The sequence below is a fragment of the Papaver somniferum genome, chromosome 9 (assembly GCF_003573695.1).
Source record: "Papaver somniferum cultivar HN1 chromosome 9, ASM357369v1, whole genome shotgun sequence".
Classification (NCBI taxonomy): domain Eukaryota; kingdom Viridiplantae; phylum Streptophyta; class Magnoliopsida; order Ranunculales; family Papaveraceae; genus Papaver; species Papaver somniferum.
In genome coordinates this window covers 113,366,491-113,438,579 of record NC_039366.1, presented here as the reverse complement: position 1 = coordinate 113,438,579, position 72,089 = coordinate 113,366,491, and the positions used below count along the sequence as shown (strand labels likewise).

The following is a 72,089-nucleotide window of genomic DNA, read 5'->3' as shown; positions in this document are numbered from 1 at the left end:
GGACTCTTGAAATTCAAAAGGTTATGGTTCGGCATCAGTCAAGAAGGTTTGTTGAAATTGACTCATTTCTTCATGAACCTTATGTTCCAATGGTTGTTGACGACAAGGAGTTCGGGGACGATAAAGAATTCTTCAAAGGTCTGTCTAAGAAACTTCTTATGAGAATTTATTCTTGTGTTTTAAGAAGGATAACTAGGGTTTGGAATAACAATTATTGTGAGTACACATAGCTATTGCCAACGATTTTCATCTTGCAATGTTTTTAGATTTATCTATTTAAATTCTAAAGTTTATTTAGAAGATGATATTGCAGTATTAAAATCTTTATTGGTTTTATATATTGCAAAAATTATTATGGGATATGTTTGTTTGCGGCTTTGAACTATGATTGTCCCATATATGTCAAAAGTTAAGTCTATTATATATCATTATGCAAATATTGATGGACGGTAGAATGAACTTTTGATAACAAAGATTAAGCCTATGAAATCATTACGCAAATATTGAGGAAAATGGAATAAATCTTCGAATATGTCGCAGTATTGATCTTTCCATGATCCACTTCTTTGTGCAAGTACTGTGCGGCTCCGTAAGTTCTCTTATGTTGAGCATTTCCGATTAAATTAATCATGAGTTCTCTTGTGGTTAATTTAATTGAGCTTTCTGGATACAAATTCATGTTTCATGTGATTTGTTAATGTCTAAAGAAATCCTTCTTTTCTTGTAAAATTAAGGTCACTCTTGTTGTTCTTTTGGGAATGACATTTTATGGGGGAAAGTTCTTAATTAAACTTGTGCTTAATTGCCAAATCTTTGTGGGGAGTGCGGTTGTGGAATACTGTAGGAGTTATCTTGTATCTTTATAAACTCCTTGATGAATACACTAAGTTTCGCCTATGTGAAATCATTGAAATGATAAGTGCATATTTTACATATATTTAGTGTCAATTCCATGCTAGTAATTGTTTATATTCTTGCAAATTATTGTATATTACGCTTGTTTTCTCTTATTTTATGTTTTATTAGGTGAATCATCCAAAAGAAGTGAATTGGCACTTAATTGTGCAATAAAAGAAGCTAGCTACAAATGGAGAATGTCCAAAGACCAATGGAACTTGTTCAAGTACAAGATTTTTACTTTTCATCTTTAAGAGGACGAAAATATAAAGCCAACGAAGAAAGGATGAAGTAATTCCGAGTTCGCATGAAGAAGTTATGAGCAAAACAAGAACTCAAAACATAAAAGGGCAAAATGGTCAATTTCCGGGCAACTACTATTGACACATCATCGCATGTTAAGGGGCAGTCAGCTCTCAAAGGAACTGCTAAACACAGTCACGTAATTTACAAGGGGCTGCCATCCCCTCATTCAAATTCTAATTGAAAATCCCGCGTGCAGTGTTGCTCGAGCTTCTGACATTAGCAGTAATGATCATGAAGATGGATAGATGAGAAAGGGATGTGATGATGATCACGATGATCATGGTTTTGGTAGCTACTGAGAATGAAACGGAGGAGTGCTAGCTGAATCGTTGATGATGATGTCATTCATTGGCAGTGGTGATTGATGGAGAATGGTGTTCGATGTTGACTGATGGTGACTGCATGATGGCATCGGTAATTGATGGAAGACGAATAGAGAAGAAGGCCTCAAGCTGGCAGTGAACGTTGCTGCCTTTGTTGGTGACGAGCTCGAGTCCGTAGTCATTAGTGATGGGTTTAAGTTCTGTCTCAACTATGAAGAAAAGAAGAGGTGACTGATGTTTGCTGCCATCGGTGATGAGCATTGATAATGAAGCGTGAGAAGAACTCGAGATGCAGCTGATAATGGTGATGATAATGCAAGGTCAGGGACGTGATTGGAGTTGTGACAGTGATGACGCAGTGGTGGTGGTTGTTGGTCGGACATGGTGATAATGGTTGCTGCTATTCAAGGTGCAGTTCGAGTAAGATGTATGTTGTTGTTATAACAGAGAAGAAATAGATCAATAGGAGAGCTCTAGTTGGACAAGGAACATATAAGCACGGACCTGAGGAGTTTGATATGCTGTTAGCAAGATATTTGACCAAGAATACAGAATGGAACTGATGCTGCTGCCGTGATTATTGTGGACTCTGTAGGATATTTCCGCGTCCAAGATAAACAAGGAATCATCGATACGCGTTTGCGGAGGTTGGATAATCTTTGGAAGTCAAGACTTGAGCGACAATCAGTCAGAGAATGGTTTTGGATTGACACTGCAGCTGCAAAACAGCCACCGAGTGATGCTTTTACCGTCGAATTTCAAGATGAACGGTGAGGATTCAAGACAATTTTAGGGTTGGAGTCGGCTAAGGAATGTTTGTGATTATCAGATTCGAAATTTGAGGAATAAATGCCTATAAATAGAGACTCGAATCACCACAGAAAGACATCTCCTCACCCTCACTTTCACGCCCACAAACTGCTCGATAAAATTCTCCAGAGAAGAACAGAAGCATAAAGACTTCATATATGCACTAGTAGCAGAAAGGTTATAGCAACAAGGAGACAGTGGCTGCTCTCTTGCAACAGAGGCAGCAGTAGCTAGAGTTCTTCTACAACAGTAGTTTGCTTTCTATAACCTCCATTATGTCTAGCTAATTTACTTATTTGAGGATGAATTCTAAGTACTATATATGATTTGATTTAGTATATGAATCTGTTCTGATTTCTTCATATGATTATTGTTTGTGTTTATTATTAAAAATGAATATGGTTGATTAATAGATTGTTTAGGTGGCCAACTGAATATATTTGTTAACTCAATCTAATGCTAATAAGGGTTTGGATATCCGTAATTGTTGAATAATTTCTTACACAAGTAGAGAACGTGAGACCTTGCGGAGGGATTCCATAAAGCAATCGTGTGTAAACACAACACTAGAAAGTAGACCGAGCGTACTGAGTCTAACTACTAGGATTAAACCTAAATTCACAGACCATAAAGCATTTGACTGAATTACATCTTGTAAGCGTACCTCAAGGTGGTTCAGCCGGATAGACTCTGACGACTAAGCGTACCTGCTGTCCAGTGGCTTAAGGGATTTTGGAGATATCTAAGCGTACTTGTTATCTTACGGTTAGTAATAATCTATGATTAATGATGAATGGATGAATATACTACTTTGATGAATATTTAGTTACGAAGAAGGATTCCTCGATCATCTCTCTCCATATTGCTTGCAATCTTAATTACTTTTCATTGATTTATTATTTATTTAGCTTTTGAATCTAAAACAAAAATCCCCATTTGTGACATTTTTGACAACTAAACTCCCTGCTTTTCGTGGGAACGATCCTTGCTTCCATTATATTGCCAGCTAATTGTGTGGAAATAAGATTATTAATTTGTTGAGCCTACGACACCCATCAAATTTTGGCGCCGCTGCCAGGGAGAAGTCGGTAGCTTTAGTTGTTTCTTTTAGTTTTGTTTTTGTTTTTTTATTTTTCTTTTAGATTTTCTTTTTAGTTTTTAACTTTGTTTTCTAGATTTTTGTTTTAGGTACTTAATCTCTGGAATCAAAGGATTGGGATTACCCCAGGTGCGGAATTCAAACTCGAAAGGGAACGGTACTAAAAGCACGTCCAAAGTTGCAACAAGAACCTTCTGCAGTAAAGATGGTTAATACAGACGACGGGGGAAATCCTCCACCACCTCCACCCATGGAGAGGAAGTTATGAGAGTTGACATCTCCATGCTTAGATTCGCAACCACTGTGCATTACAATCACTAACCTAGTGGAGCTGAAGTCGAATCTACTTCATCATATACCAAAGTTCAAGGGACATCCAGGTGAAAATCCAAATTGACACCTTCAACAGTTCCAGAACATAATGACAAGTCTGAGGCATGCAACCGCAGACAGAGATATGGCTATGCTACAAGCCTTCCCGTTCTCATTGACAAACTTAGCAGAAGAATGGTTGTATTGTCTTCCTACAGGGAGTGTTACAACATGGACTGAGATGAAAAGGCTATTTCTGGAGAAATATTTTCCTGCTTCGAAAGAGGCATCCGTTCGCAAGGAGATTGGTGGCATTCTACAGATGTCTGGGGAGTCTCTATATGAATATTGGGAGAGGTATAAGAAGTTGTTGGCAAGCTGCCCACACCATAATATATCCTCAATACTTATCATTCAATACTTCTACGAGGGATTACTTCCAGAACAGAGGAATTTGATTGATGCGGCTGCCGGTGGTTCACTTACTGAGAAGACAATCTCGCAGGCAACCAGTTTGATTGAGAGTATGGCTTCCAATGCTCAACAATTCTACACCAGAAACAACTCTAATATCAGAAGAGTTAGCGAGATAGGAGAGTATGCACAGTCAGAGCAACGAATGAACAACATAGAGAAGGTAGTACAACGAATGGCGGCAGTGATTATTCCTACTTATGAATAAGAGTCTGAACAGGTGAATGTTATGTTCCCTAATCAGAGGCCAAAGTATGATCCCTACTCTAATACTTATAATCCAGGTTGGAAAGATCATCCAAATTTTAGTTATGCAAATCAGCAAGCTGCAGCTCCTAATCCGTATGGGCGACAAAATGGTTTTCAACAACCACAGTTCTGACCACAACCTCCACCTCAACAGCAAACTCAGAATTCTAGTTTAGAGGAGATGATGAAAATGATGATGCAAAAGCAAGATACAAATGCTCAGCGTCAAGATACAATTCTGCAGAAGCAAGATATGGCTATAAAGGACTTGCAAACTCAAATTGGACAATTGGCTACAGACATGAATGAAATAAAAGCACAAAATTCGGCAAAGTTTCCATCACAGCCTTTCGTGAATCCAAGAGCGAACGTTAATGCTGTAACTCTAAGAAGTGGGAAGCAAACAGAAGAGCCAAAACAACAAAAAAAGTTTAGTCACGACTTGGAAGAGGAAGTAGAAGTGGAAACCGCTCCAAAGGAAAATCCAACCTCAACTGGCCAACCTAAGGACGCAGTTCCTACTTTTACCACACCACCTCCTTTTCCTAGTCGTTTTGCCAAGACAAAGAAGCAAGCTCTAGACAAGGAGATTATGGATATTTTCAGCAAGGTGCATATCAACATTCCATTTATTAAGGCCATCAGAACGGTACCCAGGTATGCCAAGGTTCTGAAGGATTTGTGTACAAGGAAGGAGAGGTTAATTGCTAACGAGATCACTCAGGTGGGAGAAAGTGTTTCAGCTATGTTGTTGAAGAAGATGCCTGCAAAGTGTAAAGATCCTGGTAGTTTTACAGTGCCAATTACTATTGGTGAAAAACGGTTTGAGCGTGCTTTGCTTGATTTGGGAGCTTCCATAAGTGTGATGTCAGCCGATGTTTATGATTCATTGAATCTTGGGCCTTTAAAGGAGACAGGGATTATTATTCAATTAGCTAATAAGTCTAACATATATCCTAAGGGACTCGTGGAAGACGTGTTGGTGCAAGTAAATGAACTAATCTTTCCGGTTGATTTCTTTGTTGTGGATATGCAGAATGGGGAAAATTGTTCGTATACTTCATTACTTCTTGGGAGACCATTTATGAAGACTGCTAAGACGAAGATTGATTGTGATACTGGGACACTCACTATGGAGTTTGACAAAGAGGTTATACGCTTCAATATTTTTGAAGCTATGCGTTATCCAAGTGATATTCATTCCGCATTTTCTGTTGATGTTATTGGTTCGTTAGCACAACAGATGTTTGATTTTCACAACGAAGATGAATTTGAATCTGTGCTACAAAATAGTATAAATTTGGACGTCCATGACATGCTTAACTTAGACGTTGATATTCCCAAGGAGTTTGTTGAGACATGTGGTGCTTTAACGGCATCACAAGAAGTTAGAAGAGGTAATATTTCATATATCTCCTTACCTGTAACTGATGAAGTTTCTTTACCTTCTGTTGTGCAAGCACCTAAATTAGAGCTGAAACCTCTACCGGATCACTTAAAGTACGCTTAATTGGGTGATGGGGAAGAGCTTCCAGTCATTATTGCAAAGAATCTCACAGCAGTACATGAAGAACGCCTTCTTCGGGTTCTGAAAGAGCACAAAACGGCTATTGGTTGGACAACTGCTGATATCAAAGGAATTAGTCCAGCCATGTACATGCATAGAATCCTAATGGAAGATGATGTAAAGCCAGTACGTGATGCTCAGCGTAGGCTTAACCCCCCAATGATGGAGGTCGTGAAGAAAAAGATCCTCAAATTACTAAGTGTGGAGGTGATTTACCCAATTTCTGATAGCAAATGGGTTAGTCCGGTGCAAGTGGTGCCTAAGAAATCAGGTGTCACTGTTGTTAGAAATCAAGATGATGAACTTGTTCCAACAAGAGTTCAAACAGGATGGCGAGTATGCATAGACTACAGAAAGGTCAATTCGGCTACCCGCAAGGATCACTTTCCTTTGCCTTTCATTGATCAGATGTTAGAGAGGTTAGCGGGACATTCTCATTATTGCTTTTTGGATGGTTATTAGGGTTACAATCAAATTTTTATTGCACCGGAGGATCAAGAGAAGACTACCTTTACTTGTCCTTTCGGTACATTTGCATACAGAAGAATGCCATTTGGTCTTTGCAATGCGCCTGCCACTTTTCAAAGATGTATGGTTAGTATATTTTCTGATTACGTGGAAAACATTATTGAGGTGTTTATGGACGACTTTAGTGTTTATGACGATTCATTTCATATTTGTTTAAATAATCTTGAACTTGTGCTTAAAAGATGCATAGACACTAATTTGGTTTTAAACTGGGAGAAATGCCACTTTATGGTAAACCATGGAATTGTACTTGGCCACATCGTTTCCTCTCAAGGGATCGAGGTAGACAAGGCAAAGATAGACTTGATTAGGAACTTACAATGCCCCACTTCGGTGAGGGAAATTCGCTCGTTTCTTGGTCATGGAGGTTTTTATAGGAGGTTTATCAAAGATTTCTCCAAAATCTCAATGTCGATGTGCAAATTGTTGCAAAAGGAGGTTGCCTTTAACTTCAACTAGGAGTGCAAGGATGCCTTTAATAAATTGAAGGAATTGTTGACTACTGCACCAATTATTAAGTCACCTGACTGGAGTTTGCCATTCGAGTTAATGTGTGATGCAAGTGATTATGCAGTCGGAGCTGTTTTGGGTCAAAAAGTAGACAAGAGGTCACATGTGATTTAATATGCATCAAGGACCCTAAACGATGCTCAAATCAATTATTCTACTACTGAGAAAGAGTTGTTGGCTATAGTATTTGCATTAGAAAAATTTAGAGCTTATTTGGTAGGCACCAATGTGATTGTATATTCTGATCATGCAGCACTACGGTACCTATTAAAAAAGAAGGAGGCTAAGACAAGACTCATACGTTGGATTCTTTTGCTGCAAGAATTCAATGTGGAAATCAGAGATAAGAAAGGTGTTGAGAATACAGTTGTTGATCATCTTAGTAGACTTGTTGTTTCTGAAGAAGCACTTCCTTTACAAGATCGTTTTCCAGACGAACAACTTCTCTCAATTAAAGAATCAACACCTTGGTATGCTGATATAGTAAACTATTCGGTTACAAGGCAAGTACCTAGTACGATGTCTAACTTTCAAAAGTTAAAGCTTAAGAAAATAGCCAAGCAGTATGTGTGGGATGAGCCCTACTTGTGGAAATATGGTGCTGATCAGATTATCCGCAGGTGCGTACCTAACTCTGAATTTCAGTCAATTCTATCTTTTTGTCATTCTTATGCTTGTGGTGGTCACTTTGGTGCTAAACGTACCGCTCTGAAAGTCCTTGAGAGTGGATTTTATTGGCCCACCCTATTTTAGGATGCATATGATTTTTGCAAATCTTGTGATAGATGTTAACGAACGGGCAATCTGGGTGCTCGAAATCAAATGCCACTCAATCCTATTCTCATTGTCGAGATTTTTGATGTGTGGGGCATTGATTTCATGGGTCCTTTTGTTAATTCGAATGGAAAATTTTATATACTTTTTGTTGTGGATTATGTTTCTAAATGGGTGGAAGCTAAAGCCACCCCTACTAATGATTCTCAAGTTGTTTCTGAGTTTGTGAAGGAATACATTTTCTCTAGACATGGTACACCAAGAGTAGTTATCAGTGATGGAGGCTCGCACTTCAAGAAATCCTTCCATGCTCTCCTCAAGAAATACAACATTACACACAAGATTGGTACCCCGTATCACCCACAAACTAGTGGGCAAGATGAAATTTCAAATCCTGAGATTAAGTCCATCCTTGAGAAAACCGTTAACACCACACGAAAGGATTGGAGTTTTAGACTAAACGATGCATTATGGGTGTATAGAACAACATACAAGACGCCTATTGGTATGTCTCTGTATCTATTGGTTTATGGAAAAGCTTGCCATCTCCCAGTTGAACTTGAGCATAAGGCTTTATGGGCAGTAAAGATGTGCAACATGGAGTATGAAAAATCGGGGAAACAAAGGCAACTACAAATCAATGAGCTAGAGGAGATACGTAACGATGCTTACGAGAATGCTCGTATATATAAGGAAAAGACTAAGCTTTTCCATGACAAGATGATTTCTCGAAAGAATTTTGTTGTAGGACAAAAAGTTCTTTTATTTAATTCTCGTCTTCGTTTATTTCCTGGTAAGCTAAGGTCCTGATGGATTGGACCTTTTGTTGTTAGTAATGTTTTTCCTCATGGTGCAGTTGAGATTACTAGTATTAAAACCGGGATAACATCCAAGGTCAACGGCCATAGATTGAAGCCATATTACGAAAACTTCTCTACTGAGAAGGTGGACGCAATTATACTTCAAGATTTACTCTATCTGGAAGAGTAGTAAGGAGACTGCCAAGTCGGGCTGACGACTTTAAACCAAGCGCTAATGGGAGGCAACCCATAGGTTTTGTATCTTAAACCCTTTTATTTTTTGTTTTTATTATTTTCATATCATATTTTCTCCCCATGTTTAATTTCATTGAATCCGTAGTCTATCTTAGAAGATAATTATGACGAATACCTTTTCGTCAGAAATATTCAGACTGCGCGTAGTTCAGTCTAGAGACCATAACTGTCAGACTGTTTATCGAAACACTGTTCCCTATTGACACTTTGTAGAAAACACTTATATGAACAACTTTTGTGAAACGAAGTTTTTCCAAATTCCTTACCAATTTGTACAGTTTTTGCGTTTTATCTGTTGTTACGTCAGAATTCAGAATTTTCGGTTTTACACATCGAGGACAATGTAAAGTTTAAGTGTGGGGGAGTATTTTGCATATATATTTTTCATATTTTTTTTCATAAAACCTTCAACTTGTAGAGATTTTAGAGTCACTAGCATACTTCTAGGTATGTTTACATAGAGATTCTGACCGACAAACTGAATTTGGAAGTGTTAGGGAACTACGTTCGGATTTGTTACGAATTGGAGTGTTAAATAATGGATTTAATCATGCCGGTGATGCAAATGAGGTGCAGGGAGAAATTCATTATTAGAGTTGCTGATCAATCATTAGTGGAGACTACCCATTTTCATATCAACCGAGGTGCCAGACCAGATTTCTTTATAAATGACTAAAGAGCTTTCTTTTGAGTGTGTGTCACCGTACGTTAATTCCGGGTAGAATGGTGAGCTACCCAACCTCCCACCAATAGAAGCGCTACTCTTTTATCTCTTGAGTGCTAATTTTGTCAATCATGAGGGTGACGTCTATAGACGAAAACCACCTTCTTGTAGTTTGATTTGCAGTTAGCACCATTCTCTCTCTCGCCAACAACAGATCCATAGAAACACATCATCATCAACAAGTGGAGCGACATCAAAATCTACAAGGAAAGTTGAATACGTTTGAGGTTTACAAGCAACAATACAAGAAAGAGCAAATTTCATATTCAAGTAAGCAACAAACAGTGAGCGGACTTTTATATACATGTTTAAGACTTACATATAAGGAGCGAAGTTCTATATCTAAGTATGAAGACTTATTTACAAGAGCGAAAAAAAATCAAAAGATGAGAGTTATTGAAGTTTATGATACGAAGACAATACAAGTTGTGAAGATTCAAGTGGTAAAGTACTTCTGTCATGGCTATGTTAATTTTATTTCATTTTTATTGTTATAGTTGCAATCTTTTTGAGGTTTACAAGCAACAATACAAGAAAGAGCAAATTTCATATTCAAGTAAGCAACAAACAATGAGCGGACTTTTATATACATGTTGAAGACTTACATATAAGGAGCGAAGTTCTATATCTAAGTATGAAGACTTATTTACAAGAGCGAAAAAAAATCAAAAGATGAGAGTTATTGAAGTTTATGATACGAAAACAATACAAGTTGTGAAGATTCAAGTGGTAAAGTACTTCTGTCATGGCTATGTTAATTTTATTTCATTTTTATTGTTATAGTTGCAATCTTTTTACAAAAAAAAAAATTACAAAAAAAAGGAAAGATAATAATAATAAAATAATACAAAGAGACTTGCATTTAGGTTGTTATTTCATCAATAAGGCCATGTGGAAGAAAAACATATAAAGAAGTTTCAAACAACAAGGAAATTGAGGAAAAGAGTTACAAATTGTCAAAGTTCTGCGAAGTTCAAGAGTTTATCATCAACAGTTGAAGCCGAAGACCGAGGAGATGAAGAAGACGAGCTGAAGACTACGTTTCTATTGGATACTGTGAGAGTGGTGCTTTCGTCACTGCCGATCGGATGTGAAGGTGGTAAGTACTCCCATCCTTGCTATAGTGGTTGATTTCCTTTCTTAGAGATCATCAGAAAATATTTTTATTTCCCACGATCTTGTGGGGTCTCCAGAAATAATTCGGAAGGTTTCCTTCCCACCATTCAATGTGTGTAGGATTCTCTCTTCATTCCTACCTGCACACATGTGAGACCCATAAAAAAGCTGTCTTATTGAGTGCAATTATCATAGAATCCTTTTAAGTGAGGCAGAAGTCGAGGCGAAATGCTTATTGATCGCTCTCAAACACGCGTTCTCTCATTATGGTGTGGTTATTTCTCACTCAAGATTTAAGAATGAATATGTTCTTTGATGTTTCTAACTTCTTATTACTAGCATGCAGAAACTCAACGTCCTCATAGCTCTTTGGATGCTTGGGAAGATGGAATGCTTTGAAGTTGGAGTAGGTTTTGTGGGTTACCTGTAGTAAGCCCTCACGAGACTATAACTCGTCCACTAGGGACACCTAGGGGTTTAAAGGCTTGTTGCACATGCTAAGTGTAACCGTACCCTCGGCGAAATGGAGTTGTTGTATTTTGTTTTAAGTTAGGTAGTTTGCTCGAGGACTAGCAAAAGCCAAGTTTGGGGGAATTTGATAAGTGCATATTTTACATATATTTAGTGTCAATTCCATGCTAGTAATTGTTTATATTCTTGCAAATTATTGTATATTACGCTTGTTTTCTCTTATTTTATGTTTTATTAGGTGAATCATCCAAAAGAAGTGAATTGGCACTTAATTGTGCAATAAAATAAGCTAGCTACAAATGGAGAATGGCAAAAGACCAATGGAACTTGTTCAAGTACAAGATTTTTACTTTTCATCTTTAAGAGGACGAAAATATAAAGCCAACGAAGAAAGGATGAAGTAATTCCGAGTTCGCATGAAGAAGTTATGAGCAAAACAAGAACTCAAAACACAAAAGGGCAAAATGGTCAATTTCCGGGCAACTACTATTGACACATCATCGCGTGTTAAGGGGCAGTCAGCTCTCAAAGGAACTGCTAAACACAGTCACGTAATTTACAAGGGGCTGCCATCCCCTCATTCAAATTTTAATTGAAAATCCCGCGTGCAGTGTTGCTCGAGCTTCTGACATTAGCAGTAATGATCATGAAGATGGATAGATGAGAAAGGGATGTGATGATGATCACGATGATCATGGTTTTGGTAGCTACTGAGAATGAAACGGAGGAGTGCTAGTTGAATCGTTGATGATGCTGTCATTCATTGGCAGTGGTGATTGATGGAGAATGGTGTTCGATGTTGACTGATGGTGACTGCATGATGGCATCGATAATTGATGGAAGACGAATAGAGAAAAAGGCCTCAAGCTGGAAGTGAACGTTCTGCCTTTGTTGGTGACGATCTCGAGTCCGTAGTCATTAGTGATGGGTTTAAGTTCTGTCTCAACTATGAAGAAAAAAAGAGGTGACTGATGTTTGCTGCCATCGGTGATGAGCATTGATGATGAAGCGTGAGAAGAACTCGAGATGCAGCTGATAATGGTGATGATAATGCAAGGTAAGGGACGTGATTGGAGTTGTGACAGTGATGACGCAGTGGTGGTGGTTGTTGGTCGGACATGGTGATAATGGCTGCTGCTATTCAAGGTGCAGTTCGAGTAAGATGTATGTTGTTGTTATAACAGAGAAGAAATAGATCAATAGGAGAGATCTAGCTGGACAAGGAACAGATAAGCACGGACCTGAGGAGTTTGATATGCTGTTAGCAAGATATTTGACCAAGAATACAGAATGGAACTGATACTGCTGCCGTGATTATTGTGGACTCTGTAGGATATTTCCGCGTCCAAGATAAACAAGGAATCATCGGTACGCATTTGCGGAGGTTGGATAATCTTTGGAAGTCAAGACTTGAGCGACAATCAGTCAGAGAATGGTTTTGGATTGATACTGCAGCTGCAAAACAGCCACCGAGTGATGCTTTTACCGTCGAATTTCAAGATGAACGGTGAGGATTCAAGACAATTTTAGGGTTGGAGTCGGCTAAGGAATGTTTGTGATTATCAGATTCGAAATTTGAGGAATAAATGCCTATAAATAGAGGCTCGAATCACCACAGAAAGACATCTCCTCACCCTCACTTTCACGCCCACAAACTGCTCGATAAAATTCTCTAGAAGAACAGAAGCATAAAGACTTCATATATGCACTAGTAGCAGAAAGGTTATAGCAACAAGGAGACAGTGGCTGCTCTCTTGCAACAGAGGCAGCAGTAGCTAGAGTTCTTCTACAACAGTAGTTTGCTTTCTATAACCTCCATTATGTCTAGCTAATTTACTTATTTGAGGATGAATTCTAAGTACTATATATGATTTGATTTAGTATATGAATCTGTTCTGATTTCTTCATATGATTATTGTTTGTGTTTATTGTTAAAAATAAATATGGTTGATTAATAGATTGTTTAGGTGGCCAACTGAATATATTTGTTAACTCAATCTAATGCTAATAAGGGTTAGGATATCCGTAATTGTTGAATAATTTCTTACACAAGTAGAGAACGTGAGACCTTGCAGAGGGATTCCATAAAGAAATCGCGTGTAAACAGAACACTAGAAAGTAGACCGAGCGTACTGAGTCTAACTACTAGGATTAAACCTAAATTCACAGACCATAAAGCATTTGACTGAATTACATCTTGTAAGCGTACCTCAAGGTGGTTCAGCCGGATAGACTCTGACGACTAAGTGTACATGTTGTCCAATGGCTTAAGGGATTTTGGAGATAGCTAAGCGTACTTGTTATCTTACGGTTAGTAATAATCTATGATTAATGATGAATGGATGAATATACTACTTTGATGAATATTTAGTTACGAAGAAGGATTCCTCGATCATCTCTCTCCATATTGCTTGCAATCTTAATTAATTTTCATTGATTTATTATTTATTTAGCTTTTGAATCTAAAACAAAAATCCCCATTTGTGACATTTTTGGCAACTAAACTCCCTGCTCTTCATGGGAACGATCCTTGCTTCCATTATATTGCCAGCTAATTGTGTGGAAATAAGATTATTAATTTGTTAAGCCTACGACACCCATCACGAAACAAAGTTGATATGTTCTCTTTTAGTCATGAAGTATCTCCATGAGAATTTCATTATGATCCCACTAGTTTTCGACCTTTGCCAATTTATATTGACAACAGGGGAGATAATTAATGTGTAGTTCACTACAAATACATATGGTTTATGGATCATTATGTAAGGGGGAGTGGTTTTCATTGTGAAGTGAAGTATTAACTAAGGGGGAGTGATACATATCACCACAATATTGTTGTCAAAGTTGTGATACAATTGGACTTTGATGTTCTGTAATAATACTATGACACTGTATAACAATGATTGAGAGTTATTGTTTTCTCATTGTTATGGCTATGGATCTTCAACAACTGTGATGCTGAGTTAAACACGTTCAGATTCACTGGAATACTTGGAAGTGACGAAGATTTCGATTAATGTTGAAGAACCAAGGAAATCAAGCATTTGGATGAGAAGCTACAAACTTTATTTATTTTTTAATCCATATGTATTGACAGTTTTGTCACTAAAACTGATAAAGGGAGATTGTTGGAGCACTGCTTGGTCGAACCCACAACCGTTTCTATCTCAAGCTTGTTTGTCAAGTTTAGTTGCCAAAACTATAAGTCTTGATTTCTAGTCTACTTACAGCTAAGTCTCGGATTATGATAGAAAGTGTAGTAGAGCTTTAGACTTCGCGGCGTTCATCGATTGAAGACGAAGAACTACTAAAGGGAGCTTGTGGAACTTCATCAACAAAGGGTATGTGGAGAATTGAACTCATCTATTACTCAAAATTCTATCTACTCTATCTCCTATTTGAGACAAAAGTCGTATAGCTATACAGACTTCGATTATACAAATTTGATATCTCGAGTTGAGTTTAACTCGCTTACATATTTCTCGAAATATGTGTTGGTAAGCTTTTGGTTTAACCAAGTTCATCTTATATTCTTGAAGAAAGTCAAAAGATGATCATGTGAAAATCTCCTGGTAACATCTTACATGATTTTTGCGAGACAGTCATTTGATGTAGACTCAGAATGTTTCGTATTGATCATTCGATCACTTGAAAATTGCTTTGAAGCTAATAGTTTGTGTGAGACAGCTATTCCTGTCTTTTAAGAATGTTTCAATGATTGAACTGGGACTTTATAACAAGTAACCATGATTGGATATAGCACAATATGCGTACTTATATGCTATCTGTTGCAAGTTACTCTAAGTCCGGGAACCATAGTATGCATACCCGTATGCGTACTGATTGGTTAGTTGAAAGTCGGGAACTTATTATGCATACCCGTATGCGTATTGCGTAAATTCAAGTTCTGGAATTTAACTGAGTTTGTAAGGTATGCGTACTTGTGCGCATGCTGGCGAACCCAGACTAAGTCCGACCACTTAGGTATGCATACCCGTTTGCATACTTGAGTAGGTTATGTTCTAAAATCGGTTTGTTCATGAACTAATACATTGACGTGTTAAGGAATGCAATCTTTTGCAAATCGTGGCTATAATGTTCATGAATTGATTCGAGTGAATCAAAATCGATTTTGCTTCAATTTTGTCTTGTATACTTCTATGAGAATATAAATAATTGAACAACTCTAGAACTAGTTTCATTTAAATTATTTGAACTAGTTGTGATTAAGATGAACGAGGTTGATATGAAAGTGTTCATATGGCTAACTTCGGTCAACTATTGTTGAGCCAACAAAGTGTACACGTTTAGGTACGATTACCCATATCTAAATGAAGTCACTTTTCATGTGTGTGTAACAAGCTAAGTTCGATCTAACGGTTGAAATATATTAGCTTGAGTCTAATCAGGTTTTCATCTAACGGTGAATATTGAATGCTTTGTTACCAAGGTAACATTTATTGCAAACCCTGATTAGAAGACTATATAAGGGAGAACTCTAGCAACTCGGAAACCTAATCCCCACACCTCCTGTATGATATTAGTTACGACTATAGTCGATTCTCCTTTAACCTAGGTTTTTCCTAAAACCATTATAGGTTAACGAATTAAAGACTTCATTGGGATTGTGAAGCCAGTCCCAACTATTTTCGTTGTAGTTGCATGTTCTGATCTTGCTGTATTCTATTGTATTGAGTACTATCTTCTCTAAGATTTGCTTGAGATTTATTCTCCTATTGGAAAGAATCATACAAGTCTATCCAAAAGTCTGAGAACCTAAGTGCGCGTACCCGTACGCATACTGACGTAGGTTTATGACCGGAAATTTCTGTTGGGTTTGGAGGTACGCGTACTTCGCATACTGGCGAAAACCAAACTTGGTCCGGCTATTCAAGTATGCGTACCCGTTTGCATACTTGAGTGGTTAAAGTTCTAAAATCGGTTGTGACATGAACAAAGACATTTATATAATAAGGAATGCATTCTTTGCAAACCGTGGCTATAATGTTCATGAATTGATTCGAGTAAATCAAACCGATTTTGCTTCATTTGTGTTCTTGTATACTTCTATGAGAATATAGCAATTGAATAACTCTTTAACTAGTTTCATTTGACTCATTTGAACTAGTTATGGTTAAGATGAATAAGGTTGATATGAGAGTGTTCATATAGATAACCTCGGTTAACTACAGTTGAGCCAACATGGTGTACATGTTTAGGTACGGTTACATAAACCTAAAGGAGGGTACATTTCATTTGTGTATAACAAGCTAAGTTCGATCTAACGGTTGAAAGATATTAGCTTGAATCTAATCAGGATTTCATCTAACGGTGAATATTGAATGCTTTGTTACCAAGGTAACTTAGATTGCAAACCCTTATTTGAAAACTATATAAAAGGAGAACTCTAACAACTAGGAAATATAATACCCACACCTTCTGTGTGATACTAGTTGCGACTAGAGTCGATTCACCTTTAACCTTAGGTTTTTCACGAAACCTTGTAGGTTAACGACTTGAAGACTTCATTGGGATTGTGAAGCCAGATCCAACTATTTTCTCTGTAGTTGTTGTTCTGATCTTACTTTTACTATCATGATTGAGTATTATCTTTGCTAATATTTGCTTGAGATTTATCTCTGATAAGTAAGATTAAAAGTAGTCACAAACATCATCGTCTCATCGTTTGTGATTCCACAATATCTTGTTTCGTTAATCAATTAAGATTATTGTGAGGTGATTGATATTTCTAGGCCGTTCTTCGAAATATAAGTCTGGTATATCAATTTGGTTCCTGTTCACCTTGATTTATCAAAAGACGGAACAAAACTCGTAGGTATTTATGTGGGAGACTGATTTATCTATTCCAATAGACTTTTCTGTGTGAGACATATTTGTTTATCAAGTCTTCGACTTTGGGTCGTAGAAACTCTTGGTTGTGGGTGAGATCGGCTAAGGGAATCAAGTGCCTAGAATCCTGCTAGGGTTCAGAGATGTAAGGAGTGCAATTGTACCTTGATCAGTGTGAGATTGATTAGGGCTCAACTACATTCCAGTCTGAAGTTCATTGGTCGTAGGCTAGTGTCTGTAGCGGCTTAATACAGTGTGGTGTTCAAAACTGGACTAGGTCCCGGGGTTTTTCTGCATTTGCGGTTTCCTCGTTAACAAAACTTCTGGTGTCTGTGTTATTTCTTTTCCGCATTATATTTTGTTGTATAATTAAAATATCACAGGTTGTGCGTTGAATCGATCAATTGGGAACTCCAACCTTTGGTTGTTGATTGAAATTGATTGATCCTTGAACATTGGTCTTTGGTACCGTTCAAATTATTTTTTTATATTCGATTGCGCTCGTAAATTCCTACTTGCTGATTGCAGATTGAATTGAAAGATTGAGATATAAAACTCTTTGATGTACTTTTCTCTAGATTGAGTCTGACAGTCTAGTTGATTCTCTTGAAAGTATATTGGAGTTTGTCTATTCAGATTTCCAAACGAAATATTGGGTGTGGTTGTTAGACCCCGCTTTTCAACTATTGTCATCCTCTAAGAAAGTTTCAATGATTGAAATAGAGTTTAAAACAAATGGATTTAAGCATAGTATGCGTACTTGCATATATGTAATCCATGTCCGGGAAACATGGTATGCATACCCATATGCGTACTTGTTGGTTTTGAAAAAGTCCGGGAACCTGGTATGCAAACCGGTATGCGTACTGGCGTGAGGTTCAGGTCCGGGAATTTCTGCTGAGTTTGGATGGTATGCATACCAGTTCACATAACGGCGGAACCCAAACTTGGTCCGGCTACTTAGATACGCATACCCGTACGCGTACCTAAGTGGATAATGTTCTAAAATCGATTTGTTCATGAACTAGTACATTTATATAATAAGGAATGCAATCTTTTGCAAACCGTGGCTATAATGTTCATGACTTGATTCGAGTGAATCAAAATCGATTTTGCTTCAATGGTGTCTTGTATACTTCTATGAGATATAAACAATTGAAAAACTCTAGAACTAGTTTCATTTGAGTCATTTGAACTAGTTACGGTTAAGATGAATAAGGTTGATATGAAAGTGCTCATATGGCTAACTTCAGTTAACTATTGTTGAGCCAACAAGGTGTACACGACGGTTACTCATATCTAAATGAAGGTACATTTCATTTGTGTGTAACAAGCTAAGTTCGATCTAACAGTTGAAAGATATTAGCTCGAGTCTAATCAGGTTTTCATCTAACGGTGAATATTGAATGCTTTGTTACCAAGGTAACATTGATTGAAAACCCTGATTTGGAGACTATATAAAGGAGAACTTTAGGAATTGGGAAACCTAATCTGCACACCTCATGTGTGATACTAGTTGCGACTAGAGTCGATTCTCCTTTAACCTTAGGTTTTTCACGAAATCCTGTAGGTTAACAACTTACATATTTCACTGTGATTGTGAAGCCATACCCAACTATTTTCTCTGTAGTTGCATGATCTGATCTTGCATCTTCTATCGTGATTGAGTATTATATTCTTTAAGATTGGCTCGATATTTATTATCCGATAGGCAAGATAAAAAGTAATCACAAACATCTTCGTCTCATCGTTTGTGATTCCACAATATCTTGTTTCGCTACCATACGATTAAGATTATTGTGAGGTAATTGATATTTATAGGCTGTTCTTCGATAATATAAGTCTGGTATATCAGTTGGTTCTTGTTCACCTTGATTTATTAAAAGACGGAAAAAAACTCATAGGTTTATCCGTGGGAGACAGATTTATCTATACAATAGACTTTTCTGTGTGATATAGATTTGTTTATCAAGTCTTCGACTTTGGTTCGTAACAACTCTTAGTTGTGGGTGAGATCAGCTAAGGAAATCAAGTGCGTAGAGTCCTGCTGGGATTCAGAGACGTAAGGAGCAATTGTACCTTGATCAGTATGAGATTGATTATGGCTCAACTACATTTGCGCATTATATTTTTCTGCATTTGCGGTTTTCTCGTTAACAAAATTTCTGGTGTATGTGTTATTTATTTTCCGCATTATATTTTGTTATATAATAGAAATATCACAGGTTGTGCGCAGTTCAATCAATTAGAGAATCCAATCTTTGGTTGTTGATTATATTGATTGACACTTGAACATTGATCTTTGGTACCTTTCAAGTTGTTTCCCATAATAATCAGGCTCACGGATTCTATCTGTTTGATTTGCTGATTAAATTGTGAAACAGAGATACAACTCTTGGATATATTTCCATTGATTGAGTCTGATTGTCTAGTTGATTCTCTTGGAATTATATTAGAGTTTGTCCATACAGATTGTTAAGTGAAATATTGAATGTGGTTGTTAGACCCCCACTTTTTCAAAAATGTTCTCCTTCTTCTCCCCATACTTTCTTTTCTTTTATGTTTTTATCCTTTTTACAACATATTTATTATTCTGAACCATTAAAAGGCTTGAAAAATTGGTTTTAAAATGTCGTTTATTGTGCGAACCAGCTAACAAAATTATTTGAATGTCAGATTCAGACTATCCTAAATTGTTCTGAACCGTTAAATCGTTAAAAAGTAACGTGTTTGGATTGTATATAATATTTCAAACCTAACAATGTGTATCTAAAATTGTATTATCATACTGGATTTGAAAATAATTAATGTCTTAACATGAATACTTAAAACCTTATTTTATTTTGTTCCTACAGTGTTTTTTTCAACAATGATTTTTTTCTTTTACGAGGATGGAATCACTTTAGAATTTAATTTTGTATAAAAAGCGTAAAGTTGTAGATTGTTAGGCCTATTCCTATGCACATGGAAAAAAAAACCTGTTTGACATACTAGGTGGCATGTCGAATAAGTTGCGCAACTATGGGAAAACATCTGAGCGATAGAGTTTCTATCGAATGAAATAGTTAATATCGACAACGATCGCTGAGGCTACCATTAATATCGCGCGATATAAAGTCTAGCGCCAACAACTAGTTCTTTATCGCCTATAAATAGGTAAAATTCAAACTAAAAAACTACACCAAATTTAAACAATTTTTTTCTCTATTTCTCAAACTAATTTCTCTATTTCTGTCTTTTTCAATCTAATCTATTTTTTCAAATTTCCTAAATGGCACAATTTCAAACCCAACTTGATTCGGCAACACAACTTGATTTTTCTGGAGTATTGCTTGAAGGTGTCGTTAAGAAGATATGTGATAGTTATAAAGAAATAGGTAAAAATCAAGGAAGTCTTCAAGTTTTGGATATTAACCAAGTCAAAACTGCAACTAAGAAAAGGCAAAGAAAAGTTCAAGGCAAAAAAAAAATTGAAGACAAAGAAGAAGATAAACAAAGGAAATTCCGTTCATGAGTGCATGAAATTGGAAGTTTTATGAAATGAAGAAGATAAACAAAATAAAGAACATTGTCCCAGATTTTTATTTTTAATGTCTATATTTTAGATTATTATTGTCTAGTTTTATGTCTTGTAAAATAACTATTAATGATTAATTCGAAGCTTAATGAATTTGAAAATTTGACTCGTATTTTTGAAAATTAAGCCTAATTATAAACTTAATTCAATCTTACATTTTAAGTAGAGTTACATTTTAGTTTAAACTAAAGTAAGACCACTATTAAAACTCAATACTTAGACTTAAGTGGACAATTATTAAATTAAAACATAAATATTGGATTATATTTGGGCAACCCTCTTAAAATCTCGAAATAACTTCCAAATTGGAAGTATTTTTCGTAGATGCGATGATATTCTGCACGACACCTTTGTTAAAGTTCCATCATGGTTTCACCATCCCTCATGTTTGGACCTTCTTGTTGAAGTAAAACAACATACCTAATAACTTTCTTATTGATTATAGTGAAGCGATGACTCAACCCTGAGACATCACGATTGTTGGGGTTCATTGTTTGTTTTTGAAATTTCCCAAAAATCCTTTCCCAAAATGTTTGGGGACTGAATTCATCTGCGAATAAAGTCTCAGTAAAATAAAAAAAAATTCTTGCAAATACATTCATCTTCCTCACTAGTAAATTTTGGTAATCGCCTCATAATTCGACTTCGCACGTTGGCACGATTAGCAACTCTTTGATTTTCGGCAGCATGTTGGTTTGCTACGAACTCAGACATGTTCATATTATCAACCATGCTCTTTGAATAATTGGAAGAGTGATGAAGAGAATTGAGAGACTGAGAAATTCTAGAGAGATTTAGAAATTCTTGTGTGAGTTGAAATGAGTTTGAAATTGAGTATTTATAAAGGGGATAAATTGTAATCGTTGGATAAAGAACTGATGAACGATGATCAATCCATCGAGCGACAACATGACTAACGCTGGTGCTGTAATGACCAACGAGCGATCGTTTGACCATCTGGCGATTGACACTCTATCGCTCGTTAGAAACTCTGTCGTGTATGCCTACGTGTTATTCCTGACACATAGGCAGATATGTTTGGCAGTTTGGCATACCCATAGTAGGTGCTAAAATGGAAAAATCATCTGCTTGACATGTGCATAGGAATAGGCCTTATACAATATCACTGTCATATTGTAAAGGTGCAAATTGTTATGACAAAACATACCGGTCACCCCCTAGCCACAATAGAAGGTGTTGTTTAACCTGGTGTTGCTCTACGGGTATTGAGCAATGGGCCAAGTCGAAACTCTGACGAATAGCCCATCAGTCACCTAACCTAAGTCCATCATAACCAGGAACGTAAGTCGATAGTATAAATAATCGCAAACCTTTTCCAAATCTTCTGTCTTCTCCGCAGTAACCCTAGCTGGTTTTCGTATTTAGGGTTTTGAGAGAAGCAAACAAGTTTCAGTTGCAGTCACCACCATGAGGGCTAAGGTAATCACTAAAGTCCTCTTATCAGTCTAAATATCTTGTATTATTTCATGAAACTCGCTGTTGATTTTCGTTTAGAAATCTTTGTTGATTGTTTGTTTGTTTGTATCTTGTTATACAGTGGAAGAAGAAGCGTATGAGGAGATTGAAGAGGAAGCGCCGAAAGATGAGACAAAGATCCAAGTAGAGAGAAAGATAACGAAGGATTTCACTCATCTATGGTTTCATTCTCGGAGTTAGTTCTTAATTCGTTTTGTTTAATCTTACTTTAGTTAGTGGGAGTTGAACCAAGTGGATCTAGAGTTGTCACGTTTTGTTGTTACTGTTAGTTCTGATACAATCTTAGTGAATTCGACTTATTAACAATGGGTATTATCTTTGTTATGATACTTGGAGGAATTTTATCTTAATCAGATTTTGATGAATTTACATAATAATCCAGTCTCAGATCTATTATTCATTTGTTTGTGTTTATGATTTTTGCTTTAATTTATTCTGAATTGATGATGGTTTCTTCTGTTATTTTGTTCTAGAAGAATCATTTATATCAGGTTATTGCAATAGCTGCCAGCATGACTAGGGTAAATGTCACCTTAATGTGAATGGATGTGGTTTCTTCTGTCCCATGCTAGAAGAATTGCTTTTTTAGGCTATACTAATGGGCTATAAGATTATCAAGTTTCTTTAATCTGTTTCATGCTAGAATAATGTAACAAGAGTTGCATTATATTTAGTTCAGTAGCTCAGTCATTTACCTTAGGTATTTGGAACCGAGGATTGTTTGTTTCCATGAATATTACTACTCTGCATAACCTAATCGTTTGAACACTTAGGTCTGTTTTTTCTGATGGGTGTAGAATGGGACTCCATGGTCTGTTTTTTCTGATGGAAATAATATAATCTGGCATGACACCCTGTAGTCCATCCTGATCTAAAACAATGAAGCATGGGTTCCGTACTTTTTCTTAGTATGTTTTTCTTGTGTGTTTGCTTGGGTGCATATCAACTTTCAAAGAATAAGATTGTATCAGTTGTTAGCACTTGTGTGTGGGGCTACTATGATTAGTGAAAACCATGGCTTAGCATAACATATTTACTGAATGTGTAAATGCTTTGAATGTGTTGCATATGAGCTTTGTTATTTTTGGGTATAGGCAAGTGTTCAGTTTACCAGAAGAGGCAAATTTTTAAGCATGTTTCTCTGCCATTTAGTCCGATCTTTGAAGGCATCCATTCGTGTAGTTTCCTGCTTAGTTTAGACAAATAAAAAGACCATATAGTCGGATCATCCAGGTCTTATTGTAAATTTAAGACCTCTCTATTGATAGCAAAATTAGCACATAAGTCTTCTAATCACTTTAGTTATTTACTTTTTTTCTTGGGTTTTTAAGTTCTTCATTGCTTCCAAGTTTGGATCTCACAGGAATTGTGAAAGTTGGTCTATATTTCTGTCATGACAATATTATTTTCGGCTGCATTTATGTTTTGTTCTCCCATCAAATAACCAAAGTCGTGGGAGAATATTTATCTGTGCATTTATGTTTCGTTCTCCCATCAAAGTGCAAAGCTTTCATTTTCTGGTTTGAAGAAGGTGATTAGATGCTTGAATGAAGATAAAGACATTATTAGCTCAATATAGGTTTTAGGTTTTTGGAAAATTATTAGAACTCAATGAGACCGAAAGAGGAGAAAGACATTAGCTCAATAGGTGTCCGGAAAATTATTTGAACTCAGTGAGAATGGCATATTTTTCTAGACTTCGAAGCTGACTCCGTATTATCAAAGGCAATAACTTGATAAGAACGAAAGAGAATGACACGATTACGCTGGTGAGATATGATGCATCTTTTGCGATCTAAGAGCATCCACAGTGGCATCCACAGTGGGCGAGTATAACCAAATTTATGGGATGAGATCCTAACACAGTGGGACGGAGTAAAAGATCAAATTTGGACCAAAGATCAAATTCCAGATCAAATATGGTCGCGACCAAATCCCAAATTCTAATATAGTCGGGCGTAAATTTAAAGTACGCTTGATGCTGGGCGTAAATTTAAAGTACGCTTGTTAACGGGCGTAAACCAAATTTACGTATGTTGGTGGGGCGGAATTTAAATTTACGTTTGTTGCGGGCGTAACATAAATTTACGCCTGATGAGACGGACAGAAGAATTCCGCGCGTTGCCAGGCGGACACCAAAATTCCGCCTATCTGGGGCGGACACCAAAATTCCGCCTCTCTGGGGCGGACACCAAAATTCCGGCCCTCTCAAACGGACTTTTTTTTTACGCCTCAGCAAAATTATGAAACATGAAATGAAAATTTTCGAACGTTAGAATGATAAATTTTTCGAACGTTGGCGTTGGAGATTGCGTAGCAGATTTTTGACCGTTGGTAAGATATTTATATCTTTCGAACGTTTGAAATTGAATGTTAATAACGGGTTTATTTTATACCTATATATACCAGATGAATTCCTTTCACATTTTCATATCATTCGTTTGTATTCGGCAACAAAAAAATAGTATCAGGAAGAAAAAATAGTTTTCCATATTTCAAATCATTTTGAAAATTTTCATCGAATCGTTTTTAATGTCAACACCACGAATAGCAAGAGGTCCAAATTTTACGACAATCGAAGATGTCACGATGTGTAAAATTCATTTATCAATATCTCAAGATCCCGGCGTTGGAGCCGATCAATCAGAGATTGCGTTGTGGACTCGTATCAAGGATGATATTGAAGCTCATTTACCGGATAAACCAGAGCGGTCTTGGAGTTCCTGGCAAAAACGATTTCAGGGAATAAGTAAAGAAGTGGCGTTGTTTTCGGCAAAACAGGCGGAAGTGGAAGGTGAATATCATACGGGATGGGGTCCGGAAATGACCGTGAGTATTCTCTCTGTTTTGAAACAATTATTTTCTAATATTGAGATGCCCATGAACCTAATTGTTTTTAAAAACATTAACAGCTCGAAGAAGTAAACAAACGGTTTAAGGAATGCAATCATGGAAGAAAATTTAGGCACGAAGAGTGCTACCCAATTGTCATAGAAATATAAAATATAATCGTCGATCGACTTTTGTTTTTGATACGACGCACGATTTGGATAGTAGCGTGAATACCGAGGAAGATGGCACTCAAGTCGAGTCCGGTAACGACACAGATAAAGGAGACATAGAGAATACATACCTTCGTCAGATGGGAAAAAAAGCAGCTAAACGACTGAAGAAAACCGGGCGAGAGAAATCCAACAGCCAAGAGGAATTGATGGGAATAATTATTACACAGCAAGAAAATTTCAATTCTCATTACCGGGAACAATCAAGATTCAAGATGGAACAAAAAAAGGCCGAGTTTGCACAAAAACAAGCTGAGCATGCGGCTAAAATAGCCAAGGAGGTCGCAGACGATGAATTTCGCATCATGATGATGGATCTTTCCAAATTGGATCATGTACAAAAGGAGTACTTCGAACTTCGAAAGGCTTTAATAGTACGGGACAAAAGGAGCCAATTATAATCGTCAAAACGGGATAGTTCGAACCTTAAGTATTAAGTCTAATAATAAGTGATAATAGTTTTAGTAGTTTATTTACGTTTTAATATGTATTAATTTTGTCATTAGTCGTATTATTATGTAATATTTGGGATTTAATTTTATCTTCATTTAATTTAATCAACTTTAACTTATTTTGTAACATCTTACTTTAATTTACCAAGTGATGAGTATATGAAATAGAGTTAATACATTTCAATAAAATTATTCGTTAAAATAAAATCACATAATTTTTTCATATGGGAAACAACATTTAATTCAATATTTTGTCCTCGTCTCCAACCTTTTAATTCCCATATTCTGCCCATATATGTTCGATTAAGTCATCGCGCAAGCGAATATGCCTATCTTTGCTGCGCATATGACGTCGGCGTTGCTCAGCTCTAATTTGGGAAAACTCCTCACTGTTGCCTCTTAATATATTAACCGGTGTCGGGTTGCTACGATGATCATAAACATGTGGCCATTCACCGGGTAGACGCTCATCCTCGACTATCATATTATGTAAGATAATACACGTTTTCATGATATAGGCAAGCACATCTGGATTCCACATTCTAGCAGGTTGTTTGATGATTCCAAACTGTTGTTGAAGTACACCAAATCCCCGCTCTACGTCTTTTCTTGCACCCTCTTGCATCGCTGAAAATATCTCTTTTTTCCTACCAAGCGGATGTTTAAACGCCATAATAATAGTAGCAATTTCTGGATATATTCCATCACCTAGATAATACGGCATGTCATAAGAATGACCGTTTACCACATAGTTCACCGGTGGTGCTTTTCCCGTGACCAGACTTCGAAAAACATATGAACGGTTCATCACATTAATATCGTTGTTAGAGCCTGGCATACCAAAAAATGCATGCCAAAACCATAGATCATACGACACCACCGCCTCCAACACGATACTTTCGCTCCCTTTATACGCGGTGTAAGCCCCTGATTCGGCAGACGGACATTTATCCCATTTCCAATGCATGCAATCTAGGCTACCTATCATCCCTGGAAATCCTCTATCTTTGTTTTGGTTGAGCAACAACTCAACATCACCAGCCGTAGGTTCACGCAAATATTCTTTCCCATACACATTGACAATCGACTTGCAGAACCTCCGAGTTGCTTCCAACACCGTGGTTTCGCCTATGCGTAAGTACTCGTCTATTGCATCTGCCGCACATCCATAAGCTAACATTCGCACCGCTGCAGTTACTTTTTGATGAGGGTTTAATCCTAAAACTCCACACGCATCGGGCCTTTGCACAAAATATCTGTCTTCGGCTGTAACACCTTCCACTATTCTGTTAAACAATTGTCGACGCATCCTGAATCTTCTGCGAAAAACATTAGGTGGTTGGTTTGGATACGGAGAAAAATAGTCGTTCCACAGAAGTTCAGCACCAGTCTCACGATCTCTTGGTATTTTGATACGAGTTTGAGGCCATTTAGAATTGGTAACAAGGACTCCCATACTAACGGCCATGTTATTTTGCATAATTGCTATTGAATCATCATCCGAGGAATAAAAACTACTATTAGAAGAAGAAGAAGAAGATGAAACAGAAGAACAATAGTGAGCGGTATTCTCATATGCTTCCATATTCTATCCGAATCAGAATAAGTGTGTGATTGTAAAAAGAGGTGTGTTGGTATTTATAGAGTGAGTGACGGAGATCACATGCTTCCATTTTCCATCAGGATTAATAAATAAAATAACATAAAGTATTTGACAAATTTTGTAAACTGTTTGTCAGTGAGGTGTTTGTCGTATTGAAATGACTAGTCGGTGAAATTTGATAAAGTATTCAAATAACTACTCGCTGAAATTTGATAGAAATTTGATAAAGTATTGAACTGACTACTCGCTGAAATTTGATTGCCTATTGAAATGACTACTCGCTGAAATTTGATTGCCTATTGAAATGACTACTCGCTGACTACACATAACAAAGATAAATAACATAATAAATGTCTAGTATGACTACACATAACAAAGATAAATAACATAATAAATTCAAAGCTAAACCATATAAATAGTCATCACAGGCTAAACATTTCCCGTATCCGGAGGCGCCGATCGCGGTGGGATAAAAGCCGTTCTCGGAATGGGCCTGACCGAGGACGTTGAAGATGATCCTTGACTCATAGAACTCCACACTTGTGGTGGCAATGTGGGGGAAAAGGCGCCGAATCCAATGGAAGGTTGGATGGTGTGTGGCGTTCGGAAAAGAGACAGTTGATACTCCAATTCCGTGATCTTATTATTCTGGTTTCCTATAAGTTCATCTTTCGCTAATAGACACTCCATCCTATCTTTCGTTTCTCGTAATGTAAAATCTCGAAATTGTTTAGTAAAATCAGCATATTCTTGGAATAATGCATAACTATCGCCCTGTCATGAAAAAATGAGATAGATGAGATTTTTTTTTTTTTGGAATTAGCAATGTAAAGTTGAACGAACACTTACGGGCGATAATTGTTGTTGCGGTGGAATAAGAACATGTTCATCTGGTTTTCCAAGTTCGGTAGAATAGAAGTCACCGCTGTACCCAAATGTTTGGACCTCCCAATCAGGATGTGTCACATATTTTCTGAAATTAGTAACCTTTTTCCAATACTCTAAATATACTTCATACTGCACAACTTGCACCACCTCGGTTGCATCAACAAAACCGTCCGCTAGCAGGAGTTTTGCTTGGTCATCACCCAAATGCCCAATAATTACATGTAGTTTCATGGGAACAGCAAACGAGGGATGGTTTTGCCTCCAACATCTTTCTCCTAAATAAACATTATGCTGTATAACCAAAAAGGGAATATAATTGTAGTGAGTACGTTATTAATTAGATAAATAACGAAAAATAAAAAACTATGTTATTGACGATTAATATTAATGATATAATATAAAAAATCATGTCTAACTCACAACGCCATTCCAAGAAAATATCCATCTCGAGTCCGACAGCTTCCTAGCAGACTTTCCCATCTCAGAACTGAGGACGTCGGTGTATGATTCCCATGGGTGCCATGTCACTTGGTCAATCGTCAGCTGATTCAGTAAAATCCTACAACGAATAATATCATTCTGACACCTCCTTCCATTCCATCTGGAAATTACAGGCCATTTCTGTTCATTACCGGTCATTGAGATGTCTGGTCGACATATGCCTAGGTATTCATACCCCCAAAACTAGTCCATAAAATTAATGAATCAAATTAATATATCCAAGGAAATAAACTTAAATGAAAATATACTTTACGTTGAAAATTAAAATAAAATCGATTACCAAAATACCTCTAATATTTGGAAGGGCCCGCTTAGTGCCTTCTGTTGTTTCCTACAAGCTTGTCGGAGACCTGCATACAATCTCGAAAAGGCACTACCGCCCCAGTCAAGGTCTTGTATTTTATCAATTTCTTCGAAAGCAGCTAACCATCCAGCATCAATATAGTTCTTTGCATTAGGAAAGAAAAATTGACCCAAAACATACATAAAAAAGGCAATTGCTATTCTATGGGCGAGGAGAGAATCTTCATTAGCCGCCACCAACTTATCTTCTTTGAAGTATGAGCTTAAATATGTAATTGTAATTGAGTTTGATATCCACGACGCGCCTCTTGTTCCCTGTGTGATATCCGGAAAAATCTTCTCACGGACATAGTCAAATTGGTATAGGCTCGAATCATACGGAACTACATAACCATCACCGATACTCAGTCCAGTTAACATGACCCAATCTAATGGCGTGAACCCCATCTCACCAAATGGAAAATGGAACGTGTTGGTTGTATCCCAAAACCTCTCAACAATATAATCAACAACGGCATGTTGGGTAACGCTACACTCTATGTTCAACAATTTTTCCCACCCCGCTTTTTCAATCAAATATTTAACTCTAGGACAATGTATTGAAATAAATTTATAATAATGAATTACCGATGCCAGACATCCACGATGTTTAAACTTAAATGTTGGTGCGTCTGAAAATGTAATGTCTTCAGTAGCGTGCGGCTTATCATCTTCCACTATAGGAAACCTCCCTAACCCGGGGACGTCGACCTCCTCAATTTGACCGGTAGAGATTAAGTTGTAATCAGCTTCGGTAGATTTTTGTCTCTTGTTGGTCTTTTGGCGACCACTAAACCTCGATATAAACTTGTTCATTCTACGCACAAACATGTTAAATACAATTTCATAATTAAAAGACCAATCCACGAACCATAATAGACATAAATTTAACCGAACAAAATTTCAACATCATAAAATTCCATAAACATAATAATTTTCCAAAAAAATAATCCAATTAACTATATTTATAACTATTATAATTAACAAAAAATTCAATTAAAATACGAAACTAAATTAACAAAAAATAAATTAAATTAAATCACGTAAATAAATTAACAAAAAAATAATTATCCAATTAACTATATTTATAAATATTTATAATTAACAAAAAAATAAATTAAATTACGAAATTAAATTAACAAAAAAATATATTAAATTAAATCACGTAACTAAATTAACAAAAAATAATTATCCAATTATTAATATTTATAACTATTAAATAAAACAAAAAATTAAATTAAATTACGAAACAGTAACAAAAGTAATAACATTAACATTAACATACTATTGGATTAAGATGTGATTAACCCAATTTTAATAAGATTTGATTAACCCAATATGAATATCCAATTAGTAATAAAGTCTGATTCAATTTTCAACGTAAAAACCCTAAATAAATTCGAACAAAAAATACAATACATGATATTATTATTACACAAATTGAAATAAATTCGAACAAAAAATAAAATACATGATATTATTATTACACAAATTGAATAAAGAAAGTAGAAAATACATACCTTATAATGGAGTTTTTAGGGTTTTTGTGGAGTTTTTAGGGTATTTGTACGGTTGGTAGATGGGAATGGAGAAGAAGAATATGAACTGAAGAGGGGCGGTGAAGCGAAGAAGAATATGAACTGTGTAAGAATATGAACTGTGGAAGAATATGAACTGAGAAGAAGAAGGCTCGTGTAGAAGAGATGGGTTGTGGTTGGGAAGGAGAGACGGTATTGGTGGAAGGGGCGGTTCATTAAGATTACGCCCGATTTGATCAGACGGACAGGAAGAGTACGCCATAACCCTGAACCCTAATGAAAACCTACTGGGCGGAAATTTTGGTTACGCCCGTCTCAGGCGTAATAATATTTTACGCCTGACAAATTCATCACGTGGACAGCAGATGTCCGTCCGTACAATTCATCAAGCGGACACCAGATGTTCGCCCGTCTGATCTCACACGTGCTGTGTGACCGTGTTTAACTCGGGTGGAATTTAGTTTTACGTTTCTTCGAGCGGTCATTTGGAATCCGTCTGATCAACGGGCGGAATTTAAGATTCCGCCCCTTACCAAACGTAATTTATATTTACGCTCGATAACAAACGTGATTTATATTTACGCCCGTTTGAAACGTAATTTATAATTCCGCGCAGAAATGAAACGTAACTAATACTTCCGCCCGTCTTCATGCGTAAAATTGTTTTACGCGCGACCAAATTTGGTCTTCTCCCCATAACGTCACAATACATATTAAACTCATATTTAGTCTTTTTTTTTGGTCTTTGATCTTTGAGTTTAGTCGTACCATTGCAGTCGCTCTAACGGCCGTTATATTTTACTTCTAGGCCTTTTACTTGTCACCAGACCAGTATAAGCGTTTTTTTTTGTTGCTCGGAAGAGTTCGTGGTCTATATACTGGTGTGCAGCGGATATATGCGTTAAGAAAGGAACTATAAATTAAGAAAGGAACTATAAAACCCGTCATATTTAGGGGCGATACCGAAAGAATTAGGGGGACACAAAAGACAAAATAAGGTCACCCAAATGTAAAATGTAGCTATCCCTTCTCTCCCCTTTTTTCTAATGGCCAAACTACCCTTCATAATCGGTAGATAATTTTACAATCGGGAAGTTAATCCACAATCGGGAGCCAATTTTAATTTATATAAGTTCCGAATATAAAGTATCCCCAAAATAAAATCCTATATCTTTTGAATTTTGATTATCCTATAATCGGTAGTAAATAAAGTTATCTTGACCCCCGATTAAACTAGACCTTTGGCAAAAATGCTACCATAATCGGTAGTGAGTTTAGGTTATTTAACTCCCGAATATAGAGTAGCCCCAAAATGAGATTTTGCAAAAATTCTCTATATTTTGAATTTTGGTTGAGCCTATAATCGGTAGGAAATGAAGTTATCGTGACTCCCGATTAAAGTAAACCTTTGGCAAAAATGCTACCATAATCGGTAGTCAAGATAGTTCATATAACTACCGAATATAGAGTCACCCCAAAATGAGATTTTGTCAAAATCCTCTATTTTTTGAATTTTGGTTGAGCCTATAATCGGTAGGAAATGAAGTTATCCCGACTTCCGATTATACAGTGGCGCTCTCTGTAAATATCCAACCATATTCGGTAGTCAAGATAGTTCATATAACTACCGAATATAGAGTCGCCCCAAAATGAGATTTTGTCAAAATCCTCTATTTTTCGAATTTTGTTTGAGCCTATAATCGGTAGGAAATGAAGTTATCATGACTTCCGATTATACAGTGGCGCTCTCTGCAAATATCCAACCATATCCGGTAGTCAAAATAGTTCATATAACTACCGAATATAAAGTTGCCCCAAAATGAGATTTTGCAAGAATACTCTATTTTTTGAATTTTGGTTGAGCATATAATCGGTAGTAAATGAAGTTATCCTGACTTCCGATTATACAGTGGCTCTCTTTGCTGAAATCCTACCATAATCGGTAGTCAAGATAGTTCATATAACTACCGAATATAAAGTAGTCCCGAAATGAGATTTTGCAAAAATCCTCTATTTTTTTTAATTTCGTTGAGCCTATAATCGGTAGTCAAAATAGTTCATATAACTACCGAATATAGAGTTGTCCCAAAAATGAGATTTTGCAATCGGTAGATAAAAATAAACTAAACTACCGATTATGAAGGGACATCTAAGTATTTTCAACCTATTTTGTCTTATTATGTCGCCCCTAATTCTTTCAGGGTCGCCCCTAAAGACGCCAGCCTATAAAACATTATGGCTAAACCAATTCGCTTTCTTCGAAGGACGTTCAATGGATGATAGAAAAAACAGAAAATTTTGACATGGAAAATGAGACAGGCTACAAAACATTATTGGCAAGATTTTCCTTCTATACGTCATTGTGGATTCGAGCCTCTGCCTCAATTATCAGTCAGAGTTAACCTGCTCTCCGCCTCCCATCGGCGACTCATTCCGGTTATTCTTCAGATTCAGAAATATCAGTCCTCTCCTCAAGGCAGTGGCACGTGCTAGAAAAAATATGCGGGAGCAAATTTGAACTAGCAGCTTCCCGAAGCGTTAGATTAGGAAAATGTGATGTCATGAAATTGTAGGCTTAACCACAGTTAGTATGAACGGAATTTAAACTAAAACTTTCATATATGATATCTTTCTGATTATTTCATATAATTATTTGTTCGGAGTTTTAAACTTATCAAGATGATATCAAATCACGAATTATGTGCTTATTCCATTCCTCTGTTTTCGTGGAAAGAAAAGATCACTATTTTTTATCAAACTTATCAAGATGATAAGAGATAGTGATAATAATGGCAACCTTTCTCGTCAACATTGCCTGAAGCCGGAAGCATGATGATTTCCATGTATTCACATATATACATGTACATATACACTTACATTCCCTTAGACTTACATTGAGTATTAAATGCATAGTTACAACAAAATCATTAGAAATTTGGAATGCTAGATAAATCACATATACTAGTTCTTGTTGCAGTAAGAAAAACAGAACCTTGATTAGCCAACCAAGGCTACAACATTTCCTTATGGAAACTCTTCAACGTGGAAAAGCCAAAAAAAAAAAATCTGTAACACATCAAAACATCCGGTCTTCAGAATCGTAATTAATGGTTCATGACTATAAAAACTCACCCATGAAAATTTGAAGTTTTATTCTTTGATGTCTTCCATGATAGAATAAACTCATCTGAACCTAATAAATTATGGGTATCATTGAGACATATCATCGATTAAGCACAAAGATCAAAGACAAATAAAGAAGACAGAAATTAAAGTGGTTCGGCACTAACGCCTACGTCCACTGAGAAACCTCGTAGGGTGAATTGGATTGATCTCCAGGCTTATTGGGATAATTACATTTACACTAAACTTTCTTATTTATAGAATGGTAAGAGATAAGTACTGCTGACTAATTACACGATAAGAAGCATGACTAGGAAACTACTTAGATTACACAATATCTTGGAAGCTTCCTCTTCACTTATCTTGAACTGAGTCCACGGTAGTTAGCTTGAAAGCTAGACTTTATCCTCTTTTATAGCTAGCTGGTAAATTGCCTCGGTCCTTCGCTGCAAGGTAACCTCGGTTGCTTGTGTGGATACTCTAATATTCCAATACCCCCTCAAGTTGCACATGGAAAGATTTTGAAGTGTTCAACTTGAATAAACTGATCGAACAAAAACGATTGTTGCAAACACCAATGGGCAGCAACACCAACATCTTGAATGACGCTCTTCAAACTTTGATTAGAACCAAATTACTTGAAACAACATATTGATCTTCAAAACTGTAGGAAGTAGTCTTTTTTTGGAGCTCAAAAAGACTTAGACGCGTGAAACGCTTTAATGGGCATGAAGGATATATGAGCTCATGAAAACTTTGAGCTAAATATTAGAGGATAATATGATTAGCTTAGGTGAGATCTAAAAACAAAGATATTTAGACCAGAAACAATAAGATTACGTTGAACAAGAAAATTGGTCCTTGTAGAAAAAGAAATACAGTTATCATCAGTGAAACCCTAAGTTTAGCCGTAATCAGCAAAATTCATACAACCCATGAATTAATTCTAACCTGAATCGGTAAGCTGAAAAACACAAGGAATGATATGCCTTGTAAAGTTACGTTAGAAACTGGGTGACCAGTGATATCCATGATAAAAATCATATCCAGGATAAAATTGAATAGTATGAGTCCACTAAAATCAACATTTTAATTTAATGAACATGTAGAAAGGTCTAAATTGAGACCCATTGGTACTGGATTTAGACAGAGAAATCCGTAACTTAGGATTTAGAGTTTGATTAACAACATCAAATGATAACAAAAGTGATTATAAGAATCTTTGATGTTATCACAAATATCCCTGAGAACACATTCATCTGTTGTTAAACTAATAAAATGAATGTGATTGATCAAATCGAAGTGCCGAAATGGCAGGAGAAAATATATATTTTGTTATCAGAAAAATAGAAAAATATATATATATGATAATGGATAAAACCGCATCGAAATGGTACATTATCATAGATGAACTAACCTTGTTAAGGACAAGGGTATGAATGCATGATTGCATAAAAACAGAAAACCATATAAAACTAGGTTAACTGATGATGTGATGAGATATTGAGAGGCGTACCATGGTTTTATCTAACCTGTGACAGTAGATGTAAAACCCGAAGAATGATATGCCTTAATGAGTTAGATAAAGACTGCTTCATCGATGAACACGATCCTTCCATTGGACAATAATAACCACTGCAATGGCTATAGATTCCAACCATTGGTGAGTTTCATGCTATAAAACGAGAGAATATATTCTCATAGTAAAATAAATTTTGAATCTGAAATTTTTCGGAAAGAAAAGATGGTTGATTATATGTTTAGGATAAATATAGAATATATGGAAAATATTTTCATCGATTACCATACTTGGCAAGAATTCTGAAATGGAGATGTTTTCAGGATTGAATGAAATCTTCTTGGCAAAGATGAAACAAAAAGCCATATCTATGTATGTACTGCAAAAACACGAAAAGCTATATCGATATGTACAACATAGACTCGAAAGCATTCATACAGTAATGTGGATAAGACAACATCAAAAGAAACTTGATGAACATAATAATAGAACCCATGAATCTTATATGCAAAAACATGAATACTATCGATGCTTCACTGTTGATGGCTTGAGAAAAGAAAATGCATTGACCAATTTAGATGTAAATAAATGTGAATAATGGAAGAAAAAAAAAAACTCATGATGATGAGAGAATCGATAATTAGGAAGAGTTATTGGATGATAACTCTATTGAAAATAAGACATATGAATCATCCATATAGATACAGACTAATATTGAAGACTAGTCCGAACAGTAAAGATGAAAATGATAACAAAAAATAGAAAGTGGAAGCAATCTGAGCGGATCTCCCCGCTCTGATACCATAATAAATTATGGGTATCATTGAGACGGATCATCGGTTAAGCACAAAGACCAAAGACAAATAAAAAAGACAAAAATTAAAGTGGTTCGACACTAACGTCTACGTCCACTGAGAAACCCCGTAGGGTGAATTGGATTGATCTCTAGGCTTACTGGGATAATTACATTTACACTAAACATTCTTATTTATAGAATGGTAAGAGATAAGTACTGCCGACCAATTACACGATAAGAAGCATGACTAGGAAACTACTTAGATTACACAATATCTTGGAAGCTTCCTCTTCACTTATCTTGAACTGAGTCCACGGTAGTTAGCTTGAAAGCTAGACTTTATCCTCTTTGATAGCTAGCTGGTAAATTGCCTCGGTCCTTCACTGCAAGGTAACCTCGGCTGCTTGTGTGGATACTCTAATATTCCAATAGAACCAGGACGTATTACATCATTACCGTTCTTAACGATCCATGGTAGGTGGAGCTGATTCAATTGATCAGACACGAAATATTAGTTCAAGCTCCTTTAATTCAATCAAGCAAAAAAAAAAGTTCAAGCTCCTCTAATTTGATTCTTTTTTCTCGTTTCATCTCCTAATTTAAAACATTGATCAAACATAAGAAACCAGGGGCGGAGGCACATGGAAGGGTGGGTGTGCACTTGCCCACCCTTTGTTGCCAAACTCCACCACTGGGTCTTAATTTCTCCAAGCCCAATTTCGATTTTAGAAAGTTTTGCCCCCCCTTAAAAAATAGTTGTGCACCCCCTTAGAAAGCTCGCTTATATTAAAGTTACACAAACAGAGAGAGAGAGATCGGGATTCCTAAATCTAGCTACCGAGAAAACTTTGGAAAACAACCATGAAAGGCATGAGAAGACATCAAATCACCGGAGAAGTGTAAGGGATTTAGACCAAATCGCTGTTAATTATTGCCAGTGTTAATAGTTGAGAAAGAGAATTTCATCAACAACCACCAGGTAGGTTTTTTTTGCTTCCTTCTTCTTAAAATTTAATCTTCATATTGTATTGAGAAACAAAACTGTGAAGATATGTTTGTAGTGGGTAAATTTATTGAATTTGCTTTCGTTTACTACTTTAAAGTTGCATATAATCAGGATATTAGGATTTAGGTTCCCTAATTTTGTCTTCTTAATTTCAATTTTATCATGAATTTGTTAAAACTAACTTAGGGTTCAAGTTAAAATTTGGGGGTTTTATTATACATCATGTTCTATTGATAACTAAGGATTTGGGTGTTTATTATTTCCTCTTAATTAATGTTCTATCAAGAAAGCTTGATTCAATTCAATAACTAATTGATGTGTGTGAGTGTGATCAAGGGGTTTAATATCTCAACTGTTTTCAGGTATGGATAAGTTTGTGACCAAAACTAAGAGACAGAGAACAACAAATGTTTTAGAATTGCCTTCAGTTTCAAGTATTCCAAGTTCACAAGTACCTCCTCCATCTTCTAATACTGATGTTCCACAAGTAGTACCTTCCATCCCTGCTCTTACTCTGCCACAGCAAGCAACTTATAGTACTGTCCAGGATGAGTTCTCTGTATGGAATCTTCAATCAGACCCTGCAATGAGAAAGCCAATATTAAGTTACCATCCTAACGATCAAGACAAAATACGAAGAGCTCACATGAAGATGGGTCCTTGCCAACCTAAAAACTTTCCATTTCCACAAAAGCTAATGGGAAAAAAGAACAGAAGATTCAATGAAGCTTGTTTTTTAAAACATGGAAGTTGGTTAGAGTATAGCATATCTAAAGATGTTGTGTTTTGCTTGCCGTGTTATCTTTTTAGAAATTATGTTACGGGTAAAGGTGGCTCTGATGCTTTTGTGAATGCATGCTTCTCAAATTGGAAGCAGCAAGTTGAAAAATTAGATAAGCATGTAGGATGTCAGAACAGTACACACAATGATGCATCTAGTGTACTCTCTAGTGTTCTTTCTTGCTGATGTTCTTTCTAGTAATGATTTTTCTGAATTATGTGGTATTAGTGCGCTTGCCCAGAAAATGGTTGAAACGAAAAAAAATATAGTGTACCCTCTAGTGTACTTGTTGATTACATTATCTTTGATATTTCATGTTGCTACCGCTACTGTTGAGCGAGTTTTTTCAGCAATGCATATAGTGAAGAATCGTTTGCGAAACAGTATTGGGAATGGATGGTTGAACAATTGTTTACTAACCTACATTGAGCGGGAACTTTTTCGCAAGATCAACACAGACAGGATTAGACAACGATATCAAGAAATGACAACACGTCGCGGACATTGTTGAATATGAAAGCAGTTTTTTTTTTTATGGTAAAGTATACAAAGTTTTTTCGGGTATAAAATTAGAGAACAATACATGATCGAAGAATGAATTAACTAACATATCTCTAGTATTGTATATTTTGTTGCTACAAAACGCTACTAGGTGTTGTAATACAATCTTTCATGTGTAATGGACTTTTTTTTTTGGTTATTTATTTTTGTTTCGTGGAGTATTTTTTCTTTGCCCATCCTGTTTCAAAATCCTGGCTCCACACTTGTAAGAAACTACTAATCAAGGATAAGAAACTGAGATTACTTGGCCGGGTGTGGCATCGGACTAGAAAAGATACAGAGGTTTTTTATTGATAAAATTCGTATATAACTGTGAACTTAACCACAGTTTGGCGACATCACATCTTCCTAATGTAACGGTTAAGAAGCTACTAGTTCAAATTTTGCTGCGGCAGTGCGAGAGCAAAATTTTTTCCCACGTGCTGTGAGCACAATTAACCAAAACTAGATAGTATAAATTGTTGCAATCCCTCTCTAACCCTAGCTCGTCACCATTATCTAACTAAGGTTTTATTTCCGTCGCCACAATGAGAGCCAAGGTAAAATCTGATAACCTAATTTGTAAATCTCCGATTTCTTCAGATCTCTTCATTCTCATGATTTAGTTGCTGATTTTGTTTTCATTAGTTCTCTTTTTCTTTCCTTTCCATTATTAACGATCGATTTTTTCATTGTTTTTGGGTGGATTTTCAGTGGAAGAAGAAGCGTATGAGGAGATTGAAGAGGAAGCGCCGAAAGATGAGACAGAGATCTAAGTAGAGAGACAGACATTGATGGATTTCTATTTTCATTTTTCGGAGTCGGTTCTTATCTCTTTTGTTGCCATCTTAACTTTAGTTAGTGAGAGTTGAATCTTGTTTTGTTATTGTTTTTGATAATACAATTTGTAGGGAAATCAATTTTATGAATCTCAAGTTTTTAGTGTTATCCTTTGTTCATCTTATTTCATTCTATTTTTATGAAGCTATTTTCGAATATGATTGTGTTTCATTTTGCTGAGTTTCAAATATGTTTGATTGCCATGTTCACGATTGCACCTGTTCTCTATTCTTCCAAATGAAGCTGATATGGGATTTGGCTTTAGTGCAATAGGTTGTAATGTTATTTCAACCTAAACATTGATGGAAAATGTTATCAATGTGGTCTATCAATCTTGTTTTGTTTAGGGGTTGCCTGAATCTATGTAATTGCTTTAGACTCTTTTAGCTCCAAAATGAATAGTTTTGTGTTTACAGTTGCTTTAAGTTTGGAGGTTATGTAGCTAGCAGTTTTAAGTTTGGAGGTTATGTAGCTAGCAGTATGTGTTGCATTGGCTGGTAAGATTTTATCCTCGGAACTGAGCTGCATGAGTAGAGTATGGTACCTGTGTTGGTCTGAAGGTTTGAGGCGCCTATTATTGTGAACATGTTTCATCTGGCTCGGTTTTATGAGGGATAATAGCATCTTTGTCCGCATCTATCGATATGTTTAACTAGTTGTCTCTGAGGATCAAACCATCACACATATTTGAGCTTTTCAACTACATTTTCTCTGTTAATTACAACTTCAGAATGCAGATTTAAGCTTGTCTTTGTTTCTGTTTTGAATTTGGATGACTTGTCGCTTCATTATGTGCATGAAGTTCAAATTCTTGGGTCTTAAGTCTATTTTGATCGTTAGGTTGCTTTCTTTCATAGCATTAGAACTTTCAATTGTTCCACTTTATTAAAGGATGAGTTTGCCATTGCAGAAGATTTTTCATCTTATCAGTTGTTGCCTGTGAAATGTTTGTCGGCAAAATATCAGAATCATGGAAAAGTTTCATGTTTTAGGTATATTGAAAACGTTTAAGAAGTTAAGCTAAACTGAAGCATCGCTGCGGAGTTCAAAGAAAGTACTCCATTTTCAGAGCTTTGGATGTGTTCTCTTTTCTGCTTGGTAGAACTTAGTCCAGATGTATCCAGTCAGTAGTCTCTCGAGTCAAATATCAGAAATCATGGAAAAGTTTCATGTTTTAGGTCTATAAAGACGTTTGAGCTAGACTGAAGCAACATTGTGGAGTTCATAAGAAGTACTCCATTTTTATAGCTTTGGATGTGTGCTCTACTGGTCTTTTGTGCTTGGCAGAATTTAGTCCAGATATATCCAGTCAGTAGTCTCTCAAATATGAATTCTTAACAAACAAGTTTTAAGCACAAAGCTTGTGGAATTTGTCTGGTCATGATCTGAGTCATACTGTGTTATTCTGAAGTGAAAGAAAAATCTAGTTTCCTAAAGGGATTTTGAATCAGACATCTTGATCCGCATCAACCCCTAGACTGTGATGGTGCAACCCACGACCCTGCCCCTGAAACTTACAAACTATTTTCTCACTTCTTCTGCAATCATACGCTGTATAATACTCATCAAAAACATCTCTTTCATACCCTTCAAACTTCTCCCTATTCAATTTCTCTATCCTCTTCTTTGACGCGCACTTCACCCTCCTTCACATTCACCTCATTAACTCATTTTGGCTAGCATACGCCCCTGTTGCGACTGGTGGGTGTGGTACCACGACCCAACTTGATCCGAAACTGGAGATCCACTCTTCCCAGGCGGAGATAAAGTAAGAGAAGTAACTAACCCGTTACCAACCTGCCCCGATCCAACATCATGACATTTATTCTGATCATCAAGAGACGAACCAGATGAAGGTAATCTAATACATTTATAAGCAAGTGTTCATTTACCGGTAGAGAGAAAATTGTAAGCATGTTTCTCTGCCATGTAGTCTGGGCTTTCTAAGCATCTGTTTGTGTATTTTCCTGTTGTGTTAAGAAAGAATGGTGCATCTGTTTGTGGAGTTTCTTGTTGTGTTAAGAAAGAATGGTTTAGTTGGATCATCCAGGTCTTATTGTAAGATTAAGATCTCTTTATTGACTAAATATACTGATAGCAAATTAGCACCTAAATCTTATAGTCAGTTTAGTTGTTTACTTTAATTTTGGGTTTTTAAGATTTCTATGGCTAAACCAATTCGTTTTCTTCGAAAGACATTCAATGGATGATAGAAAAAACAAAAAATTTTGACATGGAAAATGAGACAGGCTAATGGCAAGATTTTCGTTCTTTACGTCATTGGGAGATTCGAGCCTCTGCCTCAACTATCAGTTAGCCTGCTCTCCCGCCTCGGCTAATCTTTTTATGAAAATTCCAATCGGCGACTCATTTCGGTTTTTCTTTAGAAATATCAGTCCTCAAGGCATTGGCACGTGCTATGAGCACTAATAACCAAACTAGATGCCTGATTTTCAGTTAGGGTTTTGCGATAGAGAAGAAGGAAAACTAGAAAATCAGAGAGAGTAATGGCGAATCCACAGGCAGTTAACTTTCTCACAGGCTTAGCTAAAGCTGCATTCTCTCTCGGTCTCGGTGCTACAGCAGTGAACTCATCTCTTTACACTGTTGATGGTGGTCAAAGAGCTGTTCTGTTTGATCGATTCAGGGGAGTTCTTGATGAAACAGTAGGAGAAGGAACTCATTTCTTGATTCCATGGTTACAAACACCTTACATATTTGATATTCGTACTAAACCCCATACTTTCTCATCAGTTTCTGGTACTAAAGATTTGCAGATGGTTAACCTAACTCTTCGTTTGTTATCTCGTCCTGAAGTACCATCTTTACCCTCAATTTTCAAAACCCTTGGTACTGAATATGATGAGAAAGTTTTACCCTCGATTGGTAATGAAGTATTGAAAGCTGTGGTTGCTCAATTTAATGCAGATCAGTTGCTTACTGAAAGACCTCATGTATCTGCTTTGGTTAGAGAGAGTTTGATCAAAAGAGCCAAGGATTTCAATATTGTTCTTGATGATGTTGCTATTACACATTTATCATATGGTGCTGAATTTTCTAAAGCTGTTGAACAAAAACAAGTTGCTCAACAAGAAGCTGAGAGATCTAAGTTTGTTGTTATGAAAGCTGAGCAAGAAAGGAGAGCTGCTATTATTAGGGCTGAAGGAGAAAGTGATTCCGCTAAGTTGATTTCTGATGCTACAGCTGCTGCTGGTATGGGATTGATTGAACTTAGGAGGATTGAAGCTTCAAGGGAGATTGCATCCACATTGGCTAGGAGTCCAAATGTTTCCTACCTTCCTGGTGGTAACAATATGCTTCTTGGGTTGAACCCAGGTCGTTGATTCGATTCGGTAATATCTCTTTCTTGTGTTTGGTAGTTCAGTTTTGAGTGTTGATTTTTTTTTTCTTTTTGGTTTGTGCTTAATTTTTTTCTCAATTGATGGTTGCCATGTCTTGATTGGAGAATTATGATTGGTTTGTTAGAGCTAATTGTTTTCAGTTGATTACCCTGTGTACTTTTAAAGCTATGTTATGATTGTTAATGTTGTTTGGTGTAGTACTACTGGATTATTTAGAGAAGGACCAACATGCTTTAGTACTGTATTAGTGGAAGAATTTGGTGAAGAGAGGGAATTTTGTATGACAGGAAGAGTTAGCATTAGTTAAGTTTCATGTTGTGATGCTAGTTCCACTTGTTTAGTGCTGTGTTGGTGTGATCGTGTGAATTAGTTTTGTGTTTCTGTCAAGTGTTAAATTATGGTATTGATGCTTTTTAGATCTAGAATTTTGATTTGTTGCATCTGGTTTTTTCTTTATGTTCTTGGTTATCAACTTGCAAATGATATTTGAAAGGTTGGATAGAGAATTGTGATTGTGATTGTCATTTTGGTGTTTTATTCAATTTAAAAATGGATCAAAATGCTTTGGAAGGTAGTGTAGGAGAGATATGCACTGTTAGCTGGTATTGTGCATAGGTTAACCTGTGTGAGGATTTGAAAAATAAGTTGACAGGAAAATCTAATATTGTTGCATTATCTTGTACTAATGGTAGTATAGTTGTCATCCTATGTTTGAAATCTCAGACTCATTTCAGTTTTTATCTGTTACCTTGTTTTATAAGAGTACTAATGGTAGTATAGTTCTCTAACCCTAGCTCGTCACCATTATCTAACTAAGGTTTTATTTCCGTCGCCACCATGAGAGCCAAGGTTAAATCTGATAACCTAATTTATAAATCTCCGATTCCTCCATCAAATCTCTTCATTCTCATGAATTAGTTGCTGATTTTGTTTTCAATAGTTCTCTTTTTCTTTCATTTCCATTACTAACGATCGATTTTTTCATTGTTTTTGGGTGGATTTTCAGTGGAAGAAGAAGCGTATGAGGAGATTGAAGAGGAAGCGACGAAAGATGAGACAGATATCTAAGTAGAGAGACAGACGTTGATGGATTTTTATCTTCATTTCCGGAGTCGGTTCTTATCTCTTTTGTTCCCATCTTAACTTTAGTTAGTGAGAGTTGAATCTTGCTTTATTATAGTTTTTGATAATATGATCTGTAGGGAAATCAATTTATGAATCTCAAGTTTTCAGTGTTATCCTCTGTTCATCTCATTTCGTTCTATATTTATTAAGCTATTTTAGAATATGGTAGTGTTTCATTTTGCCGTGTTTCAAATACGTATGCTTAATTGTCATTTTTACAATTGCTAGCTCTGTCTCCATTCATCCAAATGAAGATGGGTTTAGTGTGATAGGTCGTTTAGGTGATGGAAATTATCAATGTGGTTTATCAAAACATCTAAGTAGAGAGACGGACATTGATGGATTTGTATTTTCATTTTCGGAGTCAGTTCTTATCTCTTTTGTTCCCATCTTAACTTTAGTTAGTGAGAGTTGAATCTTGGTTTGTTATAGTTATTGATAATACAATTTGTAGGGAAACCAATTTTATGAATCTCAAGTTTTGAGTGTTCCTTTCTTCATCTCATTCCGTTCTATATTTATTAAGCTGTTTTCAGATATGATTGGCTTTCTTTACTGTGTTATGTTTATAAGCATGTTGGGTTGTCATGTTTACTATTGCTCCTGTTCTCTATTCTTCTTCCAAATGAAGATAGATTTGGGTTTAGTGTGATAGGTTGTTTAGGGGTTTAAAATGTTCTTTCAACCTAAAATGAAAAATGTTATCAATGTGGTCTATCAATCTTGTTTTGTTTACGGGTTGCCTGAGTCTGCGTTAGACTGTTTTAGCTCCAAACCAGAAAGTATTGTGTTTACAGTTGCTTTAAGTACGGAGTTATGTAGCTAGCAGTATGTGTTGCGTTGGCCGGTAAGATTTTATCCTCCAAAATGAGCTTCATGTATAGAGTATGGTAGTAGTCTATTGTTGTGAACATGTTTAACCTGGCTTTGTTTTATGTAGGATAGTTGCATCTTTGTCCACACTTATCAATACATTTAACTAGTTGTTTTTGAGGATCAAACCATCACACATATTTGAGTGTCTCAACTAAATTTTTTCTGTTAGTTGCAACTTCAGAATGCAGATTTTTAAGCCTGTCTTTGTTTCTGTTTTGAATTTGGATGACTCGTTGCTTCATTATGAAGTTCAAATTCTTGGGTCTTATTTTGGTTGTTAGGTTGCTTTCTTTCAGCATTAAAACTATCAATTGTTCCACTTTATCAAAGGATGAGGTTGCTATTGCATACAATTTTTCGTCATATCAGTTGCTGCCTGTGAAATGTTTGTCGGCAAACTTGAGTCAAATATCAGAATCATGGAAAAGTTTCATGTTTTAGGTCTATTAAAAACTTTTAAGCTAGACTGAAGCAACATTGCGGAGTTCATAGGAAGTACTCCAGCTTTAGAGCTTTGGATGTGTGCTCTTTTCTGCTTGGTAGAACTTAGACCAGATGTATCCAGACAGTCAGTAGTCTCTTCTGTGGAATATCAGTATCATGGTAAAGTTTATGGTTTGGGTCCATTAAAGACGTTTAAGCTAGACTGAAGCAACGTTGCGAAGTTCATAGGAAGTAATCCATTTTTAGAGCTTTGGATGTGTGCTCTTTTCTGCTTGGTAGAACTTCGTCCAGATGAATCCAGTCAGTAGTCTCTCGAATCAAATACCAGAATCATGGAAAAGTTTCATGTTTTAGGTCTATTAAAGACATTTAAGCTAGGCTGAAGCAACGTTGCGGAGTTCTTAGGAAGTACTCCATTTTTAGGGCTTTGGATGTGTGCTCTTTTGTGCTTGGCAGAATTTAATCCAGATGTATCCAGTTAGTAGTCTCTCAAATATGAAATCTACACAAACAAGTTTTAAGAAGCACAGAGCTGGTGGAATTTGGAAATTATGAATAAGATGTTTTTACTGGATGAAATTTTCATGTCTCGCATGGAAGTTATGTTGGGTTATCAAAACAAAATTCATTGTGCAACAGAACTGGTCATTTTTAACACTGCAAATGCTCCTTGATGTTATTGTTTTTAGAAGACCTACACAAAACAAAGATTACATTGGTCGTGATCTGAACTGTGTTATTCTGAAGTGAAAGAAAAAAAAGAAAAATCTAGTTTCCTTCCTCTGCAACCCCTAGCCCGTCATGATTCAACCCACGACCCTGTCCCTGAGACTTGCCAACTCTGTTGATGTAATTTCTCACTTCCTCTGCAATCATACGTTGCATAATACTCATCAAACACATCTCTTTCATACCCTTCAAACTTCTACCTCTTTCAATTTCTCTATCCTCTTCTTTGACGCGCACTTCACCCTCCTTCACATTCACCTCATTTTGGCCAGCATACGCCCCTGTTGCAACTGGTGGGTGTGGTACTACGACCCCGACTTGATCCGAAACCGGAGATTCACTCTTCCCAGGCGGAGATAAAGTAAGAGAAGTAACTAACCCGTTACCGACCTGCTCCGATCCAACATCATGACATTTATTCTGAACATCAAGAGACGAACCAGGTGAAGGTAATCTAATACATTGACGTTTCTTAGCTGATTCATCAGAATCAGACGAACCAGAAGAAGACGCCGATTCAGAAACACCACCACCGCTTCCGAGTTGATAACCACGACGACGAAGAGTTGAATTCCAATGATTCTTAACAGCATTATCAGTCCTACCAGGCAATAAACGAGCAATAGAAGCCCATTTATTACCATGAACTGTATGAGCTTTGATAATTATACTATCTTCTTCTAATGAAAATGGTTTGTGTTTCACATCTGGACTTAACTGGTTACACCATCTTAATCTACATGATTTTCCTGATCTTCCTGGTATTCCTAAACTTATTACTGACCAATTTCTTGCTCCATTTTCTTCTACTAGTTTTGTTAGTTTCTCATCTTCTTCTCTACTCCATGAACCCTTAATTCTTTCTCCATTAGTATTTATCATCTCCCCCATTTTCTTATCTCCCTCTCTGGATGGTTTCTTTCTCTTTGTTTATCTCAAATTTATAATATGAGGGTTGTTACTTGAACAGTTTTGAGTTGGCATGAAACCTTAACTGCTCACCAAGAATATGAAACCATGCACCCAAGATGTAAAATCAGTTAAGGTTTACAATTAGTTGAGTGTGGGGGTTTTGTAACTGCATGAACATTTTCTGTTTGTGTATCTACTACTTCGGGTTTTATGTTATTTTCGTAGTACCATGTACTTAACGGTTAGATTATTCTTTTTGTGGAGAATTCATGGTCATGATTTCATGTAGTTAAATAAGGAATTGGGTCGATGTGTATAGAAACAAGTGTTGAAAGAGATGGATTAATTTAAAGATGGTTGTAACGGCTTTTCTGGTTTCGCATCAAAAACCGCGGCATAACGGAAATTTACTTCCGAGTCGGTTACAGTTTTTTAACTTTTGTTCAACCACTGAAAGATGCGGTTAGACACGTGGTAGGTAATAGAATGGGTGTTATAGTAGAAATTAGGGAGGGGACGTTACAGTTTTGAAACGTCAAATGGAACTTATCTTTTTGTTTGGTACGAAACGGATTTTAGACTAGATCTTAGTGCTAGGTGGGTAATTGAGTCATTTTTATTTATTTATTTTCGAAAGGGATAAGGAGCATAAAAGCCCCAAATTTATTAATAATGAAATATAATAATATTCAGGTACATCCATAAATCGAAATATATTATTAGTACAATAATTTTGAATCGAAAGAAATCGAGATAAAAATTCTGAACCAATTATATGTAAACCGACTGGAGAACTGAAATCTTCTAATGGTTTATCACCATTTTGTTGGATACTCTCTGAGAATATATGATGCTTCCATAAAAAAAGTAATATGCCCAAATTCAACATCGAATTTTGTAATCTCTGATGATAAGGTCCATAAATGGTTGAACGAAAGATTGAACAAAATCGAAAGCCTTCCGAGAAGTATAGGAAATCGTAATGACATACACTTGCCACACGTATAAGAAATAAAAAACATAATACAAACATACTGATCATTGCTGTAATGCAATTTTGTTTATTGAAACATAAAAAGACTAAACTACTCTACCCGAATCTTAACAAAATCAAGATTCGGGTAGAAATGAGAATAGAATTTACGAAGAAATTTAATAAAGAAGATGAAGATAACTGCCTAGGATAACGATAACTACCTAGTGAAGAAATATATTTGCAGAGAGTTTTTTAGGAGAGAGAATTTGGTGAATCTGACTTTATGCCTTGAGTCGTGGGTATTGAACCGTATTCCGGTACTACCGTTTCTCTTATGGTATAGCGGTTGAAACGACCAGTGTGGGTAGGCACTTATCGCGTTGGTATGTATACGCTGCAAATCTACCAGCAAACCTAGTTAGTAATTCGGCTAGTCGGCTACAATCCGGAGCCAAAAATTTTCAGCATCAATTGTTTGAGCAAATTGCGAATTCAACCAACTATACAGTATAGGGGAAAAATCCGGAAGTACAATAATTCACATTTATACGAATGCCACACTAACAATTCAATATACAGAGTCCATCGGATTCTCATTATGTAAAGATAAATGTTGATGCAGCTTTCTTACCAGACGATGGTGTTGCAGGAGCTGTTGCTCGGGGTCACAACGGAAACATTTTAGGTTGTGCTACAAGCACCTTTGATGCTACTTCACCAATGCTAGCGGAAGCAATTGCTGCAATCTGGGAGTAGAAGTGGGAATTAAATTTGGTTTTAGCAAAATGGTCATTGAAGGTGATGTCTCAAATGTCACGGCTGCAGTTATTGGAGAGGCTAGAAGTATTCCTTGGAGCATTAGATGTATCATTTTGAAAATAAAAGATGCAATTCCCGTGTTTATTGATATTAAATTTCAAAATGTACCAAAAAATGCCAACCATTTGGCACACGAGTTGTGTCAATATGCAATGCATGAAAATGTAAATAACTGGTGGAATGCTAATTCTCCACCCCTATGTATCTCTGTAAACCTCAATTCTATTGAGGTAGTTGAATAAATTTGGAGCTCTGTGGAGCTCCTTCCTCCTTAAAAAGAAAAAAAAGAAAAATACACGTACATCTACCAAATCAAAACTACTATATTAAGCGAATTTATTGATGAATTTTTATTCACAAAATTGGTTAAAAAGACCAAAATCAACAATTCTTGGGTGAAATGGACATTTTTGATTTTGATACTGTTTAAATGGACAAAAATGTAAAAATAGTCAGGATGTAAACAGTTTCATCCTACCCATTTTCAAATACTTTTTCTTCTTTTTAATTTACATCAGGATGCATCCAGTTTAATCCTTGCTATTTTTTAATTTTAAGTCAGGATGAATCCAGTTTCACCCTTGGTATTTTTTTGGTGTCCATTTTGGACAAATGACCCATTTTCCGTTTTTATTCCCCCAGTGAGATTGGTTCCTTATTTCCTGGGGTCATTAGTAAGTATGATGACAATAGGATTAGTGAGTTTGATAACAATAGGATAGTTGCTTAATTTGCAAGGCTTTTTCTTCGAGATGTATTAGGATCGGTTTATGTGAGCATGAACATCCACCGATTCTGATCGAGTTTTTTCAATGTTTTTTTCTTTTCATGTTTTGATGAAGAATCAAGATTAGTTAATTTCTAATTTAATTTGATTAAACATCAATTAACCATCCGACTAACACTAATTAATCAGGAATAAATTAGCCATTATGTAAAATAGTTGGATAAGGCATGTCCTCTTTTAACTTTTAATGACCATTTTTGTCTTTTAGTAGTAGGCTCAAAATAATGCCAATAGGCCCCAAATTAGCCCGACTTGTAGAGACTCAACCGAACCTATATTTCTTTAGTTCACAAGAAAATTAGGCCAATTATCAATATACTTGACAATTCTTTTTTAATTAATAGGCTTAGACCAATATATTTGATAGAATAATTTTTGAAAATCATCATATTCTACTGTTATTTACAATGAGTTCATCAATTTTTTAATCTGGTAGGTCTATAATCTATTCTACTGTTATTTGCAATGAGTTCATCAATTTTTTTAAAGCCATGATGATGTCTCTTAATTAAGCTGGATTTTGATAAGGCCTACGGTAGATTAGTTGGGCTTTCATTGCTAAGTTAATGAACTGCATAGGTTTTGATAAAAGGTTCATTAGAAAAATGTCTAATTCTTATTTTTATTTTCTTATTGACAAAGGCCTTTTAAAAGTCTAATGATCCCCCTCAACAACCGTCATAAGCCAGATTGGAGGCACATACCAGTACATAGAGGATTATTGGGTTTTTTCCCATTGGGCTAGTTCATGTGCAACAAAATTACAAATCCCAGGTTGGAAAGTAAAAACACAAGCGGCTAACTTAGAAGAAAATAACTTGATGTCTTTAAAGATAGCATCAATCCTTATATCACCATCAAATTGTCTAGAGGAAAAGAGTTTGATGAGATCTTGAGCATCACTCTATATAATGATATGAGTCAGGTTCTGCTCAACTGCTTTCTTTAATACAGCCCAAATAGCTCTAGCTTCAGCTTCCAAAGTAGAATGGACTCCAAAAACGACTGCAGCACAAAAAGAAGCTTTCCTTGAGAAATCTCTCATCACATATCCTGCTCCATTATTGTGACAACCCGGATTTTCAGACTTCCAGCGGACACGGATTCGGCCTTGTGGGTCGGGTCGGATCCAGCTAGCAAGTCCAAATTTCCGGACCGCCACTCGTATAGAACCAAAAAAAATTCGTTGTAAAAGATTTCAATAAATAGAATCAGAAATTCAATCTCAAAACGATTTTTCTAACTGAAATGTAATCTTACTTTTAAAATTACAAAACTGTGAAATAAAAATTACATAATCAAAATTGTCGAATTAAAACAAAATTAACACCTCGATTAAATCCAAAATGCAATACCCAAATCCCCATGATACATAATAAAAAAAATTTACGGCTAGTGTTTCTTCATTCTCTGTGGGAAAGGGAGGAAAAATGGGTGAGCAAACCACAACCTAGTATGAAGTTTCAAAAAATAATAGAGTGCATCGAAAAATCAAACACATGCAATCGATATTATAAGAATTAAAACCATGCAACAAAAAAAATGGCAATAACACTAGACGCTTTCTTACTCAAATTTTCAACCTTAAATTCTAGATCTTTAATCTAGTTGTCAGAGTTATTCCGGTAAACAAACCACTACTATTCCCCGAACAGTCTTTTTTTCTTCTTCAAATGATTCTTAATCTAATTGTCAGAGTTATTCAGTTAAACGAACCATTACTGTTCCCCGAACAATCTTCCCAGGGTAGCCACCAGTGGTGGGATACCATAAAGGCCTGACATTTCAGCAACAAACAAATACATATTTTTTCTAGAAATCATTTCAAATCAGTGCATTTAATCCTACGTGCACCAAACCATATTTAGAATCGCAAATAATTAATCGACGTAAGACCCGTTCACTAATACATTAAACTCATGTTCGCTAATCTAAGTTCAATTTGATTCAATAAATCAATGTACCAAAGTGACTTTTACAAATCACAACTCAATAATTATGCATTAATTAATATAATTTTATAATAATAGAGAAACAAAGTACTGCCTACATCAAATGTTAAAATAAAAATATAGAATAGTAAATAAATGAATAATGATTAGTAATTAATATATAGAATTTCATAAATAAATAAATTCATACAAAACAACATAATTAATTTTAGACAAAAATCATGATTATTAGTATAAAATAAAATAAATTAATTAATGTGATCTTAATGCTAAAATAGGTTTTGGTATGATGTTAGGTAGAAACCCCTACCTTAAATGGTTTTCCAAAAAAAACTTTGATGCAAGGACCACTCCTTTTTCCAAGAATAACAAATCATATTCTTTTATTTTTATCTTCTTGTATAATATAAATAAATCCATGAGAAAAATATAGTGAAAGTGAAAGGTAAAAATGATTTAATTTTCTTTTGTTGTTTATCTTTTGTTTTCTTTCCTTTTTTCCTCTACACGTATTTTGGGTAACAAAAACCCTGGTTAACTTATACTCAACACATAAGTTTTGATAAGGGATAAATTACTTAGATAAGTACACTGTATTACATTTTATTTAGATTTTGATTAATACTTAATTTGTAAAGAAAAAAATATATTTAATTTTGAGTATATTTATGATTGCCAAAAAATTAAAATTAAAATTATAAATTTTAATTACTTAGAGATTATATGCAGTGTGACATGTTTATATATATTTTTTTGCTAGAATTGGTGTATTTATCAATTGTAATTAATAATGTATGTCTTGAGTGCATATATCTAAATACAATTATCCAAAGAGATATCATCAAAAGCACCATCAGTATTGCATTTGATCCAACCAAGAGGAGGGGGCATCCATTTATTCAGCATACCAACGGGGAGATAGGTGCTAGGCTTTATCTTTGGTTTCCAAGGTTAACATAGCTTTGGCTCTTTGTAAAACAATAAGTGACTTTCTTTAGTATTTTGGAAAACCAAGGTTATTCCTACTACTCCATAAGGATGAGAGAATAGTAACAAAGAAACATCGAGTCTCATCAGGCAGTTTAGAATCATGTTCAATTAACCAGAACTTCAACTAATCAATGAATGTTTTATTACTAAAAGCATTGGTATTAACATACAGAGAAGATAAAAACCAAACACGACTAGAAAAAGGGAATAAGACTAACGCATGCATAAAAAATTCATTAGGATGACAACATGTGGAACAGTCCACAACTTTCACTGGCATTCTAGAATTTAGAACAGTCCAAGTGGTTATAGCATTCTTAGCAGTTTTCCAGATAAAAGTCTGTATTCTATGAGGAACTCTAATTTTCCAAATATGCTTCCAAATTTTTTTACAAGGGGAAGACCTAAATCCTCTAATTCCCAAGTAGGCAAATTTAAAAGTAAATTTGCCATCCTTTGAAAGGTCCCAAGCCCTCCTGTCAGGTGCAAAGATGGATTAAAAGAATGGTGATAATCTTCTTAACAGAAACATCATCAAAATGGGTGTTAAGTCTACAAATGTCCCAAAACCTAGTGTTGGGATTAATGAAACAAGACACTTTAATACTAGGGTTAGGGGGGGGGGGGGGGGGGACAAGAGGGTTTGGTGTAGCTGTCCCTAAAGTTGGAATCCACTTATCACACCAAGAGTCTATAAATTTTCCATCACCAACAATACAAAAAATGAAGGTTTAGTAATTTCCTTTATGGCATGTAAATATTATTAAGTCCAAGAGCTAACAGTGGGACACTTAACATTCAAAAAATCAGTTTTAGGGAAATATTTAGCTTTAAGAACCTGGGCTAACAAGCAGTCAGGGTTCTCTACAAATTTCCAAGCATTTCTAACAAGCATAGCTAAGTTTTTAAATTCATCTTTTCTAAACCCTAGGCCACTCTCAAATTTAGGAGAGCATAAAATGTCCCAACCTAACATATGCAGTTTTTTTATCTTCAGGATCCAGAGTTTCGCCCCGCCAAAACTTACGTAAATGGGAATCAATTTTCCTACAAAGATATTTAGGAATGAGGAAGGCACTCATCTGATAGAGGGGTATGGCTTGGCCAACATGCTTAATCAGAGTAGTTCTAGTAGCCTGAGATAAGAGTTTATGGAACCAAACAAAAATTCTAGCGCCAACATCTTGTAAAATACTCATGTGAGTCTGGATTTTAGAAGATTTAAAAACAGTAGGAGTTCCCAGATACTTTTCTCCCAGATCTCTAGTGTGAATATTAAGGATGTTAAACAACTAGCATTTTAAAGGCTCAGGATTTTTTTTGCTAAATAAAATTTCAGACTTATCATAGTTAATTTCCTGTCCAGAAGCTAGACAATATTTTTGTAGATAATCTTTAATGGTTTCAAAATCGTTTATAATTGCTTTACGGAACAACATGAAATCATCAACAAATAAAAGATGAGTCATAGGAGGTGCTTCCTTACACACTTTAATGTCTTCCACCAGGCCTTTCCTAGACAGAGTATTTATATAAACTGATAAAGCCTCAGAGAAAATGATGTAGAGATAAGGAAAGATGAGATCTCCTTGTCTCAAACCCCTTTCAGGATGGATAAGACCAGAGAGACTACCATTTAATAGAACATAGTAAGAAACATAAGACAGACATTGGTTTATGAGCGTAATCTAATGATCAGATAAACCCATTTTTTTAAAAACCTTTTCTAGGAAAGACCATTCAAGTTTGAAATAAGCTTTAGACATGTCTAACTTTGTAGCTGCAATACCATCAACTTTCTTATGATGGTTCACAACATAAATAGCTTCATTAGTGATAAGCACGTAAGGGCTATATTTTGTACTCATATTTATATTAGGTAGGACTCGATATTTTGACTAACAATACTATTTTAGTACTTTTGTAGAAAGTACAAGTGATTTCAATCTTCGGAGAGAATAAACAGCAAAATAAGAATGGAAGCGGTGCTTTCGGAGAAAGTGATGAATATCACTCGTGGCAACAGGAAGAGACAACCACTTTAACTATTTATTTGCAATACCACCGAAGGCATGTCACGCCAGCAGATCATATGGTATGAAAAATTGTCTTTGCCCAAGCCCACTAGCGGGTAAACAAGAAGTGCATGGCTGAGTAAATGAGGCAGTGATGGTTTTATATTCTCATGCTGTTGTTGATGTCTTCGTCTGCCGGTAACAAGAATCCAAGATGAGAAGTGATTTCTTAGATAGTTGAGACTGAGCAGTGGTGTGTTGAATAAATGGGTTAACGGAGAAATGAAACTGTGAAGAGTATAGATGCATGTTGGTTGGCAATGGCGCGTTGGATGATAAGTTGTGAGATGGACTGAATTGTGCAAGGGTCAATTGGGTGAGCAGTGCATTCGATGGTGATAGATGATTATGGCTATAACAATGAGTTCATGAAGATGGTACTGGTTTTTGGTGGCGACGAGATTTGGCAGGTCAAGGAATCTGGACAGAGAACAAGGATATAACCTGTGTTGGCTGGTCGGATTCTGCATGAGTTTTCTGTGTGTCGCCAGAGTTGGTGCTGTGCTCGAGTTTGATAACGAGATTGGTTGTGTTGGCTGTATACATGAAAGAAGATGGAGAGAATCGGTGTATGAAGTGGAAGGAGCTGGTGATGCTCAAGGCTTTTGAACACATCGATTGGCCGGGGATGGATTCTGAGCATTGATTTGTGCGTTGGCTGAGATGGTTGCATTCGGAGATAGATGGACTGTATGATGTTGGTTGATGTGAATCGAGTCCAGTATGGTGCTTTGCTTGGACGGTCAGAGTTTGGAATCGGAGGAGTGGCCTGAGCTTGACGAGTTGGTTTTGCCGGTGAATGGAAGTGATGCATAGATGGCCAGAAAATGAAGTTGAGCTGTTACTGTTGTTTAAGGATGATGTTCATGTGGCCGGGATAGAGAGTTGAGATGGGATGTAGCGCAGAAAATGGAGGTTGCAACAGCGAAGGATCTGTGTATTTGGATAATAGCTGTGAATTCACTTTATGAAGCTTGGGATTATGTTTGGTTATCGTACAACACTTGGAGATGGATTGGAGAAGAATCTTAGCCGGAAAAAGTGGCTTGAGAGCAAGTTGGTAATACGTTTTAAGTATCCCTGACATTCAATTTCTCTTCGATTCTGTCGACCATCTCGGTCTGTATAAAGCTGGTGTTGTGGTCAGTTTGGCAATGAATCTTATGGAGCTGGCCTAAGAGATTTGAACGGACAGAAGAGAAAGTGATGCTCTGGTTAGATGGAAGGGAAAAATACGGTTTAGTCCAAAAACGCGTCAAAAAATATAATTTAGTCCATGCTGAGTCAACCAGGTACAAATTAATCCAAAAGTTATTTAAAATATGAAAAACACAAATAACCTTCCTGATTTACAATTTAGTCCAAAGCGACTCATGATGATGTCAGCAACTTTAAATAATATAAAAATAATTAAAAACCAATTTATCTTTTGAACCGTTCATCCAAAATTCACAAACTTTATATATTCGGAAAGCACTTTCCGAGATCTACAAAAAGAGTACCCATATGACTACACAACTTTCATTTTTTTAAAATGTTAATTTACATTAGTGTGTACAACTATGTTTGACGGTGAATATAGGCAGTGAGTTAAAATAATGCCTACCCATCAACTGCTACCTCTGCATGGCCTCTAATAGTAATTAACAAAGATTCAGTGAGACAGCGATATCCTTGTTCAGGGGCGATAAGATATGAATGGTAATCATCTGCTTCATTAATTATCTTTCATACATTCTCCATCACGAGTTGCTTATCAAATTTCAATTTTTTCAAAACTGCATGAAGTTGATTGTTGAAAAACATTGTAAATTTTATCAGCACCTGGGCGTCTGCAGAAAAATGTGAAAATTAAACAAAAAAAATAGGCACCACTTTGTAAAGATAACAAAAAAAGTAGAGAATAAAGAAAAACTGCAGTTACATATATGTCGTCAAGATGTTCTTTGTAATTTTCATCGAAAAGAAACATATACAAAACGAGATTGATCAGATTATTTCATCCCATAAGTCACCCCCAATGTATGAGATTGAAGTCCAATTTTCAACCGTAATCACAAAAGTCAGGTCAAGGGTTTCATAATTCAAAAACTATGGTCAGCTTCAAAAAGAATCAACATGTGCACAACTATGTACACATTAACAATAAACATATGTAAAACTATCTACACATGTTGGATAAAGAGTGAACACTTTTCGGGGAAAGAACGACAACTAATAAGAACTGAGAACATATAAAGCTATAAGTATGCCAAAGGTGATATGAAATGAAAAAGTTGTAACTAAACTCAAGCTATTATGTATCATGCCCCTACAGAAATCTTACGAAGATCAAGACATTGTTTTACCTTAGCATTGCAATAAGATTTCAATTTGAACATGCAAGATTATGTTTATACTTCAAGTACCAAAGAGATCTTAAAATACTTCATTCTTGAGCTAAAGCTATCACTGAAAATTTGCAAGATATATGTTAATAAAAAATGTTAAAAAATGATGTTGTCTTCCTTATTTAATCACATTTATTTATTAACATGTGTGCTTATTAAAAATCAACAGGTGTGCAATCATGTGAACGTCAAAGATCAAGTGTGTAAAATTACGTGCACGTTAAGAATCAACAAATGTACAATTATGTACACATTAAGAATCGAAATGTGTATAACTATGTACACATTAAACAACATGTGCACATATACATGCATACAAGTATGACATAATACATCAGTGTACAAGTATGTACACACCTACAGAAATGGCACAAATTCAACATTGAAAACTACAAAACAGGTCTTGTGTCCATGGCATGATGCATCGGTGTACAATTAATGTACACGTCTACAAATCTAACAAGTTTAACATCCACGCTCACACAAAACAAGCTAGATCTATTTTTATCCATGGCATAACACACCGGAGTACAAATTTGTACACGTCTACAAAAATCTAACAAAATCCAAGAATAATAATATAAACCAAGAAAAATTAAAGCAATTTCAATTTTTCAGTTTAGTAACTGCTTGCAGATCTTCGGGATGAGAAAGTACCACCCCAATAGGAGGATTGCCAAAAAGGTCAATATCAACTACTCTCACGTCTCTTATTTCCAATGTTAGTCGTTCCTAACCAAAAAAAGAAACTTAATATGCAAACACTCTTACATACCTGAAATTGAAACACTAATGCAGAGATTGGACCAACATCAACCAAGTCGTTGGAGTTTAAACCGTTCATTACCACCTCCATGTAAGACCGCTTTGACATTCCAATAAATGCTTCGTCTGTAAGACGAGACTTCATCGACTAGTCATTTTAGAGAATCACTGATTTATACAAAATTATAAAGACCAAAAGTCCAGACCCAGAAATGAAAAAAAAAATTGTTTACTAAAATTTGATTAAGAGTCCTAGTGTGGGCTATTTTATACACATGTAATTTTTGTCACTCGTGTACAACAATGTACACTTGTATTATAGGTGTACTAATATGTACACATGTAAGCTCTTCATATGTGTACAACAATGTACACTTATAAATTGAACCACACTTTCAACAAACCAAAGCTAGAGGTTCTTTAATCCCTGACATACAATGAAAAATGCTACTTCCCTTGCGCAAATATATTTCATATTATTTACCTTTTGTTGGGAAAAAACTCATGTGATGCAACAAAGGTACCAAGATGAATTCTATTACTCATGTGGTTGATCACCATGTCTTTACTTCAACTACAATCATATCACCATCTTTGCTTCCCCTATTAGCATGTGAAAGCAATACATTTCCTATCAGGAACAATCAACAACTAGCATAAGGTAGGTATATGGGAAGTGTACGACTCCAAAATCATTATTCATACACTCAAGTAGGAAAATACTTAACAATCAACATGTGTACAACTACGTACACATTAACAATTACTGGTGTACAACCATGTACACATTAACAATCAACATGTGTATATAGCTGTACAAATGTTGTCCACACGTGTATCCAAGACCTATATATATAACCAAATGAGGGATGAATATGTGAATTTAAGTCTAAGATAAAATTTAATAAATTAGATATCAATTTACTACCTACTGAAATTAAGAATCTATGCTATTACAGTTGGTAAAATGGGCTATAATGCTAGGAAAAAAAAAATAAAAAAAAAATCTACCTTTATTTATCACTACCAGTCCTTAGTGCAGCAAGAATCTTCTTGGATGATGGGACATCTTCAACAAAGCCACCTACAACATATAAGCTCTTAGAATGTGCACACACCAGAGACTTGTAATACAAAACACTAAAAATTCTACTATTGTTCATATTTACTACATATATTATTTTTTTCTTTTCTTTTTTCAGGTGGTAGTACTTACATTCATTGCGTCTGAATCGTCTGACATTTGTAGTGGGAGATTTCCGTTCACCGTCTTGAATGAAGAACATTTGCTATAAGTAATCTTATTATCGTGTGATTCAAGCTGCCTAATTATACCAAAAAACTGGATAGAATATTTATTTTAACATGGACAAAAAACTCATTTGAATTATTTTTAATAATCCGCATACCGTAAACGTTCAAGCTTCGCAACCCTCTGTCCTAACAATAACAATTCGTCGATAGCGTTTCTTTCGTTCACCTAACCATGATTTTATAGTGAATAAACAGAAGTCTAAACTCAACAATATAAACATAATGAATTAAGAAAGATTCAAGAAAGAAAAATCTGGGAACCACCCCATCAACATCATTTTTTAAGTGCATCAGTTCGATGTAAAGCATGCACTCTTCAACCCACCATCCCAACACCATCAACACATCCATGTTATTGAATATTTTCATATGATTTTTATGATTTGCATAAACTAGTGCATCTATGATGTACAAACATATGTACTTACCTAGTAGAATTTTTTTGTGTCCTTTCATTATGTTCTTATACAATTTATCTCATAAAATTTAAAGCATCAGCAAATACACGTACAAGTACCCAACATCACCCCCAAATACTCCATCGTGGAGTACCGATACTAAGCAATACTTACCTACTTCAAACACAAACTAAGCATCACTCCAAACACCCGTTCTCACTAAATTTCCCATATTAAACAATGTCCTTATGCCACTATCCAAACTCTATCATGCCACCACCACATCCACTAACAAAAGATTGCCTATTAAGTTGATAATATTCTACATCAAGTTAACAAACTGATCTCAGATTTTCTAAATTATATAGCTAAGTGAGTCGTCTTTTTTTTCCTGATACAAGTTGAGGCATCAGTTATGCATTGCTTCCAAATGGACAAAGACTATAAAGATGATAACAATACCTTATCTCTATGACAAAGAAGTTCAAGAACCCCCGCTCTAAACGGCATAACCAGCATCCTCTAGCCTACACAGAGTTATCAACAAAATGTCAAATAAGGAGTTTAATTATAAAATAAAAAATTAGGTTCATATATTTGGTGACTATTAGATTATCCAAGCTAGCTCAATACGTTACAAACACAATTCACGATGGAATATTCAATATTGCCTAATTAATCACTACTTAAAGTAGCCTAATTAAGCACTACTTGAAGAATTGTGCAATCTAGCCTAATCAAGCACTACTTGAAGAAAGAGAAATTACAGGAAAACAAAGAGAAATTTATACATATTCTTTTCAAAATTTATCGTTCCCAAATCAAAATCGTTACATAGTAAAAAATGTGATTTAATATCTTATTTAATGAAATTATACAACCTTCAAATCCTTCCAATCAAAATAAACTTCTATTAATTGAGTCTAAATCATAAAACAAATTAGAATCATGCGAAATCTACTCAAAAAATTGTTCTTCAAGTTGAACCTGAAAAACACAAAAAGGCTAGATATATCATCTGTTTTCTTCAAATTAAGCTTAAAATAAAAGAAATCCAAAACAAATCACAGATCTCTCAAAATCTAAAACCTAAAAAAAAATTAAATCGAAAATAGTAGGCAAAAAACAAATTAATCATAAATATAGAAAACAAGAAACCAATCGAAGACCAAATTAATAATAGTAACCAAAAGACAAACAAAAATAAAAAATATCGATAAAAGATCCAGATATGAAAAACAAAATCGAAGAAGAAGAAAAGAAAAAATAGATAAAAACACTCTAATCAAAGATCAAACACTAACCTGAAGAAAATGAATCTTTAGTTTCAAAACACTCAAGACGAAGTATCCCCTTAATCTCTCTGCCATGAGAATTACCCAAAATTTCTTCTTCATATATGAAATGGAAGAAAAGAAATGACGAAGAAGCACCAAGTTTTAGTTGTTGGCCATATTTGTCATACAAAAAATCCATTTTGGACTGAATCGTTCGAAAATGGACCGACTCATCTAGAATTAGGTAAATTTGGATCTCCTAGTACTAGGCTTGAGAAGACAAGACTATTTTGTCTAAAGCCAACCTCAAATGGGAGTAAACGTTAATTTCTACTAGATAGAAAGGAGTTGGGGTTAGGTGTTGGTCGGATTTTGGAAAGAACTTGGACGTGGGATGAATCTGGAAACCAGTGGTGGACTGGGCCTTGAAGATGTTTCTAGGTCGGTAGGTCATATATTGGACTCGCAGCATCACCTATATAACTGAACAGTGACAAACGAAAAGGGGGACGCCGGTTTGGAAGATTATCTCTTGTTATCTGTGTTCGTGACAGACGGAGGAGGGACTTGGAGCCGTCGTGGAGGTTTGCGCATAACAAAGAGAAGAGGAGACGACGATTCCTTAGGTTTAATCTCTCTATCTTTTCCTAATTATTTTTGATGGATTTTGAGAAATCCATTTCGATGTATTGCTAGATTTTATAACTATGGTTTTTGGTAGAAACCATTTTGAGCGAAAGAACAACCTGATCTGAATATATGTGTTGGAGGGTATTATGATTTGAATAAATTTTATTGATTAATCGAAAATACGAGTTGTTGCTTCACCGGTTTTGTATACAATAACCTTCGTGCTTCATAGTTGGGTTCATAAATATGTTTTTGTCTCGTTATTTGATAATTCCATGCTTGGGTTAATATCTTTGATGGGTTATGCTTAGAAGATCCATATAATATTTTGTGAATCGATATTTTAGTTTCGTGTAACTTTCTAGCTGATGCAATTTGATGGTTCATGCTTGGATTTACTCTTTTGATGTGCCATGCTTAGGGTATACCAGTGATATTTACGACTCTAATACATATAATAGGTGATGTCGATAGAACAGACAATAAATAATATTCATGAATTATGTTTCATTTCAGTAATTGAATATAAATAGTGGTGAATACTGAAAACCCCGGTTATTGATTCTCCCGTTGAATTTATTAATCCCCCTCGATAGAATTAGGGTATTCGGATAAATTTCTTAATCCCCCTCGACCACCAACAAGAGGTAAAACAAACGTACCAGCAGTACCAGCAGTTCCTAAGGTATGGCCCGTTGCTTCTGATTGGGAAACAGCTCATGCATTTGTTAGATTGCTAAAAACTTTATATGATACTACATTGAAATTTTCTGGATCAACTTATGTCACTTCTAATTTATTCCTCGACGAAGTAATTTGTATTAATGACGTATTGCAAGAATGGGTTAAGAATGGTAATGTGTTATTGTCTGACATGGCTGACTGGATGGTTTTTAAATATGAAAAGTATTGGGCAGTGGATAAAATCAACAAAATGTTATACATTGCTGTGTTGCTTGACCCACGATGCAAGGAAGCCTATCTTAGATTTGCTTTGACAGAGTTACTGAAAGAGAATCATGTTACAGTTGACCACGAGGTCCATGAGATGATGACTGCAGTGAAACTTATTTTAACAAATATGTTTGAGGAGTATGCACTGTTATATAAAGGGGATGATACGGATTCAAGACCAACAGCTTCAGTACAGACTTCTCGTTCACTAGAACCTCAGAATCCGATCAACAGATTTGTTGAGTCTGAAAAACATCAAGAAACAGTGGAGGGAAAAACAGAGCTGGATATGTATTTCTCAGAGAAAAGAGAGGATTTTAATCCACAATTCGATATTCTGAATTGGTGGAAGGTTAACTCTTCCAAGTATAAGATCTTGTCCATGATAGCTCGAGACGTGCTTGCTATGAAAGTATCAACAGTAGCTTCAGAATCAGCTTTCTCCACGGGTGGTCGTGTTCTTAATGAGTTTCGAAGTTCCATGCTGCCAAAAACAGTCCAAGCACTGATATGTGCTCAAAATTGGCTTCTAGATAAACCAATCAATCTCGAGAAGCTGATAGAAGCGGTTGAAAAAATTGACTTAGGTAAATCTCAAACCTTGCTTCCTTTGTTTTTGCATCTTTCTCTTTGTGATCAGCCTTGCACTAATTAAGTTGATTTCTCAAACCTTGCTATATTTTGATGTGATGCTACAACTTTGGGGCCTATGGGGCATAACTTTTTGTGTGCAAATGTGACCTGATCAGTTCATTATAGGGTCTGCGGGCATAACTTTCTATTAGTCTCCTTGGAATTTGATTAGTCATAATCAATCTTAAAACTTTGGCTTGTTGTTCCTCAATGTCGATTGGGTCTGCGGTCTAGTTGTGATCAGCCCTTTTAAATGGTCTTTACTAACCAATGTTGATTGGTTTTTGTTTCTTCTTGTTTATTGCTGCCTTATATCTGTTTGTTAATAGTCCGGACTCAACTAGATTAATGGTAGTCCTGATACTCAATGATGCTTAGTTCAGATATGTGTTGCGGTTAATGCGAAATCCCAATTTTGATTGATTATGACTCAGAAATATCTTTTGTTTGCCGCAACTGCTTCCTGATTATATGTAATTTGTTACTGAACAGGCTTAGAGATTGTCAATATTATGCTTAAGTGAAACTGCGCCACATCTATTGCTTGAGAATTGCTTATTTTTGCTCCCCTTAAGATTTCTGCTGTTTGTAACATTGGTTCCTTCGACTTATGATATATCAGATCAAATTAGGAACTTATGATCATAATGATGCCTAAATTTAGTGTTTACTGATTATCTATAACTCCTCCTCATTTTACAGATGCGGCAGAAATCTTGCAGGAAATTCCAGACATATCTATCATGGATTGAATAAAATAGTACTCGAATCCAAGGTCTCTTTTTCAGTTTTTGGCATCAGAGATTCATATGGCTTTGCACCAGACTTGTTGCATTTGAATTAGTACTCTTTTGTGTTAACTGTTAACTATCTTATGTCCTTTGTTGCTTTTGAATTACTGAATTAGTACTCTTTTGTGTTAAAAATCATAAGCCGAAGGAACCAATGTCACAAACAGCAGTTTGTAACTTTTGAATGAGGAACCAATGTAACTGTTAACTATCTTATGTCTGTACTCTAGTTTGTAACTTTCTGTACTTAGTTTTTTTTTTGATGTCTTGTGATCAAATCCGCGGTTAATCCGCAACCGGCCCACAAAATCCGCTGATCCGCAGAGGGAAAATCCGCGGGTGATTGGGCCGGTCACGGTTTGAATTCCCAAATCCGCAACTGTGACGGTTTGGTTGCGGGTGACCCCTAATCCGCAACCGTCCGTCCGTTGCTCACCCCTAGGGTTAGGTGTTGGTCGGATTTTGGAAAGAACTTGGACGTGGGATGAATCTGGAAACCAGTGGTGGACCGGGCCTTGCAGATGTTGCTAGGTCAGTAGGTCATATATTGGACTCGCAGCAGCACCTATATAACTGAACAGTGACAAACGAAAAGGGGGACGCCGGTTTGGAGGATTATCTCTTGTTATCTCTGTTCGTGACAGACGGAGGAGGGACTTGGAGCTGTCGTGGAGGTTTGCGCATAATAAATAGAAGAGGAGACGACGATTCCTTCGGTTTAATCTCTCTATCTTTTCCTAATTATTTTGATAGATTTTGAGAAATCCATTTCGATGTATTGCTAGATTTTATAACTAGGGTTTTTGGTAGAAACCATTTTGAGCAAAAGAACAACCTGATGTGAATATATGTGTTGGAGGCTATTATGATTTGAATAGATTGATTCTTGAATAAATTTTATTGATTAATCGAAAATACGAGTTGTTGCTTCTGTAGTTGCAGGAAATCCTACACTACACCCCTCACAAGATTTCATTAACATTCAACTCATTTTTGGATTAACAATCCTAATTTTATTGATGAATCTTTGAACAATCTTACAAGAAAAGATAAAGGAATCAAGAATAACCACTGCTCTAAATTTTCTCTCTCCTATTTACTTGCTTCTCACTCAAAAAAGATCTCTCTCCTTCCTTTACAACTGAACGGCTGTTTATAGGGAATTACATAGTGGATGACAGCTAATCTGTCCTTTATTTTCGGATATGACTTGCGACATTATCGCAATCTTATAAATATCAATCTCGCAAAACTTCCTTATTTTCGCAGGACCGTCACACTTTTCCCATGATTTGGTTGATGTCGTTTATTATGTCGTTTCTGAAGTTGTTCTACGACACTGTCGTGTTGTGTTGTTAATAATTTCGTTGAGGCATTATTGCTGCGAGATTCTGATCCTACATCTTGCCTCTTCTCATATCTTCTCTGTTAAGTAGAGAACGATGTGAGAAATGCCGCAGCTATCCATCACTTCATATTCTGCATTTATCACACTATCCTTTCTCCCATCTGTTTCTCTCTCCCTTTTCTTCTTTTTTACTCTCTTTTTCATCTCTCTGCAACTTCATCATTTTCTCCGTAAATTCCTCTGCTGTAATTTTTCTTCTATCTTCCTTCTTCAGTCTTCTTAATTCTTCGTTCATTCCCATACTCGATATTCAGATATGCCTCCAAGTGGTCAAAAACATGAGAAAACCTTAAAGGAAGTTCAAAAAGATCTTGCCGAGAAAGGTTTCACACTTTCTACCATTCCTGGTGAAAGTGCCAAATCAATTCTTTCTATCAAACTTTTCTCTGATCAACATTGTGATGATCAATCAATCATAGTTTCGCTGGGTCGAATTCTCGCAGGTCTCTCCATTCGTCTTTATGACCCAGATATTCCTCTGTTCTATGAAATTCTCGCTCACTTGGTATTTTCGCGAGCTATCTTCCAATTGAGTGGGGATTGCATCCGTCTGATGCTGGAGTTCGCTAACCGTGGTGCTGGTAAAGGATCTGTTTATTCCAAAGAACTTAGGGATCTTAAATTCGTAGATCTAGAGATAGTCGCTGAGAAGTATACAGTAGCGGATTTCTTCGAAAATTATGAATTAATATCCATGAAGAAAGAGAATACTCGCTGGGGTGCAGTATTCTCTTGCGAAAATAAAGCCCCATGACATTTCCGTCTTGCGAAGAAATCGCAGGACGTCTTAGCACTTTCATGCGAAAACCCATTGATCTCGTCTTATCTTTCTCTTTAGTATTATTTCCTCTTCAGGATTGTCGCAAAAATATGACAAGCCTTAATACCCTTGCGAGTAAAAAGCCTCATGACATTTGCGTCTTAAGACACTTATCAGCTCCCTAATGGAGGGTGCCGCCCTTATATCCCTCCTGGTTGCCCCTTCAAGGAGGCGTACCTCTACCATACAAGGTTGGCTCCTCCCATCCGGTCTTAACAACAACCAGTTGTTTTCGCAGCCTCTTATCCCTTTTACCTATAGGGTTTATGGTTACGAGACTGCACCCTAAGTGGTGTTTTCTTCGGGCCGAGTGCAGTATAAGCCAAGACTTGTCAAGAATGGAAAGGTGCGCTCCAGACGCCCCTGGCACTCTTGACTCAACCGTGTACCTCGGCGCCTTGGTCAGATTCTGCACTCCTTGGGAGAGTCCTTATTACCTTAGTCGCCCAACCTAAGTCATATGCTTAAGCTGAGAATCCAAGGTTCCTCTCCCGGATGGGCTTTATTGACCCCAAATCTCCATGACTCAGGTTCTGGTGGCGGTGTAGCCTTTACCTGAGCCATGCAACAGGTACCCCCTTATATGACATACTTTAGGTCTTACATTTGCCTCTTGTGAAATTGTATTCACGAACTAGGGTATACGCCATAAAGGTTCGCCCCTTTCTCTTTTGTCATTGTTCTCTGATTGTCTTTTGTAGAATTCATTATCTCTGCGAGATTCTCGCACATCATCACATCGTATTTGCACTTCTCAATCTATTTTTTATCATTCAGTAAAATGTACTTTTTGAAAATTTTCGCAAGAAATCAACCATTCATACACATCTTATTTTCTGCTACTGCTTCCTTGGTAGTGGTATGTTCACCATTTCTTATTCTGAGCTAGCATTAGTTTCGCAACATTTCTTCTTCTTTTCGTTCGATTGCATCCACCATCAATCTCTCACTTCTTTGTGTCTCTTTGATTTTGCGTCGCCAACTTTCCTTCTTGTTTGCTCTTCCTTCGCAGGATTCTACCTCAGTTTCGTAACATTTCTTTCCTTCAACCCAATCTCCTTTTATGATTCCTACACCGCTGGGGTGAGGGAATTTGATGCACTGGTGTAAAGTTGAAGCTACACCTAGAATCCCATGTAGCCAAGGTCGACCAATTAATGCATTGTAGGGTGACTCTACGTCAGCAACATAGAACAGGATTTCAGAAGATATTCCCTTCAATGGAATTCGCATAGTAACCTCCCCTTTAGGCTTGTTGGAAGTACCATTAAAACCATATATCTTATATGTTGATGGTATAAGATCATCATCTCTCCCTCCCATGGTTTTATAAGTATGATAGAATAAGATGTTCACAGAGCTTCCGGTATCGATTAAAATCCTATTAATTGCCCATGAGTCTTCAGCTTCATCATCTTCATCTTCTTTCGGTTTTAGATTAATTTCTAATTTTACCACTAATGGATTGTCATATACTTCTCCACCTTCAGGGACTTATTCTGCGGTAAAAGAAATAGTCTGTTTGTGCCATTCCTCTACCGGCGAGATTTTCGCAATATTCATAATTTCTCTTCCATCATTGTCTCTTGCGAACACTCTACTCAAAACATTGTCATGAAAATCTTCAATTGTCTTGTATGAATGTACGATAGAGTGACAGAATAGATTCTTTGCTTTTGCACCAACTTCTACGAAGAATGTTTCCTTTTCTTTTACCGTGTTTACTCTGTGATGCTCTAGTGGTGGTGGCGGCAATGGTTGAGATTGTGGATGCCTTACCAGAAAGTGATTTAGCTTTCCTTGATCTATCATTCTCAGAATAATTCTCTTTATATTTCTGCAATCATTTGTAGTATGTCCATGGAAATGATGATAAAAACAGAACTCATGACTTCTGTTGCTTGGAGGTGGTTCAGTTCCCATGTTCCATGGTGTCGGTATATTCTCCATCAAAATTATAACTTCCCATATTTTCTCCACGCTTGCATTTAGAGGTGGCATCTTGATCTCCTACCACATTATCTTGTGTCTTCCCTGCCCTCTATGATAGTTTTGCCTTTGACCTCCATAAGTTTCTCGCAGCTGATCAAGCCTTTGAATCTTGTTATTTCCACCACGATTGTAGAAATTTCTTTCTCTTTCATACTCCTCTTGATCTTGGCTTCCCATAGCCACCAGTTTCTGTTAATTGTTTCCCATCATCTTTTCTTGTTGTCCATGCGAAGTGCTCGCCACTGTATTTATTAGTTTGGGTAATAAGCTTGCATTCGCTGCTTGTGAAATGGTATTCGCAACTGGGTATTATTCCATCTCATTTTGCCTTTCCTCTAGAGCAATATACTCTTCCTGAAGTTCTCGCAGTTTGGTCATTGTGATGGTGTTCTTGACTCTGAAAATTTGGACATATAATAGATTGGTTGCGAACATAGCATTGATAAATGACAAGATAAGATATCTCTCATCCACACGGCCAGCCATCTCACTACACATAGTTCTCCACCTTTTGGTCAGATGCTTCAGACTTTCGCCAATCCTTTGTTTTAATCCAAACACATCTTCAATACCATCTCGAAGAATTATTACTTATATATGCCCCCAAGAATGTGGTCTGCAAATGATTGAAAGATGTTATTGTATTTTTTGGTAGACCTTCGAACCATTTTAACGCCTCTCCTGTTAGACTGGATGCAAAATACTTGCACAATACGGCATCATGATTTTCCCACTATAACATGCATCTCACATAGGCTTTGATGTGTTGAATTGCACAAGTTGTTCCATCAAAGATGTTGGTTAATGCGGACAAATTGCATTTCGGAGGTATTCCTCCTAGTTGTACTTCTCTTGTAAATGGAGTTTCCGCAGCTTCTTCTATAGCTTCATCTAATTGTCTTCTGCCTACTTCTCCTCTATTATTTAGCATTCCTCTCATTTATTCCAATTCTTTTAAGATTTGTTCATTTACGCCTAAATTTTGATCCATTGGTCTTTTTAATTTCGCCTTCCTTCTTCTGCGTTCATGTCTTTCTTCTCTCGCGAAATTTTTCATTTCTTCTTCATCATTCTCATCTCGTCTTCTCCTGCGATTCTCTTCCTCATCTCTATCTTGAATTCGCATATAATGATGTCTCTCATTCCCCTCCATGATTTTGTTCATTTCTTATCAATTCCATTCGTTGTCTTTCAGCTCTCCTCTGTACTCTATCATACTCTTCATTGAGATTACCGTTATTCCGGTTTTGTGTACGCCTTTTTTCTCGATTGTCTTGATTATTCTGGCGAATCGCTTCCTGTATCTCTTGTTCTTCCATTTCCGCTCTCAATCTTTCACGTTCGCGAGTTAAATGTGCTTGTTCAGCATAGTGTCTTTCAATTTCTTCTTCAATCGTTTGTTGATTTCTTTGAGCTTCTCTCTCATGTAAAATTCCCCTTCATTCCTCTCGATTCCCTTCGCCATCTTGATTATTTCGTCCCTGACGTTGTCCATTCTCTTGATTTCTATCATTTTTCCTATCATCAAAAGTTTCATTTTGTGGAACGTAACGATCATCAGTCCTTTCTCTATCTTCGCGATGTTCTTCATTAGGATTTGGTATTTCTTCTCGAATATTATTTCCAGCATTAACTGTGGGTGAGTTTCGCCTCATCTCTCTTCTAGTCGATCTTGAATATGATCTTGTAGTACTTCTCGACCTTCTACTCTGTAGTCTCATATTTTCCATCCTCAATTCGTGATTTTGTCTTGTTAGATTTGCACGTTCTTCTGTCTCAGCTCTTCTTTCTTCATGTATTCTTCGTCTCAACGTTTCTAACGCTCCAATTTCCTCATCTCCATGAATTATTCCTTCATATGCTTCTTGATTTCTCTCTACCTGTCTATGGTTTCTGTTTGCTGCTATTCTTCTACTTCTTCTGCTGAATTTGATCGCCAAATGTGTACACTCACTCTATCATAATCTGTTGTTCCATTTTGTACCGGTGTTTGCTGAACTGGCGGTTGAACTTGATTTTCTCCATTATTCATCCTTCTAGTAGATTCTCCCATTTCACTTCTCTCCCTTCCAGCAAGTCTTTTACTTCTTCTTCTAGCAGTTGTCGGTTGTTCCGATACATTTCTCCTTCTAGCCATTCTTTCAATACTAACAAATTGTAAGAGATTATGTAAGTTTTTCACCAATTACTTTCAATTCTAATAAATTACAATATTAATCTTCAACTTTTTCTAGAAAAATCTTCAATCTTCAACCCCCTCCCTGTTTCTAGCGCCATTATGTAGTTGCAGGAAATCCTACACTACATCCCTCACAAGATTTCATTAACATTCAACTCATTTTTGGATTAACAATCCTAATCTTATTGATGAATCTTTGAAAAATCTTACAAGAAAAGATAAAGGAATCAAGAATAACCACTGCTCTAAATTTTCTCTCTCCTATTTACTTGCTTCTCACTCAAAAAAGATCTCTCTCCTTCCTTTACAATTGAACGACTATTTATAGGGAATTACATAGTGGATGACAAGTAATCTGTTCTTTTTTTTATATGACTTGCGACATTATTGCAACCTTATAAATATCAATCTCGCAAAACTTTCTTATTTTCGCAGGACCGTCACACTTTTCTCATGATTTGGTTGATGTCGTTTATTATGTCGTTTCTGAAGTTGTTCTGCGACACTGTCGTGTTGTGTTGTTAATAATTTCGCTGAGGCATTATTGATGCGAGATTCTGATCCTACAGCTTCACCGGTTTTGTATACAATAACCTTCGTGCTTAATAGTTGGGTTCATAAATATATTTTTGTCTCATTATTTGATAATTCCATGCTTAGGTTAATATGTTTGATGGGTTATGCTTAGAAGAGCCATTTAATATTTTGTGAATCAATATTTTAGTTTCGTGTAACTTTCTCGCTGATGCAATTTGATGGTTCATGCTTGGATTTACTCTTTTGATGTGCCATGCTTAGGGTATACCAATGATATTTGCGACTCTAATACATATAATAGGTGATGTCGATAGAACGGAAAATAAATAATATTCATGAATTATATTTCATTTCAGTAATTGAATATAAATAGTGGTGAATACTGAAAACCCGGTTATTGATTCTCCCATTGAATTTATTTTATTAGTTTATTTTAATTTTATTATTTCATTTTCCATTCTAAAAATCTCAAAAACATCTTTTGTTGGTTAGTCGATTAGAGATATTGATTACGGTATTTCCACCGCTCCCTGTGGGATCGACTCGTACTTGCCTCTGTCTACTAGTTAGACACTGTGCGATTACGGTTTATTTATATAGGGTTTTCCAGAATCCCACCAATTAGCAAGAAGAATGTTGTCAGAGATACTTTTCTTAGGCACAAAAGCACTGTGAGAGATAAGATTGTTCATAAAATGTTTTAGCCTATTTGCTAAAATCTTAGACATGATTTTGTAAATAAAGTTACGGAGGCCAATGGGCCTAGAATGAGAGACAAGTTCAGAAAGAAGGACCTTAGGAATGAGAGAAATATTAGTGCGGTTAAACACTTTAGCAATGTGCCCAGTACGAAAGCAAGTTTGGGTCATATCTACAACTGCCTCACCAACTATGTCCCAGTGTTTTTGATAAAAAAAACCCGTAAAACCATCAAAACCTGAATTTTTTCCCCTCTCACTTGAAAAACTGCATTTTTTTTATTTTTCAGCAAAAGGTGGAGAATTTAGATGAGAATTATCCTCCACAGAGAACTTTACAAGAAGATCTTTGAGGAATTCATCCTGAAATTGCTGAGGATGAGAAGTATATATATTTTTGAAATAATCAACAAAAGAAGTGGATATACTATCTCTATCAGTTAAAATGGTACCAGCATTATTCTTAATCCAACTAATAGCATTTCTCTTTCTCTTGAAAATAGTGACTATGAAAATAAAGGGTATTTATATCACCTTGCATGAGCCAAACTTCTCTAGATTTGTACTTCCAGTATAATTCTTCCAAATTATACAAGTACTCCAATTTGGCTCTAAGTCTAGCAATGGAGCTAGAGTCAGTTGGGTTGGAAAGTTAGAGTATTAGATAAATCTTCTCTAGTAGTATTAATATTAGTCTGGATGTTACCAAAGGAGGACTTATTCCAATCACGCAAGCCTTTCTTAGTACTAAGAAGTTTTGCTTTCAGTTTGAAAACAGGAGATCGTACCACATTAACAAACCAAGAATTAGCTATAATATCTCTACAGGTAGGGTCTTCAATCTACATGGCCATAAAGTGAAATGGTCTAGGCATACAAAATATTATCATAGTTAGAACCAATATGCATGAGACGATGATCAGATGAATCTCTAGGCAAGTTATTAACACAAAATGTAGGGAACAATTGTTCAGCACATTGATTGATTAGACATCTGTCTAGTCTCTCAAGAATTAGATCATTCCCTTGTTGCATGTTAGACTGAGTAAATATAGGACCAGAAAAGCCAGGATCATGTAAATTTAACACAGAGCAAAAGTTCCTAAGATTTAAGAAATCAGAATCC

General features: G+C 36.0%; 3 protein-coding genes and 4 long non-coding RNA genes across 8 annotated transcripts; 4 read left to right on the top strand and 3 right to left on the bottom strand.

Moving 5' to 3' along the window:
* Window positions 1-21,966: 21,966 nt before the first annotated feature.
* Window positions 21,967-22,539, top strand: LOC113313948. Its single transcript, XR_003342146.1, has 2 exons — window positions 21,967-22,082; window positions 22,201-22,539. It is a non-coding gene; the product is annotated as an uncharacterized LOC113313948 (long non-coding RNA).
* Window positions 22,540-36,794: 14,255 nt separating this feature from the next.
* Window positions 36,795-37,936, top strand: LOC113312436 (zinc finger MYM-type protein 5-like). The gene is made up of 2 exons (XM_026561190.1): window positions 36,795-36,942; window positions 37,332-37,936. The coding sequence occupies exon 2, from the start codon at window positions 37,334-37,336 to the stop codon at window positions 37,934-37,936; it is 603 nt and encodes a 200-aa protein (XP_026416975.1). The 5' UTR covers window positions 36,795-36,942; window positions 37,332-37,333.
* Window positions 37,937-38,780: 844 nt separating this feature from the next.
* Window positions 38,781-39,254, top strand: LOC113307760. Its single transcript, XR_003339304.1, has 2 exons — window positions 38,781-38,850; window positions 39,005-39,254. It is a non-coding gene; the product is annotated as an uncharacterized LOC113307760 (long non-coding RNA).
* A 2,319-nt stretch (window positions 39,255-41,573) lies between these two features.
* On the top strand, window positions 41,574-43,773 carry LOC113313480 (prohibitin-3, mitochondrial). The gene is made up of 2 exons (XM_026562263.1): window positions 41,574-42,483; window positions 43,499-43,773. Exon 1 carries the CDS (start codon window positions 41,638-41,640, stop codon window positions 42,472-42,474), a length of 837 nt encoding a protein of 278 aa, XP_026418048.1. The 5' UTR covers window positions 41,574-41,637; the 3' UTR covers window positions 42,475-42,483; window positions 43,499-43,773.
* A 1,814-nt stretch (window positions 43,774-45,587) lies between these two features.
* LOC113308034 (transcription factor MYB73-like) lies at window positions 45,588-46,601 on the bottom strand. The gene has a single exon (XM_026556505.1). The coding sequence runs from the start codon at window positions 46,555-46,557 to the stop codon at window positions 45,706-45,708; it is 852 nt and encodes a 283-aa protein (XP_026412290.1). The 5' UTR covers window positions 46,558-46,601; the 3' UTR covers window positions 45,588-45,705.
* A 9,075-nt stretch (window positions 46,602-55,676) lies between these two features.
* LOC113308975 lies at window positions 55,677-57,451 on the bottom strand. The gene is made up of 2 exons (XR_003340235.1): window positions 57,343-57,451; window positions 55,677-56,009 (listed from the first exon to the last, which is right to left on the bottom strand). It is a non-coding gene; the product is annotated as an uncharacterized LOC113308975 (long non-coding RNA).
* Window positions 57,452-57,589: 138 nt separating this feature from the next.
* LOC113308974 lies at window positions 57,590-60,462 on the bottom strand. 2 transcript variants are annotated; one of them, XR_003340234.1, is made up of 6 exons: window positions 60,349-60,462; window positions 59,507-59,571; window positions 58,742-58,812; window positions 58,549-58,657; window positions 58,344-58,416; window positions 57,590-57,963 (listed from the first exon to the last, which is right to left on the bottom strand). It is a non-coding gene; the product is annotated as an uncharacterized LOC113308974 (long non-coding RNA). The 2 variants fall into 2 exon arrangements; XR_003340233.1 differs by having other exon boundaries at window positions 58,549-58,812.
* Between the last annotated feature and the right edge of the window lie 11,627 nt (window positions 60,463-72,089).

Bases quoted from the DNA above. Each gene is read 5' to 3' on its own strand.
- LOC113312436 (XM_026561190.1), top strand. From the start codon at position 37,334: ATGGATAAGTTTGTGACCAAAACTAAGAGACAGAGAACAACAAATGTT.
- LOC113308034 (XM_026556505.1), bottom strand. From the start codon at position 46,557: ATGGGGGAGATGATAAATACTAATGGAGAAAGAATTAAGGGTTCATGG.
- LOC113313480 (XM_026562263.1), top strand. From the start codon at position 41,638: ATGGCGAATCCACAGGCAGTTAACTTTCTCACAGGCTTAGCTAAAGCT.